Here is a 72089-nt window from a genome sequence, read left to right as displayed (position 1 = left end):
ACTGAAGCCTCTAAGGTGCTTTTGTCTTATGGTTGCTTTTTTTAACTTGGAAAATCCTGATGTAGACTTTCTTTTTTTAAAATGTCTTTTTCATGAAATGTAGCTGGGGCTTTTAAGAAAATAATTAACATTTTATGTTGAAACTTTAATATGTTACTTCATTTTTTACCTCAATAAATAATTTACATTATTTTGCTCTCTTCCTTTTATGTAAATATTATTTTCAATATTATAGAGTCCAATTCTTTTTTCTTACGAGGAAGAATTGATTTATTTCACCTGAATTACAAACTTAAATAGTCAGGGTTGGTATCTAATGCAGTCTGTGTTCATCTAGAAGAAAGAGAGACATTGAATATAATTCTTGCTTGAGCATGGCATTTGAGGCTCTTAAGACTTCTTCTTTCCATCATGACATCATCTTAGGTGCCTACAGTGTTCATGTCTATAGCTCTTCAACATCTCTCATCATCTTGGTTACTTGTTTTCAGACAATTTCACTTCCTTTCTACTTATTCACCCTTTTCCGTGACCACACCCTCCCTGGACTCTGTCATAACCTAACAGTTCTTCCTAAGAAATAATGAACTACTCTACAGCTTCCTATCCTTCAGAATCCCTCATTCCGTTACTTCAACCACACAAGTTTTTTGCTTGTTGGTTTGGTTTGTTTGCTTGTTTGTTGTTGGTTGGTTTGTTTGTTTTCCCTTCAGATGGACCTCTGGTTTTTTGACCCATTTGCTATAGAGTCTGATTCTTAGGCTACATATTCTCTCAAAAAAATTAGGGAGAAAATTTCCCCCTTTAATGTTGGGTAAATAAAAATGTGAGTGAGAAAACGAAATTAGACCAGGACTATCAGAGTTCAGAGCAGAAATTAACTTCATGGCAGTGTTCAGTGCAGCTCACCAGTTCTTGGGTTCCTCTCCCCTTCTGAGCACCTGGGTCATCAATAAACATTGAGTTAATTATCATGAAAGTCTTCACATCTGTAAAGACATACATATACATATTTATATTAAACTATTAATAAAAATATAAGATATTTTGATAACTATTACTGTAACTTCCACTACTATTATAAATTTTATCAGTTGTCTATTATTTTACAAATTAAATGAGGTTTGGTTTGTTTGTATAAGACTATCAAAACAGAGTTTCTTTTCAGATAGAAAGCCTCCGCAGTATCTACACAATCCAAATATCCTCACACTGAAGGCTTCTATTTATTTTACAATGACCATTTGAAGAAATTAGATACACTAAATTTTGACTAATTGAAAGATTATGCAGCAATGAGACACACAAACAGGTGTAATGCCATAACTAATACACAGGCTAACATCTTGTTCCAAACAAAAACTGTTTCATGAGAATAGTAATTAGTAAAGTATGGAAACCCAGTCAATGTGAGTTTATCACGATATGAGATCAAGAACTACATCCTGCTCCCTGATAACATTTAGTATGCTGAATTTCTATAAACTGCCTTCACCTCACATTTCCTTATAATATTGTAAGAGTAAAGTGAGATTTTAATTAAATAAAGCTGCAATGCTTGCAAATAATTTAATATTTTTACAGTTTTCTTGAATAAGATTAAGTATGCTACTATTATGGTTGACTAAGTAGAATGCAGAAGAAAACATTGTGTGATCATAACTGTAAGAATACTAAGATCAAAAGGTTTTTCTCATAATGACAAAAAATTCTCAAGTAGAAACTCAGAATAGTAATTTTTGGACTTTCTTTTCATGAGCTAAAGAATGAAAACAACAAATCTGGAAGAAAATAAAATTTTTACTAGCAGCTATGGATGTAAGACTTTTTATTGTGTGTGGACACAGGGCATCCACAATCAAAGTAGTTGTCTTTCAGCTGTAATCATATTCAACATCTAATATATATTAAATAATTATTTTAAACTAATTTTATAAATTAAAATAGAAAAATATCATCCCAAGTCATCATATGTTTTATTCCATTCCTATGTCATTTTAAACAACTATATTACTGCCTTTAGTACTTCATAGTTTAGCATTTCTCCATTTCAATTTATGTAATAGAAAAATATATCATCTATCAATATATCCAACTTTAACAAATCATACCCATTCATCCTCTGGCACTCCAAAAGTTTTCATACTTGCATGCACAAAAAAATAATGACATATCTCTAATGGAATAATATATGTCTACCCACTTTTTAGTTAGTTAATTTTTATTCTGCCCTCCAAACACACACATGCACACAAACACACACAAACACACACCCTCTCCACATAAATACACAAAGTAGTATGTCAGAAAAAAGCAACATTTTTAATGTAAAAAACTAGCAACGTTGTTAATGCCAAAGCTATTTTCTCAGACCCTTTAGAGTTCCTGCAGGACAATTTTGACAGAGATTTAATCTTAATGACATACACAAAGTTGCTACTAAATAATTCATTTTCTAAAATGAGGGAAAGACAGAGAGCTAATGCATGACTCTACATCACTCCTTGGTTCTTAAGGGGTCACAGACAAACCATAACAACTTTCTAATCAAAAGTCAGGTGTTCATGTTCATATATGAATGGATTAGGTAACACTGTTTGAAGTTTTCTGAAAACTAAAGCATATATTTATAGATAATAATATCCATCTATAATAAAGGTATATAAATTTGTCCAATTGTATATAGAAATATTAAAATGCACAAATAGAATGAATAATTTTAACAAAAATATTTTGCTATTGAGACTAGCTTATTATAAACACTAATATTTTAGTGTATTTTTTAATACTTAACAAAGCTAATCATTTTTGTCTAATATTTATTTCAATTATTTCTCCCTACATGTATTATAAAAACATATTCTATTGAACTTAATTTTATTTATTGAAGTAACTTCTTCAAATGATCCAAAGAAAAGCTATTATATGTAGGGCCCTAGTGAATTTTATATTTATTTGCATTCTGGGGCCTTAAGAGCCACACTGTGGAAGGATATGATGTTCTCCTTGACAACTAGTCACAGCTTCTGTAATAAGTTCCATGTGGCTCTTTGATTAAAGGCAAAAATCATTAACTCTGTTTATTAAACTGTATTCTCTATGATTATTAACCTTTAGATTTATGAAATTCTGTTGACTATATCAAGTAAAAGTTCATTTTTTATTGATAACATTTTAAATGTGTGCATTTCTCTAGCATTTGATAATTTTTTGTAAAAAAAGGTCTTCATTCATGACATTAAGAAATTTATGTATCTAGATTTTATTTCTATCCAGTTTTTCTATTTTTTAGCATTTTGAGCCTGAAAATTTATACCTGTCTCTATCCATTGTATAGCCTCAAAAAAAATTCTGAGCACACTGTTGGTTTGTTTTCAAAAATTGCACTAGCTCTTTTGGCTGCTGCATCACTATATGCTAGTATCTTAGAATACTATCTCTGAATCAAAGGTGTTTTCTGGAGCTAACGTCAATAGCTATTAAATATTTAACAGCTTAAAAAATCTATAGTGTTTTACCATTTACCAAACATAAAACTAACCTGACACCTTTTTAAACTGATGCAAATGACGGCATGCCTCCTTAGTACAAAATAACTATGTCCTTGCCCTTTGTCTTCTAAGCCATTTTCTTGAGAAAATAACTATCTGTGTTATACTCATATAATATCTTGGACTCCAGTTCTCTGTAGAATCCCAAAGATACTTTTAAAAAATTCAAATAGACTATATAAAGTGAATTTTTCACTTGTATAACCTAAACTAGCATTATTTGCTATTGGAAGGGTAAAAACAATCCCATAATCTTTTTTTTTTTTTCTAATTTGTCATTTTGTTAAATATTTAGTGCTTTTTTCTTCTGTTTATAAATGTTTGCAGTTTATTAACTGTGGAATTGAGACTAAATCCTTTCTTATGTTGAATTACATTAATAATCAAACTTAAAATATGTCATTAAGCATTTTATATATAAATAACACATTTTATCTCATAAAACCTTAAGTGTCATCTTGAATTTCTTTAAATTTATCAGATAGATGAAATCCAGTTTTGTTTATCTATTTTGATTACGTTAGATAGACTTGAAAACTTCTTGTGAACTGGCCACACTGATCCAAATTAAAAAGAAATTTAAGTGAGGCTCTATGTACTACGGATGGAAAATGTTAATATATTCCAGGTCATTGTGGATATAGGTCTGTTCTATTCTTTCTACAAAAATTTTAACTGTATTCTCATTTCTAATTCCAGTTTATGTCAGTTATCAACATAATGAAGATTATCTGTCTCATGTCTAGATTTCTAAAGAAAAGAGAAACAGAATCAAGTTTAAGTATTACTCTTTCATAACGTGACTGATTCCAGAGTCAATAATATACAACACAACACCTGGGTTGACTTTAAACTACTACATAGCCATCTCCAAAGTGTTTTTAATTTAAAATTCGACTGTTTTCTTAGATGAAAATGTTCCTTGCAATCCTTTTAAGAGGAGTTTTCATCTAAGTATTCAGATTTTTTCATCTAAGCATTTCAGCTTCCTCCAACACAGCCTCTGTAATTAGTGGCTCCAGGCCAGAAAACGCATCCTGCACAACAATCTCTCTGTTTCTGCTTGTTTCAGCCCACAGGTGCAAAAGCAACTGGCTTCTGATTTGAAATTGAATTTGACAAAACACTCTCTGAGAGTGATATAACAACAGGGCTACAGATAACAATGACACCTACTGCAAAGGTCATATTCTGACCCTATTACTCATATTAAGTTTCTGCTGACTTCAATAACGTCATAAAAATGTAAAAAAGAGCAAAATTTGTCACTGACTTCCTAATAAGTTCCTAATGTCATATAGGAGATACCATGTTTCTCACTGAACACCTGGAGTTCCAGGTTCCGAGTGATGACACTTGGTTTTTAATTTACTATTTATATAATGTCCATCTTCTTATAGTACTTTTCTCCAAACAAGTCTCATTTTAATCCACGGTGTCACAAGATTGCAGTCTCAAAAGCATGATTATAAAAGATAAAGCTATCAGACATCTATGTTAAGTGCTGAGAAAGTCAAAAGTAAAATCAACAACAAAAGAAAATGATGAAGTAGTTTCAAAAAATGTGTGAGCAGCAATGGAAATTAGAGATCTTTGAATAACAGGTCTTCATTTTACCTAAAAGAAAACATGGGTCTTGGGAAGACAATGACAGATTGCTTCTTCATATCATTATTTTACCAACCACATTTGATTTTATTGCAATTATAAATTCTAAATAATTTACATGCTATTGTGAAATTTAAAATCCAAATTCATTATTTAAAAATATTAACCCAATCAAAATATGTATTACTTTATTAAAGGTTGCTGCCATGATGACTTCTAAAAGTACTGTTTAGAATATTTTTTAACTTCCTCTTGTTTCTTCAGGCTTTTTGTTAAAATTCAAAAAACTATGGGCAGAATGTTGGGCTTTGTTTTGGACTGACTTGTTGAAGAATGAGAATCTCAGCCATATGTTCCCCCTCAAGCTTCTGTGTCAGAAAACTCCTAGAGTGTGCTGTACCCAGAAGAAGACAGAATGGCAGTGTAGCCTTTGGTCTCTAATTAGTTTCATGCCTATCATTCCACCACTCAAATACAAATGAATTTGCAAACCTCAGTGGACATCTTTTGTAAAGGAAGACACTGGTTGACTTTTGATTGCTGCTTTAAAAAATATCCTGAGGAAATGCTGCATCTTTTCTACCTGTACATTCCAGATCACATGAGAGAAGAAGTGCTCCCAAATAGCTTGCAGGTATGATTTATTATATTTGAGGTGAGCAGAGCCTCTTGAAAATGCACACATCCCTGTAACATCAGTGCAACCACTGATATTATAAAATAGAATGAATAAATACATGAATAATAGATGAAAAATCACAAATGCATTCACCTTTTCCTTTCATGTAAATTATAATGAGTCTATACAAGTCTCATAATAAATTCAAATAATTAAATATCAGAGTTTTAAAAATAAAGATGAATGCTATAGAGGATTACTTCTAGAATAGCAAGGCTTATTTCAGATCAGCATCTGCAAGGGTTCATTGCTTACATCTAGGACTACCCTAATACAAAGAGGCTTTGGGGTACTTAGGATGTTTTCTCCCTAATTCAAAACTGAAACTTGTACTTCTAATAACAGTTGAAAACTTAGGACATTCCTCAGGGCATTTTTTAAAGCAGCAATCAGAAGTCAACCAGTGTCTTCCTTTTCAAAAGACATCCACTGAGGTTTGCAAATTCATTTGTGTTTGAATGGTGGAATGTTTTGACTCCAGAAACCGAAGAACAAAAATAGTGACTTGAAAATCTCAATGGGTCACAGAACGTTTGCCTTAGTATGGAAGCAAAAGCTAAATACCATATGAAATGGTAAGAAGTAATATTATTCCATTAAATTTCTTCAGATTATGCTTTTCCAAGCATTTATTGGAAATCTACATGTGCCAGGTCACACGCTAGGTATTTTCACCAGTATCACATTTATTCTTGACAGCAACTGTATGAATAGTTATTCTTTATAAGAAAACTACAAGTCAGTGAGATTAAGCAACATAATCAAGGTAACACAACTGATAAGAACAGAGGTGTTTTCTTACTCAGTTTCCCTCTATTATTTACTTGTTCTTCAGCAAAGGATGAAAAGTTTGCAAAGAGCGAACAGCATGTTTGAATGTCACAGTCATGAATTCAGTCTTTCAAAACATGTAATTTTTACTTCTAAAACCGAATGCAATTTGGTTTACAACATTCGTTTTTAACTAAAAGAATTTATCTTATCAACTCAAGGTAATATATCCTCTTCCAAGATAAAAATGAGTCAAACCAAGTTTCCTCTCTCTCTCTCCTTCTTCTCCTATCCCTGAAATAATATAAATTCTAAGTGGCCTCACATGTTTTCCTGACACTGAGTCAAGGATGTCTTGTCCATGTAATGTCTGCTGCCGTCACTGGCCGTCATCAAGGCTCCCTGATCTTTCCTCGTCTAGGTATCATCCTTTACCTCTATTGCATCTGCTATTGATGTCTCCAATCTGCCATGACATTCAGCTGACGAGTCCACATTCAGTATACCTCTTCTTCCTATGAATTGAGACCTCTTCTAGATCACTGGTCTTCACATCTGTTTTCCCATTTTTATTGTAAATACACTAACTTTTAAAATCCCTTCCTCAACATGCTTGGGTGTGCAAAGTTCTGATACTATCCTCAAGCTGGTCCACTAAGTCCTTCATGCAACCACTGATCATTCATGATTCTGATATTCCAAGAGACTCTTGTTACCTTGCTGGCTGTGCCCTGGGGAAATTATTCTATGGTATATTCAGCACTGAGATACCTACAAACTTGTGGTATCTCCAGAGTCATGCATTCTCCCTGGACCAAGCTGAAAGATATGGCAAACACGGGATTTATTTCCAAACACCCAATAGCCATTAACTGAATGCACCTTTCCTCAAGTCTCTTTCCTGCCCTGTAGCTGAATGTATCTTCAGGAATGTCTCCCAGAAAGAAAATAATTAAGCACAAAGTTTACAATACATAAACTTCCTTGTGGCAGGACAAGGCAGATGGGGAAACTCCCTATTATCTACCTAGAGAGTGCTTATCTATGAAAAGATTTTAGCAGAATATACACAGTTTGTCTAGGATTGTTTGTACTAAGTGAACCAGGAATCTACGAATTTATAGCATATGGCTCTCTAGAAGATGTCACATAAGCTATACAACCATCTGAAATAATTTGCTATGACAGTGTGCCATAGAAAAACGGTTCTCTCCTGTGTCATTTATGCAGCCACAAATATCACACAGAGGCCTCACATGGGAAGCCGAGCCAGAGCACATTCTGACTGACAAGAAATAAACTAGGTAACTGCATTGAAGGCCCTGGATCTCTCCATGTTTTACCTACACCTCACGATTACATCTTCTCAACATGATAGCAACACTTGTTGTTGAGTGAGACTTCTTACTCATTCGAGTCTGTTTCACAATCCAATGCTTTGTGTTATTGAGACTCATCACCAATTCCCTCTCACTGGCATAAACCCTATGCTCTGAGTCACCCACATTCGGGCTGTTGATGCTTGCAAATAAGATTACAAAATTTACTAAACACTTTTCTCCTTTAAGCACCCTTTATTCCTACAATTAAAAGTAGGAGTGCTTTTGAATATTGTATGCTTGAGGCAGTGGACATAAAAGACCCTTACTGATGTTTGAATGGTGAAGGGAAGACTAAGGATAACAGGAATATTAAAATACATAAGCCAATATACAAAATATAAATGAGTACTTTTATTTCAGGTGTTTATTATGGCACTATCACCACATCATCTTTAAAATATATTTGAGTCTCACTTTCATTGCTCTTTTCTCCCTGAGACTTAAACTAAATGAGTATTTAGCTATTTTAGACAAATTTCAAATAATTATGAATATATTATTTGTAAATAATATGATGACACTATCACAGAATAAAGAAGGAAACATTCTGAGTTTTCCAAATAAATCTACTATTGTGAACAAAATTGCATGCCATAAACTTAAGAATAAAAATATTTTTGCTATTAAAATTAAACATTTCTCAACTGATAACTACTTAGTAACTCATTTTTTAAGTTTATTTTGGTTTTTTTTTAATCAACAATGTCAAAAAGCTAAAAAACTTTCTATAAATGTGTAAAGAAGAAAAAGTACAAAGTCCTTAAAGATGAATTTTAGAACCTCCACTAGGCAATGCCCATCAATGATAGACTGGATAAAGAAAATGTTGCACATATACACCAAGGAATACTATGTAGCCATAAAAAAGGATAAGCTCATGTCCTTTGCAGAGACATGGATGACACTGGAAACCATCATTCTCAGCAAACTAACACAGGAAGAGAAAACCAGACACCACATGTTCTCACTCATAAGTGGGAGTTGAACACTGAGGTCACATGGACACAGGGAGGGGACCATCACACACTGGGGCCTGTCAGGGGGTATGGAGCTAGGGGAGGGATAGCATTAGGAGAAACACCTAATGTAGATAACGGGTTGATGGGTGCAGCAAACCACTATGGCACGTGTATACCTATGTAACAAACCTGCACATCCTGCACATATACTCCAGAACTTAAAGTGTAATAAAAAAAGAATTAATTAAAAATAGTGATAATAATATTTCCTATAATCATAATTTTTCAATTAAAAATTTGAATTCCTATGATATTCCATACACGTGCCTTGCTTAAGAGAGACTGATTTTTCTTTTTCTTTTATCACTGGAAGAAAGTGTCAGAATATAACTTTTTTAAATCCAGAGCTTTCTGTAGGACCTTGAAGTGTGGTATTGTGATAGTAATTTTTAAGGTAATCTATTTTAGTAAAAGGAAGTGACAGTGTGGCCCTTGGCAAACCTACATATTTAAATAAAATGTAAAATGGTGCAGTTTATATATAAAACATTTCATGCCAATGATATGCTATTATATGATGTCAAGTAAACTTTTGAAGCTTGATAATACGTGTCTACATGGTTCAGAACTAAATGCAGAAAAGCCAAATAACTGTTTAAATTCATATGGCTGTATGTCATGTTATTATAGAACACAAAGAGTTTCAAACAACATTTAGATAAGATGCTTCACTAGGTAAGACCTGTTTTACTTTTAAAGCAGAATTTCCCAGGTAAAACCAACATTCACAAGTGAAACAATAAACTAAATGTGTTTGTTACTAGAATTATGCTTTGTGGACGTATATCACATGGTGCAGTCTATAATTTAGAATAATTTTAATATATTATAAAATATAATAGATTATGTGCCTTTTATACATAATCCTATTTACTCAGAGTATTTTATATAGTATGGATGACTATAAATAATTCAGAAACATCTCTACTCTTCCATGCACTTAGATACAGAGTCCAAATGTAGCATCCTCAGTCTGTAGCACAGAAAAATCTAACTTATATCTATCAGTATAAGAAGAACAAGAGGAGGAATAAGAAGAAAGAGAAGCAAAACAACACTGCTAGAAATTAAGAATAAAAATGACTTCTGGATAAAATAATATCAATATCAAAAGAACAATTCAGCTTTCAGTCTGTGGTCAGCCTTGGATAGAAAAGTCATCTTCTGTGTATTTGTCAGCAAATAAGGATCATACCCTAACTTTTCTCTGTCAACTCAGTGTAGAAAGTCAAAATAAAATGGGGCAAACAATTTTTAATTAACCACATACATAAAATGCCTAATACTTTATAACTTTAATAAACAATGAGAATACTATGTTATAAACCCTGTTTTATTGATTTAAATTATTTTTCTAAATTAAAATTCAGTTCTGTAAGTTTATGAGTTTAGAGCAATGGTTTTCAATCTAGAACCCTGGACTCCAGAGTTCACTCCAAAATGAGTTCAAATGTAACTATAGTGATGCTAACGATTGCATTGATAAACAATAAGAAATAACGTTTATTGTGTGCCTACTTTGTTCCGGAAACTCTTCCATGTACTTACATGTATTAAATACAACAAAAGTATGAAGTCAGTGTCCTTAAATCTACAGATGAGGAGATTAAAGCATGGGAAGTTGAAGAAGCCACCTCAATGTCACTCGGTAAATGGCTGAGTTTAAATTTGAACCCAGGCAACCCAGCTAGTTTAGTCAATATACATACCACCTTTCAGTATAGTTATGGAGAGTGTGTGAGCTATTTTCACTTCCAAATTTTCCTTACAGATATTTCACATTTATTTATTTTGGATGAACTGATTAAAATGCTGTTTCTTTGACTTTCTTCAAAATTGAGAAACAGTTCGGAGTGACAACACTAACTGATAACAAACTGATCACACGTCTGTAGACATCCATGACACAAAGATCACTTATCTTTCATGTCACAATCAGTTTGTAGGGAAGTTAAAACAAGAAAATCTAGTTATCTTGATTTCTTTCCAACATGTTCCTGAACTTCCATCTACTTTCCTTAATATAATAGCATATCAGAATTTCCTTCACATGATGTTTTATATTTTTCACTGCATATTCTAACCTTAGCACATTTGAAATATCTAGAGCTAATGCTTTACAGACTTGCGAACTTTTAAAGTGGTTTATATGCTCAAAAAATATGAAACAAGCTAAAACCCACTTTTTGCCCAGTCAGCCCATCCTTTGGTAACATATTCTGTTTCTTCCATCTAATTTTAAGGTTCCCAGTTGCAATGGTGTATAACAACCTGATAAGGTTTCATTGCAAAATTCAGTCACAGGGTAGGTCAATCTGAAAAAAATAATGTTCACATAAATCCGATCTGGATCAAAATTTTTATTGTAGACTTGAAAGTAAGCTAGGGTTGGGGTAGAAATGAAAGAGCTATAGAAATGTAGCACACTCATAATCTTTCATTTCTGCCCTGGAGAGGCTTGAAACGTTGAAGCCAGGAAATAGAATATGATCAAACATCTCTGCTTGTATGTGACTAAATTGATAAAAGCTATGAAAACCTAAATCTAAATTATAAAGCACATTTATGAAGTCCTATCAAACTCAATTGTTATCTTCAAGTGCTTTAAGCAGAAATTCTGAACACTGAATAATGGCCCAAAAAATGCTTAATGAAGGAATGAATATATGGTTCTACCAAGCCAGGCTTTATCTTTTGATACTTTCTCTCACATCTCTGAAATCCACATGAAGCCAAGACTTGCAACATATACTGAGTGATTTGTGTGACAAAGAAAGGTGCAGTATTGCTCAAAGAAGAAATCCTACATATTTCGAATGTTGCTAAGTTCTTTAAAAGCATAAACAAAAATGCAGTATATGTCTTAAAATTATTTGTTTTCAGTAGAAAATCATCACATCCCACAAATTATTCACTAATTATAATTGTAAAACAAAAAATTCAAAATGGTTACACATTTGACATGTTAAGTAATATAGTTAATTTTAAATTGTCATTTGTTAGGTTAAAAAAATGGAGACAACAATTCCAAACCAAATGGCCAGTGTGTATAACCATTTTAAGCTTAAATGATTAGGAAAGATTACTCAGCACAGAAAAACACCAGTTGGTTCAGGCTTTAAGAAGTTGGAAATTCTATCACATATAGATAAGAACTGAAGAAAGAAAGAATATCTTCTAATTTCATGCACTAAAAACCTCATCTTCATGTCTGTTACTGTTTTGGGAAGAATGAGAATGCTGGAAATACATTCACAGAAGCGGTTTTAAATTGTAGGTATTGAATTGCATATTTGTTCACATATTATGCATCCACTGATCAGCATTCCCCCAAATTACCTAGACTGTGAAGGGAAACACTTTCACATGTGTTTATAGTGGCAACGTATCATAACATTTTTAATTCTGGTTTTGATATAAATAAACAGAGCAATTGGCAAATGTGCATCAGTTTTCTCTAAATATCCTTTTCTCTTATTAGTTGACAGAAAAAGTTAAAATTACCTCTCAATAACTATCTCCTTTAATGAGCAATTTACTATAAAAGTTAAAGATTCAACATTTGTTGTCCTTAAAGACAAATACAGCGTGACTATCAGCTCAATGAAGGAAATGGAGACACAGCGCTTCCACAGCTGCTAAAGAAGGGATTGCTGGCATAACTCCTGTTTCTGCCCTGCAGCAGAGCTGTAGTTCCAACCATAGCAACAAAATAAGTAGTAGAAGAATTATTCTCTATTTGGGGAAGGAAAAGTTTAAATTTAACTTAATCATGAATTGCAACATTTTCAGAGATGGATATACAGAAAAATAAACTTGAGCAGCGCTACTCTACTCGGTGTCCTCCAGGGACCGGTGCTGGCCAAAAAATCTTTTCTCAGTACATGGAGAGACAAGGAGTTTGAGGCAGAATATAAATCAACCTACATAGTCATGAAGGAGTATTTAGTTCAACTGTCATATTTTTCACATTTTCACATCTATTGCAAGACTTCCTCAATGAAAGAAACACTATACAGATTTACATTCTGGAAAAAGCTCCTTATCACATTCTAGAGTGGTAATAGACATCCCATGAACCAGGTGCTATAAATAACACTGAGCTAAAGCAGGTATCAGGAAACTAAGACTTGGGGACCAAATCTGACCAACCACCTGTGTTTGTAAAGAAAGTTTTATTGGAACACAGTCATGCCCATTTGTTTGCTTATTGTCTATGGCTGCTTCCCACCACAGAAGTAGAGTTAAGTGATTGCAGCAGAAACTATCTGGTCCACAAAGCCTAAAATATTTAATATCTGACCTTTTACAGAAAATATTTGCTGACCCCCAAGCTCAAGGACAAGTACTTTCTTGCAAGCTTTTGAAAAGGAAAGTTGAAAATCAGAACTGATCATCAAAACAGACACATGAATAATAAAATAACTTCAAATATGAATGTTAAGGTACATAATATTTATTGTATGACCTTCTGGGAGAAATGGCTTCACCTTTGTGAATCCCAAAGATGTAAACCATTATCCAATTTGAGAAGAAACATTTCTTCTAACCAGACTCACTAACTTGGATAGCAAGAGGAATTAAATATTTCTAGAGAAATCATGTTGATCATTCAGGTTTGAAGCTGAGCAGTATTCAACGTGAAATGCAACAGACATAGAGAATTTTTTATTCCCTTTTCTCGGGGTATGAATGAATTCTGCGTCTGGGAGGTATTTTTGTTCCTTCTTGGAGAAGCAGAGCATCTTCCAAAACTAGCCATGAGGGACCTTTAAAAAAATGTTAAAACAAAGTTATATCCTAGATATATAAAACTGTATTTCATAAAAGGTAAATTGACAAAGACATAAATGAAAATGAACACATCGGAAAGGCCTTTTCCTGTTTAATTTGAAATGTTTATTTGAATTATAAGATATTTTTATTTCTCTCAACCCATATTAGAATATGTTATTATTTTCTCTCTATTCTATACTTAAAGGAGGGTGTCATGAGAAAATTTTATTTAATTTGAAGAAGCAATGATTTATACACATAAATATCTATGTGTATATACACATGTAGGTAGGGAGATTTTAAGGAAAAGAAAAATCTTCACATCTTGATTAGTCAAGTGGAGAGGAAATTTCAATATTATTTATGGGCCAGGTGAGGTGGCTCAGACCTGTAATCTCAGCACCTTGGGGGGCCAATGCAGGAAGATCACGAGGTCAGGAGATTGAGACCAGCCTGGTCAGCATGGTGAAACCCCGTCTCTACTAAAAATACAAAAAATTAGCCAGGCATGGTGGTGCACACCTATAGTCCCAGCTACTAGGGAGGCTGAGGCAGGAGAATTACTTGAACTCAGCAGGCTGAGGTTACAGTGAGCCGAGATCGTTCCACTACACTCCAGCCTGGGTGACAGACCAAGACTCCCTCCCCCCTGCAAAAAAAAGAATAGTTGAATATGTTAAATGAGCATCAATCTAGATATAAGATTTGTTAAATGTTCTAATCAATTAGATTATATTTATATATGTGGCTTTAAAAATATATAAGCTGGTAAAAAAAAAAAACACTAGTTATTGTTATGAAATGAAAATGCATAGACAAGCTAATGAGGTTTTCTTTCAAATCACCAGAGAAGCATTCAGTGGCTAGTATGACTCAGCGATCAATAATTAAAAAGAAAAATGCTCTAGTTTGTTTTCCAGCTTACGTTCTAATATTAAGGTGATAAGTCTATCACAAGGAAATATCATTTTGCACTCATACAATATGGGTCAAAGGACAATGAGTGATGCTTCACCAGGGATCTGTGGGTAATGCAGACATCGCCACATGCACTGCTTCACCTTTGACCACATTCTTCCCAGATGGTTGGAGAAGTACATATAATAAATATAAACAAGGCAAGTCTTGCTGAGGAAGCTTTGCAAAAAAGTCAGCCTGAAGCCTGAGGCATCTGGAAGATGGAGGCTATGTATTAACACAGAAGGGATCTATTATATATTTTGGAGTGAAAAATAATAATAATCTGCAAAATAGTGACTTAGCATGAGTGTATTTTAAACATCTGCATGCACACACTACATACCTGGAAAGATACATTCATGGAAACAAAAGTGGGGGACCAATGGACATTTTCACTATTATTAGAATTTTTTTTTTTTTTGCAAAACTACTTCTGTATTTAAAATAAAAATAATTAAAATCACTATGAGGAAGGCTTAAAATCATATGTTGCCATTAGAAAAAAAGAAGGATCTCTCTGACAATTTTTAATATGCCCTGACCTTTGAAACCTGGTCTCAGTCTCCAGCAATGTATTTCATCTAAGCATCAAGCAGAGCACTGGGGACTGGAAAGACGAAAACATATTGGTCTGGATGTAAGTAGTAATTAGCTGATTACTTAATTTTACTTAGAATCAGTTTTCTTATCAGATTATTCATCCTGGTAGCATGGTACTGAGGGAGAATTAATTACATTTTAGATGTCAAGAATTCTTAAGAGAATGAAGTAAATCAATATTTAAAATATGTATGCAAGCAAATATATAAACATCATCTTCACTTTTCAATTTCATCAGTGGTTCTGTCCCGGAGTACACATGGGTGGTTTTACAAATTTATTTGTAAACAAGACTGTTGCTGGTTCTCATGTAAAACAAAAGGAGAAACCCATGAAGCCAGGAATGACCTAGCCCTAGCCTGTCCCAAGCAAAACCTCTGGCACAGGAATGGAGAGAGAATATGACCTTCAATCTGCTGGAAGTGATGCAAAGTCTCAGTGCGGCTAAGAACTCTACTGAGTTCCTTAGATTGATTACTGATAATTAGGCATTATTTACAAATGGGATATATATGACACTTGTAAACTAGTTGGTAGAAACCGTGGTTAAGCCATATGCATAAGTACCTGAGAACTAAGTGCACACAGACCTTGGACTTGAAGGACAGTGCTAGGTTACACTGTGCATCACAGATGCTGGCTGTATGTAAAGCTGAGCTCACCACCCTGAAAGGAGCTTGCTTTAACTAGACTCATTATATTTTCTACATAAATATGATTTTTCTCATTAAATACAATGATTATGTAATTGAATCCTCTTCACTCACCAATGAAGCATAACTGAGAAATTATGAGGTTGCAGGAAATTTTTTAAGTTAAATTAAGAGAAGTTACCTGACTTCAAGGAGCTTACAATATAAAAAGAACCATGACATAAGAAGAATAATGTTTAAAATGTATAAGAGAATTGAATAAGTCCCAAAGACTAGACTGGTACAAGTGCAGAATTACAGGGATTCAGAAGAAAGGAGAGGCAGCCGTTTTACAGTGGACTATGCACCAGGCTTAGAAGGTTAGCATTACAGTTCTGTCACTTAAAATAAAAAGTGTGACTTTAGGCAAATCATTGGAACCAGGGGTCCCCCACAAAACCAGTCCCTGGTGCCAAAAAGGTTTGAGAACACTGATTTAAATTATCCAACCTCAGTCTGCTTGTCTGCAAACTAATAGCTATTTCAAGGGGTTGTTTTGAGGATTATGGGTTATATTTGTAAAATGTTCATAAACAATTGAAAAACTTACAGATATAAAAGCATTATCAAAGACAAGAAAACCCAAGAAATCTTTCATTAGAAAAGACAGCACTTGAGCTGCTTGACAGGGCAGGGGCAATAGTGAGTGAGAAAAGAATAGAATTCTACAGGAAGGAAGAATAAGAATGAGATACGTAGAAGACAAATCGCCAGGAATGCTTAGAGAATAGATTTTCCCGTTTGCTCACTAACCAAACATGTGAGGTAGATACTTAAATATGAGGCTGGAAGGTTAGGAAATTAAGGTAGCAGCCATGAATGCCAGACCAAGGAGTTGGGATGTTATTAGGTAGACTATAAGAAAACATTGAAAGTTTTAGAAAGGTTATTGATTGCATAGTCAGAGATATGCTAACCTAACACTAAAATGTTTGTGGAATAGAGGAGTGGGGAAGACGTGCAGATGGCATGATCTCGTAATACATTATTGAAACAGTTCAGGTAAGAAAAACTGACTAAAATAAAATGCACATGACCTTTATTCTAGAAATTCCATTTCTAGCATCTACTATACACAATTATGTATATTTCCATGAAATATGTATATTTACATGAAAATATATGTAAAGAGAAATTGTGTAACTATTTTAAAACAGTGATTTTGTTTAAAAAAATATAAACTACCTGTTATAATGAAATGCTAGGTAAGTTATGGTGCATCCATAGTATGCAGTGTTATTCCATAATAAAAAGACAGAATTAAGCTGATATGAGGTGACATGGAATATTTGGAACATTTCTAAGGCATGAAATATTTCTAAATATTTTGGTATTAAATGGAAAGTCAATGATCAAGACATAAAGAAACATCTTTCAAGAAAATGTGGCACATATACACCATGGAATACTACGCAGCCATGTAAAAGGATGAGTTCATGTCCTTTGTATAGGGACAGGGATGAAGCTGGAAACCATCATTCTCAGCAAACTATCACAAGGACAAAAAACCAACACTGCATGTTCTCACTCATAGGTGGGAATGGAACAATGAGAACACTTGGACACAGGAAGGGGAACATCACACACTGGGGCCTGTCATGGGGTGGGGGAAGGGGGGAGAGGTAGCATTAGGAGATATACCTAATGTAAATGACGAGTTAATGGGTGCAGCACACCAACATGGCACATGTATACATATCTAACAAACCTGCACGTTGTGTACATGTACCCTAGAACTTAAAGTATAATTAAAAAAAAAAAAGAAAGCAAAATCTCATAAAATGTTTTAAGTATACATTTTTGTATGTATACATGAGTAAATAAAATTAGAACTGGGAGGTACATACCAGAATATCAGTGGAGGTAAACTCTGGGAAGGAGTAAGTACAGAGAGGAGTACGAGTAGCATTTTCCCTTGCCTTTTTTTTTTTTTTTCCACATTTATTCATGTCAGTCAACATTGATCTACATACAGGAAATAAAACTTTACATAATAGAGTCAAGATAACTGTCTTCATGTTGCTTCCATTCTGGTAATGAGAAGCAAATAAGTAATATGTAGATAAATAAAATATTTATGGATATAAGTATTATGCAGAGGATTAAAACAGAGTGATAATTTACTGATATTTTACTAAGGAATAACTTACTGATATTGTAGTTTTCCACTGCCACAAATATAGTGGCCCAAAACAACACAAATCTCTTATTTCACAGTTTCCATGGATTAGAAGTTCAATGACCGTATTTTCTAGATCCTTCACCCAGGTCTCGCAAGGCTGCAATCAAGGTGTTGGTTGAGCTGATTTTTAAACCCTACTTGTATTGAGTTATAATTGACAAATGTAAATTGTATATGAGAAGGCACTTCAAGATGACTGACTAGAGGCATTCAGGACCTGCCTCCTTTATAAAGAAGAATCAAAGTAGTAAATAAATACTCACACATTGAATAAAGCATCTAAGAGATCACTGGGAATTTAATGAAGAAGTGACAGGAAATACCTGAGGCACAAAAGGAGAAGCAAGGCAGTCACCTCAGTTGGGATGGGCTGGGAACCCAGAGAGGTTCCCCAGCATGGAGAAAGGGTAAGTGAGTAATCCCCAGTGGTCCACATTCCCACCGTGGACTACTGCCCTCAACCCTTGTGGGTCATGAGGCTACTATAGGGAGCTTTCTAGAGACCACATAATAACATTCCTCCAGGAAAGGAGTTCAAACTGGGTCCCATACACACTCCAAGTCCTAAGCAGCTGCAGCAGAGTGCCGATTTGGGAACCCAGCCTCCACCAGACTGCATCCTGTCCCACAGCCCAAGAGCCTCTGAATCTCTATGCCCCTGAAGCTCCGCTGACATCCCTCATACATACCTGGAGAATTGCAGTAGCACAAGGCCTGTTGGACCCAGCAGAGCAGTGGGGTCCCCAGCACTTTAATACACACAGTGTCCTATACCCCAGAGAACAGGTAGTGCAGCAAACCAGGGAGGCTGCCCCCAGAATGAAGGGAGCCAAAATATGTGCTCCCCAGAGCTTGAAACCTGCCTGCCTGTGGCTACTGCCACTGACAGCAACCCCACACCTACCAATAGGAGGGCCGAAGTACACTGGCACTCACCCTTAGGACAGGCTCTCCATGCCCACAGTCACTGATGCTGCTGCTGGGAGCTAAAGTGCATGCTCCCCAAAGTATGATAATCACTTGCCTGTGGCTACTGCCCCTGACATGAATGCTGTCAACCCCCCAGCAGCAGGACCACAATACACTTGCACGTGCCCTGAGGATGGGCTCTCCCTGATCACCAACACTGATGTTCCTGCCACCTGAACACTCTGCCAGGACACTTGAGAATCACCTCACTCTGCCAAACTCAGCCTGCACTTGTACACACCAACGGGGATCCTGAAGATAGGTCTGCTACTGCTGGCACCAACATCCCCAGTGTCTGAGAATACCACCCAGGGGCCTGGGGATTACCCTGCCCTGTCCACCACTGTAGGCATCTGTGCACTTCTCCCAGGTACCTAAGGATGGACCCACCTTGACGACCACTATTATCATAGCCAGTATCCACATCCATGCACCACTAGGGACTGGCCTACCCAGACTGTTGCAGCCAATGTTAACATAAGCATGTGCCATCCAGGAGTCAAAGGGTTTTCCCTCCACTGCTATGGCTATTGATCACATCACATATACTTCCCAGGGGCCTGAAAACTTGCCCATCTACTTGGCCTACCACTGCCACTGCCAGTTCCTAAGCAAACCACCTGAAGGCCCAAGAATTGACCAGCTTGGAATCATTAACACTGCTGCATACATATGCTGTTCAAGAGCACAAAGACAGGCACACTCAGCCTGCCACTGCCACCACTGAGGCCCAAAAGACGGAACCACCTGGCATCCTTTTTCCAAGCAAAACTTAACCACAGCCTCCACTAACAACCATAGCAAAATCCACTGAGGAAATAACAGATACCACTAATGCTGTTTGCAGCTGAAGAACTCATACAATGATTACACTTCCGCACACAGACAGAATCAAAGCTAAAATGCTCTACCCAACCAATATCACAGATACATCTTCAGGAAAAACCTTCCCCTATGAAAGCCAAATCAAATAATAGGAAGAAGCAGTTGTTACACCAAATATGCAGGTATCAATAAAGGACACAAGAAACATAAAAAAGCAAATCACCTCTGAAGGAACACAATTATTCTCCAGCAACAGATTACAATGAAAAAGAAATATTTGAAATGCCACAAAAATAATTCAAGGTAATGATATTAAAGAAGTTTAGTGAGATACAAGAGGACATAGATAAATAATGCAAAGAAATAAAAAAAATTGAAAGTGTAAATGAGAAATTCACCCAAGAGGCAGATATCATAATAAAGAACCAAACAGGCCAGGCATGGTGGCTCATGCTTGTAATCCTAGCACGTTGGGAGCCCAAGGTGGGTGGATCACCTGAGGTCAGGGGTTTTAGATCATCCCGGCCAACATGGTGAAACTTTGTCTCTACTAAAAATACAAAAATTAGCTGAGCCTGGTCTTGCATGCCTGTAATCCTAGCTACTTGGGAGGCTGAGGCAGGAGAATTGCTTGAACCTATGAGGCGGATATTGCAGTGAGCCAAGATTGCACCACTCCACTCCAGTTGGGGCAACAGAGAGAGACCCTATCTCAAAAAAAAAAAAAAAGAAGAAGAAGAAAAAAAAAAAGAACCATACAGAAATCCTGAAATTAAATAATTCAGTAAGTGAAAGTTTTAAAAATTTATTTGAGAGCTTCAAAAATAGACCATATCAAGCAGAAGAAATAATTCCAGAATTTGAAAACAGGTTATTTGCAATAAACTAGTCAGAAAAAAAGGCATAAAGAATAAAAAAGAACAAACAAAGCATAGGTGACATATGGAACACATTAAGAAACCAAATATTTGAATTTGGGGTGTTCCAAAATGTCAAAAGAAGCCCAAAGTTAAAAAATATTTATTAAAAAATCGCTGAAAACTTCCCAAGTTAGCAAAAGTTTTAGATATCCAGATATAGGAAGCTCATCAATTTCCAAATAAATGCAACTCAAAAAGGTCTTCTTCACAGGTACCCAAAAAATAGATGTAGCCCAAAAAATTATTCTCCACATATAAGTAAACTGTAAAAACTCAGAGATGAGAGATAATTCTAAAAACTGTAAGAGAAAAGCATCTGGTCACTTATGATGGAAGTCTCATTAGACCAACAGCAGATGTCTCAGGAGAAATCTTACAGGCCACAAGAGAATGGATGATATAGTCAATGTGCTGAAAGACAAAAAACTGCCAGCCAAGAACACTACACCCAGAAAGGCTATCCTTCATACATGAAGGAGAAATAAAGTCTTTCCCAGACAAGCAAAACTGAGGGAATTCATCACCTGTCAACCAGCCCTACAAGAAATATTTAAGGAAGTACTACACCTGAAAAGGAAAGGTAAGTATCTACCATCCTGATAACACACAAAAATATAAATCTCAGTGGTAGCACAAATACACAAATCAGGAAAAGACTCAAATGTCAATACTACAAAATAATCAAACCACAATGATTGTTCTATTTTTTCTGTTATTATCTATCGAAGGATATTTTTAAAAACAACAAGAAAACAATTAACAAAGTGACAAGAATAAGTTCTCACCTATCTATAATAACCTTGAATGTAAACTAATTAAATTTTCAACTTAAAAGATAGACTGGCTGAATGGAGAAAAAAATACAAACCAATTATATGCTGCTGACATGAAACTTCCTTCACCTGTAAAGACACACACACAGAAGTATAGGAGTATATGCAGAAACAGCTATATGTACATACAGAAGTAGCTATACTTAGATAAAACAGTTTTAGGTCAAATGGTAAAAAGTAACAAAGAATGTCATTACATTATATTAAAGTGATCAATTCAGCAAGAAGATATAACAATTCTAAATATATACATTCAACACTGGTGCCCACACAAAATATATAAATATATTTGTCATCTATATATATTAATATATGTATATGTTACAAATATTAGAGCTAATGGGAGAGATAGGCTCTGATACAATAATATTTGGGGATTTCAACACCCCACTCTCAGAATTAGACAGCTCGTAAAGATAGAAAATTAACAAAGAAATACTGGATTTAAATTGCACTTTAGGCCAAATGGATCCAACAGACATCTATGGAACATTTTATCTAACATCTGTGAAATACACAACCATCTCATCAGCATATGGAATATTCTCCAGTGTAGACTATATGTTACGCTACAAAATAAGACTCAACAAATTTTTAAAAATTAAAATCATACCAAGTATCTTCACAGATAAACATGGAATAAAACTAGAAATCAATAACAATAGATTGTGAAAATACATGGAAATTAAACAACCTACTTCTAAAGGACCACTTATCCAATGAAAAAATTAAGAAGAACATTTTAAAAATTATTGAAACAAATGAAAATGAAAACACAGCATACCAAAACCTATGGGATATAGCAAAAATGAAGTGGCAATTTACAGCAATCAATGTCCCCATCCAAAAGTAGAAAGATTTTAAATTAACAATCTATTAATACATCTCAAAGAACAAAAAAGCAATAGCAAACCAAACAAAAAATAGTAGAAGGAAACAATAAAGACCAAAAGAGAACCAAATGAAATACGGACTTCAAAAAATACGAAGATTTAACAAAACAAAAGCTTGGTTTTTTTGAAAAGATAAAGTCAGAAAACCACTAGCTAGGCTAGCCAAGGAAAAAAGGAGAAAGGGCTCAAATAAATTCAGAGACTAAAAAGGAAACATTATAACTGACAACACAGAATTACAAAAGATTATCAGAGACTGTTAGGAACAACTACATGCTAACAAATTTGAAAACCTAGAGGAAACGGATAAATAACTGGACACATACAGTCTATCAGATTGAATAAGGAAAAAATAGAAAACTTGTTCAGACCAATAATGAGTAAGGAGTTTAAATCAGTAATAAAAAAGTCTTCCAGCAAAGAAAAGCCCAGGACTAGACGGCATCACTGATGAATTCTACCAAATATGCAATGAAGAACAAATGCCAATTATCCTCAAACTATTCCAAAAATTGAAAGGAGAGAATTCTTCCCAACTCATTCTACAGGTCTAGCATTATGTTGATATCAAAACCAGTCAAGAACATAACAACAACAACAAAAAAAACTACAGAATGATATCTCGGATAAATACAGACACAAAATTCCTCAACAAAATACTAGCAAACCAAATTAAATACCACATCAAACAGATAATTAATCCCACTTGATTTATTATCTTAGAATTATTTATAATGTAATAATTATAAGATAATTATTTTCTTAATTATCAATTTATTATCAATATATCCCTGGTATTAATCCCACTTGATTCCACTATGATCAAGTGGGATTTATGCCAGGGATGCAAGGTTGATTCACTATATGCAAATCAACAAACACAATACATTACATCAACAGAATGAAGGAAAATGATCCTATGACCCTCTCATTAGATGCAGAAGAAACAACTGATAAAATCCAATATCCCTTTTAGATAAAACTCTCAATAAACTAGACACAGAAGGAAAATATCTCAACGTAATAAAGTATATCTATGACAAATCCTTTCCTAGTATACCAAAAGGATAAAGTTAAAGGCTTCTTTTATAAGATCTGGAACTAAGCAGCGATGCCCATTTTCACCACTCCTGTTCAACATAGTACTGGAAGTCCTTGCCAGAGCAATCAGGTTAGTGAAATAAATAAAAGGCATCCAAGTTGAAAAAGTTGAAGTTAAGTTGTCCCTCTTTGCAGATGACATTATCTTTTAATTAGAAAAACCTAAAGACAAAAAAAAAAAGAAAGAAACCTCTTTAAGCTGATAAGCAAATTCAGGAAAGTTGTAGGATACAAAGTTGATATAGTTTGGCTCTGTGCCCCCACCAAATCTCATCTCAAACTGTAATCCCCATGTGTTGAGGGAGAGACCAGGTGGGAGGTGATTGAATGATGGGAGTGGTTTCCCCATGCTGTTCTTGTGATAGTAAGGGAGTTCTCACGAGATCTGGTTGTTCGATAAGTGTTTGGCCTTTCACCTGCTTGCTCTATCCCTCACCTGTCACCGTGTAAGATGTGCCTTGCTTCCCATTTGCCTTCCACCATGATCGTAAGTTTCCTGAGTTTTCCCAAGCCATGAGGAACTGTGAGCCAATTAAATGTCTTTCCTTTATAAATTACCCAGTCTCAGGTAGTATTTTTGTAGCAGTGAATAAACAGACTAATACAGAAAATTTGTACAGAGGTAATGGGGCATTGGTATAAGATACTTGAGAATGTGGAAGCAACTTTGGAACTGGATAAACAGCAGAGGTTGAAAAGTTTGGAGGGCTCAGAAAAAGAAAGGAAGATGTAGGAAAGTTTGGAACTTCCTAGAGACTTGTTTAATGGTTTTGACAAAAATGCTGATTGTGATAGGGACAATGAAGTCTCCGCTGAGGCGGTCTCAGATAGAGATGAAGAACTTACTGGGAACTGGAGTAAAGCATAACTAGAGTTATGCTTTAGCAAAGAGATTGGCAGCATTTTGTTCAATCCCTAGAGATCCATGAAACTTTAAACTTGACAGAGATGATTTAGAGTATCTGGCAGAAGAAATTTCTAAGCAGTGATGACTTGGCTTATTATGAAAGTGTTTAGTTATGTGTGTTCACAAAGAGTTGTTCTGAAATTGGAACTTATGTTTATAATGGAAGAAGAGCATAAAAATTTGGTAAATTTGCAGCCTGACCATGTGGTAGAAAAGAAAAACCCATTTTCTGGGGAGAAATTCAAGCCTGCTGCAGAAATTTGCATAAGTACTGAGGAGCTGAATATTAATAGCCAAGACAATGGGGAAAAATCTCTCCAAGGCATGCCAGAGACTTACATGACAATCCCTCCTATCAGAAGCCTAGAAGGAAAAATGGTTTCATGGGCCAGGCCCAGGACCCAGCTGCCCTCTGCAGCTTCAGGACTTGGTGCTGTGTGTCCCAGCTGCTCCAGCTATGGCTGTGGCTATAAGGGGCCAATGTAAAGCTCAGGCCATTCCTTCAGAGGGTGCAAGCCCCAAGTCTTAGTGGCTTACACATAGTGTTGGGCCTGCAGGTACACAGACGACAAGAGTTGAGCTTTGGGAGCCTTTGCCTAGATTTCAAAGGATGTATGGAAACACCTGGACGTCCAGGCAGAAGTCTGTTGCAGGGGCAGAGCCCTCATGGAGAACCTCTGTTAAGGCAGTGTGGAACAAAAGTGTGAGGTTGGAGCCCCCATACAGACTCCCCTCTGAGCACTGCCTAGTGGAGCTTTGAAAGAGGATCATTGTCCTCCAGACTTCAGAATGATAAATTCACCAGCAGCTTGCACCATGTCCCTGGAAAAGCTGCAGGTACTCAATGCCAACCCATGAAGGCAACTTCAGGGCTGTACCTCTGAGAGCCACAGGGACAGAGCTGCCCAAGGCCGTGGGAGTCCATGTCTTGCATCAGTGTGCTCTGGATTTGAGACATATATTCAAAGGAGACCATTTCAGAGCATTAAGATTTAACAACTGCCCTGCCAGGTTTCAGACTTGCACGGGACCTGTGGCGCCTTTGTTTTGGGCAATTTCTCCTATTTGGAATAGAAAGATTTGCCCAATGCCTGTACCCCAATTGTATCTTGGAAGTAACTAACTTGCTTTTGATTTTACAGTTGCATAGGCAAAAGGGACTTCCCTTGTCTCAAATAAGACTTTGGACTTGGACTTTTGAGTTAATGCTGGAAATGAGTTAAGACTTTGGGGGACTGTTGAGAAGGCCTAATTGGTTTTGAAATGTGAAAAGGACATGAAATTTGGGAGAGGTTGGGGTGGAATGATATGGTTTGGCTCTGTCTCCCCACCCAACTCTCATCTCTAATTGTAATCCTTGTATGTTGAGGGAGGGACCTGGTGAGAGGTGATAGGATTATGTGGGTGGTTCCCCCGTGCTCGTTTCATGATAGTAAAGGAGTTCTCAAGAGGTCTCGTTTAATAAGTGTGTGGCCTTTCCCCTGCTTGCTTCCTCTATCACTTGCAACCATGTAAGATATGCCTTGCTTACCATTCACCTCTGCCATGAGTGTAAGTTTCTGAAGGCCTTCTCAGCCATGCAAAACTGTGAGTCAATTAAACTTTTCTTTATAATTAATTACCCAGTCTCAGGTAGTACTTTTGTAGCAGTGTGAAAATGGACTAATACAAAAGTCCACATGCAAAAATCAGTAATGTTTCTATACAGCAATAATGAAATAGTTGAAAAGGAAAGCAAGAAGTGATACCATTTTAAGTAATTACAAAAATTACTTAGGAATAAACATAATCATGAGGTGAAAGACCTCTACAAGAAAAACTATAAAACATTAATGAAAAAAATTGAAGAGGATGTAAACAAATGGAAAAACATGTCATGATGATATATCAAAAGAGCTAATATTGTTAAATAGATCGTACTAACAAAGCAATCTACAGATTCAATTGACTATCTAAATACCAATGTCACTTCTCACAGCAATAGAAAAAGCAATCATAAAATAGATACAGAACCAAAAAAGAACCCACATAGCCAAAGAAATCTTGCACAAAGATAACAAGGGTGGAGGCATCATACTACCTGACTTCAAAATTTATTACAAGGCTAGAACAACCAAAACAATATGTAAAGGGAGAAAACGCACACACAAAAAAAGACAGACACAAAGGCCAATGGAACAGTATAGAAAGCCCATTAAAAAATCCACACATTTAATGACCAACTCACTTTCAACAAAAGTGCCAAGAACGTACACGGAGGAAAGAATATCCTCTTCAATAAATGATGTTGGAAAAACTGGATACTACATGTAAAAGAATGGAACTAGACTTCAATATCTTACCATATACAAAAATCAACTCAAAATGGATTAAAGACCTAAACATAAGACCTACTATTATAAAATGACTAAAAGAAAACATAGGTGATATACTATAGGACTTTGGTCTATGCAAAGGTTTTTATAGCTAACACCTCAGAAGCAAAGGCAACAAAAGCAAAAATAGACAAATGGGACTATATCAAACTAAAAACTTTCTGCACAGCAGAGCAAACAATCAACAAAGTAAAGAGACAACTTGTTGAATTGGAGATGACATTTACAAAATATTCATCTGGAAAGGGAATAATATCCAAATATACATGGAATTCAAACAATGCAAAGAAATAAAAACAAGCAAATAATCTTATTAAAAAGAGGCAAAGGACATGAACAGACATTTCTTAAAAGAAGACATACAAATGGCCAGCAGGTATTTAAGAAAAAACATTCACCATCACTAATCATCAGGGAAATGCAAATCAAAATCACAATTAAGTATCATCTTAACCCAGTTAGAATGACTAGTACAAAAAATACACAAAATAACAGGCACTGATGAGGACACAGGGAAAAGAGAACTCTTTTATACTGCTGATGGGAATGTATATTAGTAGAAACTTTATGGAATCTAGTATGGATATTTCTCCAAAGACTAAAATTAGAACTAGAATAAAAATCTAGCAATTCCAATACTGGGTATTTACCCAAAGAAAGGAAATCAGTATATCAAAGTAATACCTGTACCCTCATGTTTATTGCAGCCTCACAATGGCAAAGATATGGAATCAGCCTAAGTGTCCATCAATGGATGAATGGATAAATAAAATGTGGTATATAAACACAATAGAGTACTATTCAGCCATAAAAAATACTGAAATCTTGTCATATGCAGCAACATGGATGGATCTGGAAGTCATTGTGTTAGGTGAAATAAGCCAGGCGTAAAAAGACAGGCATATTCTTACTCATACAGGAGCTAAAATCATTGATCTCATAGTAGAGAGTAGAATGATATTTACAAGAAATTGGGAATAGTGCATTCATTGTAGGGGGTGAGGGTGGATGAAAAGACATTGATTAAATAAACATAAGTTTACTAGAAGGAATAAGTTATAATGTTTGATAGCAGAGTAGGGTTACTATAGTTAACAACAATATGTTGTGTATTTCAAAATAGCAAGAAGAGAGGACTTGAATGTTCCCAACACATAAAAATGACAAATATTTGAGGTGATAGATACCCTACCTATCCTGGCTTGACCATTGTACATTCTACACTTATAATGAAATATCACATATACCCCATTAAAATGTACAAATACTACGTATTAATAATTTTTAAGATTTGTGTATATTTAAGGTATACAACATGAAGTTTTTATACACTTACATATTGTGAAATGATTACCATGGTCAAGTTAATTAATATTTCCATCACTTCACATAGATACTGTTTTGAATGATGAGAACACTTAAGATCTATTGTCTTAACATATTTCAAGTATGAAATACATTATTATCTATAGTTACCATGCTGTACATTAGGACTCCAGAATTTATCTTATCACTGAAACTGCACTTTTTAATCAGTATCTCCTAATTTTCCCTAACACTCAACCCCTAGAAACCACCCTTCTCTATTTATACGACTTCAACATTTTTAGATTCCACGTACAAGTGAGATCACACAGTACTTGTCTTTCTGTGACTGATTTATTTCACTTAGCATAATGTCTCCAGGTTCTTTCATGTTGTCCCAAATGTCAGGAATTCCTTTCTGAAGGCTGAATGATATTCCACTGCATATCTGTGTGTGTGTGTGTGCGTGTGTGTGTGTGTATTACACACTTTCTTTACCCACTCATCCATCAATAGACATTTAGGTGGTTCCCAATCTTGGCTATTGTGAATAATGCTGCAATTAATATGACAGTGAAGTTTTTTTTTTGCAAGGTAGTGACTTTATTTCCTTTGGTTATTTTCCTAGAAAATGAATTTCTGTGTCATATGGTGGTTCTAGTTTTAATTTTTTAGAAACCTCCATACTGTTTTAATGTCATAATGACTGTACCAATGTACATTCCCAAAAACAATGTATAAGGGTTAGCTTTCTCCACATCTTCACCAACACACATTATCTTTTGACTTTTTGACAATAGTCAACCTAACAGGTATGAGGTAATATCTCGTTATTGTTTTGATTTTCATTCTTTCTGGAGTTCAGGGTCCCTCTCCAAACTCACTAGACCATTCATCGGTAGAACTCATTTCCTTATGATGGTATGACTGGGAGGCCATAATGATGGCTTGATGGTATGACTGCTATCAGCTGGAAGCAGCCTTCAAGTCCTGGAGATAGTCTGTAGTTATGTGCAAATGGCTTCATATTTACTGCTGTTTGTTTCTTCCAAGCCAGCAAGAGTCTCTCTGACTCTTAGTCAACTAAGGCAAGGTTTTATTTTGTTTGTTTGAGATAGAGTCTTGCTCTGTCACCTAAGCTGGAGTGCAGTGGCATGACCTCGGCTCACTGCAACCTCCACCTCCCAGGTTCAAGTGATTCTCCTGCCTCAGTCTCCCAACTAGCTGGGACTACAGGTGCCCACCACCACGCTCAACTAATTTTTGTGTTTTTAGTAGAGGTGGGGTTTCACCATTTTGGCCAGGCTGGTCTTGAACTCCTGACCTCAAGTTGAGAGGTGAAGCCATTTGGGCTTCTGGGTCAGGTGGGGACTTGGATAACTTTTCTGTCTAGCTAAAGGATGGTAAACACACCAATCAGCGCTCTGTGTTTAGCTAAAGATTTGTAAATGCACTGGTCGGCACTCTGTAAGGACACACCAATCAGCGCTCTGTGTCTAGCTAAAGGTTTGTAGACACACCAATCAGCACTCTAAAAACGGACCAATCAGCTCTCTGTAAAACAGACTAATCAGCTTCCTTTAAAATGGACCAATCAGCTCTCTGTAAAATGGACCAATCAGCAGGATGTGGGTGGGTCCAAATAAGAGAATAAAAGCTGGCCACCCAAGCCAGGGGCAGCAACCCACTAGGGTCTCCTTCCATGCTGTGGAAGGTTTGTTATTTCGCTTGCAATAAATCTTGCTGCTGCTCACTCTTTGGGTCTGCACTACCTTTATAAGCTGTAAAACTCACTGCGAAGGTCTGCAGCTTCACTCCTGAAGTCAGCAAGACCAGGAACTCACCAGGAGGAAGAAACTCCAGACACATCTGAACATCTGAAGGAACAAACTCCAGACACACCATCTTTAAGAACTGTAACACTCAGCAGTGATGGTCCGTGGCTTCATTCTTGAAGTCAGCGAGACCAAGAACCCACCAGAAGGAACCAATTCCAGACACAAAATGATCCACCCATCTCAGCTTCCCATAGTGCTGGGATTACAGGCATGAGCCACCCTGCCTGGCCAGCTAAGGCAAAGTCTTATTTATATGGCATAACATAATCATGGGAGTGGTAGTCCATCACTTTTGCCATGTCCTATTGATGACAACACTCACAGTCAAGGAGAAGGGCAGACAGGGTATAACTCACTGGGGATCTTCCACAGTGAAAAAGAAAAGCCCTTCTGAATAGATGACATTTAGGCTGAGATCTGAAAAAGAAAGAAAAAGGCAGCTGGACTGGACCCTATGAAGATACACTTAGAGTGGATATTCCGCCCACTGCTGGAAGTACTGCTGACCAAGAACTCTCAGTCATTAGGCCCCTCTGGAAATGTTCTTTACTGGAAAGAGCTGTCTTGCCCAATCACATTCCTTCCATGAGCATCTTGCATTCCCTAACAATTAATGATGCAGAATAAAGTCCTGACCTCCTTGATCCAACTCCAGACAACTCTTAGGGTCTCAATTTCCCTATGAGGCCACCTAAGGACTTTACTGAGGTTGTGTTACAGCCCAGTTTCTCTTTGTGCCTCATCTTGCTTTCCTGTCTTGCAAAACATTGACCCTGACAGCACTCCCTGATAAACTCTCTGCATCTAAATTTTCACCTCAGAGTCTGTTTCCTGGGAAACTGAACTGCAACAGTAGCTATGGCATGATTAGAGTGATGAACATTCCAGGAAGAGGAGACTGGTAGTACTAGGACTGCTAAGGCTTTTCAAGTAGGAAGGACAAGCAAAAAAAAAAAAAAAAAAAAGAGAGAGATAGAGTTAAGGGCTAGAGTTTAATTGTACTGAAAAATGGCTTAAGTCGAGGTCAGAAAATTAGACTCGGGGAGGCCAGTGTTAGATCATGTAGGCTATGTAAGCCAGGATATGAATGTATGATTTTTCAATGTGATGGAAAATGATTTATATTTTACTTCTAAATTAATATTTTAAAAATCAATAAAAATCAATCCAAAGTAAAGATGAAAACATGCAAATAAATATTTACCCAGAGAATTAAAAATACCTGAAAAAGGGAAAAATGGAAGTTTCTCTTATCAAAGCAATGGACAAACAAAAGGGATAATTATTTATTATTCATTATTCATCTATGATTTAGTTTTAATGAAAGAATTACTGAGACAATGATTGTGATAAACCAGTATTTAAAAAATTCTTGTTGATGTCTTCATGTACTTTTAAATTGAGCTCTTTTGAATGAGCATATTCTTTGCAAACAATACCAAGACGGCTGACCCTCTAAATACGGCAACTTAATGGGAACTAATACTTAAATATAACTCAAAATCTACAATGTTCAATATTGTCAAGCTGTGCAATGTACGCCTGCAAAGAATGAGTCTTTTCTCTGTCAAGCACAAGATAAAGAAACCTCTGCAATACAAGGCTTGTATGGCTTTATCAACAATGGGTTCCATTCAAAAGCAGAGGAATCTGACAGAAAAGATATTTGAGAAGTGGGATTTGGAGAATTTTATAAATTCCTCATTTCATTTCTTTCCACTTAAAGACAATTCTAATAGCTTGCTTCTGCCCTATATGACAAGATACTATTGAGCTTTTAACCTTGACAGAGAGCGAAACTGCAATCTCATTGTGTAGGAGGCTTCCCACCGAGTGCCACTAGCAACTTAAAATTCTTGCTCAAGTGGAAAGATGAAAGTTCTTGGCAAATTTCATCAAGAAAAGTCAAACATTAGATTTCTGGGACTTAAAGATGGAATTATATTAAAATTTCAATAAACTCTGTACATGCACTACTAATATTAAGATTTCAGTCATTTAAGTGATGTGAAAATGTAATTCTGATGGATGTTAATTACTTTCAACCCATGTACTTAATGAACCACAGAGCCTATAAACACACATATGAAAAATACTTTATCTCATTTATTCATCAACTCAGTTTTAGATCTTTGTAAAATGAGTTCACTGTAAACACAGTTGGTACTTATTAATAATGAGGGGGAAACTAACCTATGTGTAGAATTGTTTACAAGATCTTTTCACAGACATTTTGTTTACTGTGATAACAACCCTATGAAGCAACAAAAGAAAAACCAATATTATTCCCACTTTACAGATGAGAAACAAGTTCAGTGACCTCAAATAGCTTATTCAACATGACATAGTTGGGAAAATGTCAAAGGGAGAAGTAAAATACATGTTTTTTTGTTTTTTGTTTTTTTGACATTCTATGCAGATATGAAGCATTCTTAGAAATCCACACCAGAATTGTTACTGAGTAGATCACTTCCTCCACAGCACCACTGACACCTTAGTACTACCTCAGACAGAGAGTTAAAGATACCTATTACATATTATCAGAAAAATCAGACATTAGACACTTAAAGCTGCTGTGCTGTGGAAACATTTTTTTAAGTAGTCACTTGTGCTACTTGATTTCAGACTGCTTGGTTAATAATAGTTTATTCTTTTGATATCTCTTCTTTAATATCTGAAGCTTTTTTAAAACGGAGGATAAATGTAATTATCTGTGAAAGATATAATACGTGTGCTTAACTGTATATCACTGAGCAGAAAAGGGGATTAACTGTAAACAGGCACAAGGGAACTTTTGGGAAAAATAGAAAAGTTTTAAAATTGGATTGTAATGAAGGTTGCACAACACTATAAATTTACTAAGATCACTGAATTGTAGTCTTACAATGTGAATTTTATGGTATGTAAATTGTATTTCAATAACTGTTTAAAAAGAGCATAAAAATGGGGGAAATGTATATTACTGTTAAATTTGAATAAGTATGAATATATTCATATACATAAATTAATGTTGGATTTGAAAGAAACAGAAATACAAAGTCAGAGTCCTGAATTTATGAAAATTGACACTTGGGACCTAAAGAAAGAACACAAAAGAGAAGCGATGTTACCATGGAATATTCTGCAGAATTTTTCCTATTACATCACACTGTGGCCAAACGATGATCTAATCTGATTCTAACATGGTCGCCATTTTATATTCCCATGAGGAAAAATGAGCATGAAGAAGGGAGATGATTTATCAAGATCACACAACTAGTCTCATTGATGGATTTCACACTCAGTCCTTAGAATATAAATCCTGCATTCCAAAGAAGGTAGATTTTTTATTTAGTCCTCTGGTGGTATTCTATTATTTCTAAATATTTACTCATTCGATAAACTTTTATTGAGTAACTATTATATACCAGACATGGGTAGCCATACAGCCATTGTGTGTAGTCCCATAAAGCAGAAATTGTTATTGTGATTTTAGTGCAATATGATTCTCCCTGGACCTCACCAGCTGATGGGGGCTGTATTAGTCAAGATTCTCCAGAAGAACAGAATTAATAGAATATGTATAAATATATCCAAAGAGATTTATTATGAGGAATTGGCTCACTGGATTATGGAGGCTGAGAAATTCCACCATTTGTTACCTGCAAGCTAGAGACCCAGGAAAGCTGGTGGTCTAGCTCCAGTTCAAGCCCAAATTCCTAAGAACCAGGAACACCAATGCCCAAAGGCAGGAGGAGGTTGATATCCCAGAACATGCAGAGAAAGCCAATATTTGCCCTTTCTGTGGCTATTTTTCTGCACAGGCCCTCAAAAGATTGGAGGATGCCTGCCTACATTGGTATGGGTAGATTTTTCACTCAGCACGTCAATTCATATGCTAATCTCTTCTGAAAACACCCTCATAGACACACCCAGAAATAATGTTTTACCAGGTGTCTGGGTATTCCTTAGCCCAGTCAAATTGACAAATAAAATTAACCATCACAGGAACAAAGTCATACAAACAATATTAGCTCAAATTCTCATGCTCTTGTTAACACTTACATCATAGATTCCGAAATAATTGCCAAGGCCTCTTTTTCAAAATATTTTTGAGAGTTCCGAAGGTTATATGCAAAGAGAAACTCTGAGATGCTCCTTTACTCTTTCTTATGGGGCAGCAAAATCTGCATCTGGGCTCTTCAAATGTCAAAGCTGTAGAGTGGTCTCTGGTAAAATGAGCCAATACTTCTCACCCCTTTTGTGTAAGAAATCCCAAGGTAATGTTGCTTTTCTATCAAGATTTTAAAATGCTTTCAGTAAAAAAAAAAAAAAAAAGTGGTTAAGTCTTTGTTTACTTTTTCTTCTAGTCCCAGACACAAGCAATTAGCCTTGAATGAACTCATATGCCAGCCACCACTCTAAATTCAGGACCACTGCTTTCCACAACAACCAAGGCTTTGTTGGGAAGTACAGCCCATCATGACTGGCTTTGTCTCTGCTTATTAGGACCAACTAGGGGATTTCAGACTTCCCCACTCAATGAAACCCCTGGTGATTCATTCACGATTCACCCCCATCAGTTCTCCATGCATGTTTACATAGTCTAAATCCCAGTTTAGGTTGTGTTGTAGACCAACTATATTAGTTATTCTGCTTGAGGTGGTTAAATTAGGGGTCAGCTTGATTAATGAATGCTCACATAGCTGCTAAAGCATTGTTTATGGGTTGTCTATGAGGTTGTTTCCAGAAGAGATTGGTATGCATATCAGTGGACTAAGTGATGAAGATTCACCCTCAATGTGGGTGGACACCAACCAATCAGCTGAGGCCCCAGATGGAACAAAAAGGCAAAGGAAAGGCAAATTTGTTCTGTCTCTCTCACTCTTCTGGAGCTGGAATATCCTTCTTTTCCTGCCTTTGCACATCAGAACTCCAGGTTCTCCAGGTTTTGGATGCTGTAACTTGTACCAGCATTCCCCTGGGTTATCAGGTCTTCAGCCCCAGACTGAGAATTACACTATTAACTTCCCTAGTTCTGAGGCCTTCACACTTGGACTGAGCCATACTACTGGTTTCTCTGGTTCTCTAGCTTGTAGACAGCTTTTTGTGAGATGTCTCAGCCTCTATAAATAAAAAAGCAAATTTTCCTATTAAATCCCCTCATCTATCTGTCTGTCATCTGTCTATGTATTCATCTATCTATCCATCCACCCATTTAACCTATTGGTTTTATCTGTCTGGAGAACCCTGACTAATACACTGCTATAAAGCTCATCATTTGCCTGAAGAATACTCTAACAGGGCATAATCCCTTCTGAATTAGAAGTTTTTTTCTTATATTCACCTTATTAAGTATATCACCTTAAGAAACTTTTCTAACATCACAGAAAATTAATTATATTGTAGAAATAAACATGCATGTGTAATTCTCTAATGAAAACTTTGTGATTATAAATAAACCAATTCATAAATGTTTACTCAATTTTCAATATTCCTAAATTTTAACCAATCTTGTCTTCCTTACAACTCAAATTTAAATTTAGCATATTCAAATAATGTATCAAAATTGATAACTGAATTAAAAGTACAGCAAAAGTGACAGAACCACATGTATGTGCCTTAAAAACAGCAAAACAGTTCATTTTTGAAACAAAATGAATGTTTTATTTAGTTTGGTTTATATAATGTTTTCTCTGGCTGTTAAGAGAAATCCACAGAGGTAAAGCACTTCATTCGTTAGAAATCTCAGTAAATAGCAGTATTTACACAGTTCTTCATATAAGCTTTTAAAAAGCAAATCACATAGCCAGACTATCCATCTAAATTTCATGATACATATAATTCACAATTGTTACTACCCTTGGTTTAGAAGATTGCTAAATTATTTTCTTGATCTTGTTTTTAAGCATGAAGAATCAATCTACACTTGGTCAAGTATTTTTATATTAAACATATTTATAACACCAGAATATTTATAATTTTGTAGTATTGGCTGCCCTTGGTCTCAATTTGTCTTACAGTAGAAATCGCTACTTCCCTGTGTTTGTTAAAAAATAACTTACAAGATCATATTTTGAAAATACATAACAATATCCCAAATTATGCAAATCATTTTCATTTTTAATAATATATTTAAATGAAGATACAAATTAAGTCAGATTCTCCTGGAATTTAAATTCATAAGTTATTTCACTAGAAAAGTTGCATCAATAAGCACAAAACATTTAATAAAGGACCAATAGCCTGTCAAGACTCTTAGGAAAGCAAAGTAACATGAAATAAACTTAGAATACTAAAACAATCTAGCTTGCGGAAAAAATACATATTGTTTTTGATGGGTATTATTTTTGATAAATATCTTATAGATGACAAAGTTTATTTCATTTGAATATAAACATAATAATATTTTGGATGTTATTAATTTACTCATGGATTTGATCAATATTTCCTGAGTCCCTGAGAAAGGCATCATGCTAGGATCTCAGAGAGATTAAGTTCAATAAAAAAAGACAAAAATCCTACTTGCTTTCCGGTAAGGGAATTAATAAGAAACAAAGTAAGTAAAATAAATGTCAGATGGTGAAAAAGCGCTGTGGGAAAAATAAAGCGGGGAGGGATGATGGAGAATGTTGGAGTAGTTATAATTTAAGTAGAATGATCAGGATGGACTCATTGAAAAGGTGACATTTGTACAACAGCCTGAAGAGGAGAGAGCCAGTCTTGGAACTACCTGGAAGAAGAGAAATTCAAGATGAGGGAAGAGCAATTGCAATAGCCCCAAAGCAAGAGCGTGCTTGGCAAAAGGTCAGTATAGATACGGTGAAGAATGAGGGAGAAAACCAAGAAGAAAGTCATATGGGGATGTGTGTGGTGGAGGACGAGGTGTGGATTTCTCAGGCATTTTAGGTCATTGTAAGAACTTTGACTTGAGGTCTGAGTTAGATAGAAAGAGACACTGAGAAGGATAGGAAGGTTTTAAATAAAGAAGTGACATGAACTGGTTTATATTTTTAAAAAATCATTCTGACCACTTCATTGAAAATAGAATGCAGGAAGAAAAAGCAGAATTGCTGAGACCAGTGAGGAGTCTATGAAAATAGAATTCAAGAGAGAGGTGAGAATGGACTGGATCAGAGCCACAGCCATGGAATGTGAGAAAGGTGACAATGTATTTTAAAGGCAGAACCAAGAAAATTATCATGCATATTGAATCAAACAGTAGGAGAAAAAGAGAAGGCAGAAATAATGAGATCATTTTCAACCAGAGCAACTGAAAGTATAAAGACAGAAGGGGAAGAAGGTCTCTGGATGCAGGTTGATGAGTTCCTGAGGGCAGTGGAAAATCAGAAAATCTATTTCTGGAAACGTGAAATTTAAGATTGCTATTAGATAGACAAGTGAAGATGAAGAGTAGACAGCCTGGACTAGAAATTATGTGTATGTAACAGTTTTTGATAAGTCGATTGATTGATTGATTGGCAGAATGATAGACAGGCAGATACACCCAGACCAGTTTTTAAGGTCATGTTACTCGATAAGATTACTAAGGCAGGAAGTTTAAGTAGCAAATCAAACAAAAATAAGGACTGAGTCATAGGTGAAGGCAAGTTAACACGAGTAAATAGCAAAGAAAACTAAGATAAAGTTACAACACATGTACACAAAAAATTGCCCAAACAAGCAAACGTTCTGTCCCTCCCAACCTCAGAGGGCTGAAACATCTTCACAATGTTGCCATAAGTTACCCAAAGATAAAGGGAAGGCACCCGGCTAGAACTGGGCACCATTGTCTCACCATGTAAGAATCACGAATCTATAGGCTCTAGTCATCTCAGTGGACAAACTCTTCTAGCTCATTCCAGGAAAAGGTGTCAGTTGGCACTGAAGATCAATAACTCAAATGTGTGATCAGGAGATAGAACTAGTTCATTCACCAAAACATTCATATTCATTCAACGAATAATGACTGAGAGCCAGTTATGTGAGTCACTGTCCCAGGTGCTGAATTCAGAGTTCTTATTAAACTCAGAGCCTATTGCTCAGACTACAAATGCAAAAGTATCCATAAGTAGTCCAGGTGAGGTGGCTCATGCCTGTAATCCCAGCACTTTGGGAGGCCGGTGTGGGCAGATCACAAGGTCAGGAGTTCAAGACCAGCCTGACCAACATAGTGAAACCCCGTTTCTACTAAAAATACAAAAATTAGCCGGGCGCAGTGGCATGCACCTGTAATCCCATCTACTCAGGAGACTGAGGCAGGAGAATCGCTTGAATCCGGGAGGTGGAGGTTACAGTGAGCAGAGATTGCACCACTGCACTCCACCCTGGGAGACAGAGCAAGACTGCATCTCTCTCTCTCTCTCTCTCTCTCTCTCTCTCTCTCTCTCTCTATATATATATATATATATATATATCTCCGTAAGTATACACTGTAATTATATAGGACCCTTTACAAGAATAGCAAAATGTTTTTGGTTACTTAGTATATGCCAAACACTATTTAGACAGACTGCATTTTACAAAGATGACCACAAAGATGTCTTCCACCCATAGGTCTTCCTGCAACGTGATCTTGCCCATTCTTAAATGAAGTCTAGTTCCCCTTTCCTTGGTATCTAGGCTGGATGTAGTGAATAGTTTGTAACTAAAAAAAACATAGGGAAAGTGACTTCCTGTGAAATCTGAGACTAGGTCAGAAAAGCCACACATCTTCCACCTCATTGTTTGGAATGCTTGCTTTCCACATACCCTCTCTGAAGACACTCCCTCTTGGAGCCCAGTCACCATGCTGCAAGAAGCACACACCAAGTGGAGAGGATACTTCACAATCCCCAGTGGACACCACAGAGGAGCTTGTTCTTCAAGTCATCACAACTATGTGTGTACATAAGAAACTCTGCACATGATTGCACCACCAGCATTTGATACATCCCTGGCTATTTGAGCCTTCTGAGGTATCAGACATCCTCGGTTCCTAAATCACAGAATCTATGAGCATAATACAATAGTTTTCATTTTATTCCATTAAATTTTAGAAGTGGTTTATTAAGCAGCAATAAATGACTGGATAAAGTTTGTTAACAGTTTTTATCATATAATTTCATTTAATCTTCTAGAGAAATCTATTAACCAGTTATTATTCTCTGCATTTTACAAAGGGAAACCAGCCTGAAAAAAAAAAGATTAATACAGCTAATAAATGATAGAGTCACCATTCAAACACAATTATAGGATTAGAAATTATAAAGACAGCATTATTATACATTCTTTGGGTAAGAAAATTCTGCTAGGCACTGAATAAACATGAAAAGAATATATAAAATAACCCATACTTTGAGATTTCTGTAAACAATGTAAGAAGTCAAAACACATATATTTGACAACTCTCATCTCAAAGTCTTTAATTCAACAACTGGGCAAATGGTGCATTTATTCATTAATCAAACTTTCAATAATTGGCCACTGAGTGCCTAACATTGTATTAATCAGAGAACCAGCCAAAGGTATAGGCAGAGAGGACAAAATGTAGTGCCATGAAATAGAGGGAACTTTCACAAATCACTCATTTGTCCTCTATTCTGGAAGTAAGGTATCTGAAACACTTTGTTAATAAGAGAAATAGATTTGTATTGCTAAAGGTTTGTGGAAATGATTCATCAAAGTGATACATAACTCATGCACAGAAAACTGGATTTTAAAAGAGTACATAAACTATGGAAGAAATAACCAAAATACGTATGTATGTTCCCGGATGAGAGAGGAAATAGAGAGACAGAGAGGAGAGTATGCATGGGATTGTTTCTGCAGTGAATAAATGTGTGGCAGTTAGTGTTGTCCGTGTTTAGAGCAATGGTTCATATGCATAGATTTAAGATTCTACTATCTATATTTTTAAATTTCTTTCTACAAAATCTACATACATTATGAAGGAGAAATAATTTTTCTCACATTCCTGGGAAGAACAAGCATCACTTTTGAAGACACAGAAAATGTCCATATCTCTTCTAGATTTTCAGTGTTAAATAGCTCACTTTTTAAGTCTGAGAAAACCTGGAAAAGTCCATGAAAATGGCAGAGTTAGAGCTGCAGTGCCCAGATTCTATGTTGCCTCTCAGTTTGTCCAGTGAACATCATGGGAGACTTTGTGTTTGGTCAGAATGCAGTATCATTACCTGTCTTTAATCTCAACTCATTTAAGACCTTAATTAGTGGAGATAGAAAGTGTGGGCATGTATGAGTGTGTGTATGTGTTATTTTAGCATATTGATATATAGCAGAAATGAGATCTTAGTCAATTCCATTTTCTAGCTTTACAATGGAAATTTAAATACTGTTTGTTACAATGTTGCCATTGAAAATATTATTCCAATTTTATACAATACAAATGTGTTTATCTGAAACATTTTTCCTTCAAAGAAACTAAACTACTCACAAAAGTATTCATTAACTCACATAACTCCAAGATACTGTATCTTTATTTAGCTGAGCATTTGGTTCTTGAAAAGTAAGTCTTGTTGGCTCAGATGTTAGCATTGCAGCATTATTTGGAAATAAGCAGAAGGTTTGTAAACAGGGGTTTCAAAAAACTTAAACTTCTAGCTGATGAGGCAGTGCCAACCAGCATATGGAAGGATCAGTGTTGAGTCTAGTTTTATTTCATTCAGTTTATAGATGCAGTGAATGAGGTGGAGAGTTATGCAAGTACAAGTTAATGTTAATATGCAAAATGGTTAAAATAATGTTTATCTCTCTAACCTTCATGTCTGTTAAAATTAGTTTATTTTACTCCACACCCCAAGGAATAGGAAGAATAGTAACCATTTAATGATAATATTCACATTCGTGATATTAGCAATTTAATTATGATTTTATACTCACTGTTATTGATTAAATGTGATTGATAACGATATTAGCCAGAAAATGTTCACTTTGGGACCATTATTTAAAGTACATTCTGTGTTCTGTATGGCTTTTTTTTTTTCATTCTGCTCTGTCAGTATGAAATGCCTGACATTCATTCATGAAACATTTCTTAGATTCCCATTATGTGCCAGGTTCTCAGACGCAAAAGCAAACAAGACACAGTTCTTTCCTCAAAGGATGTACAATTAAATAAAATATGGCAGGTTAGAAAATAAATAGTTCCACTGAAAAGGCATAGATGCTGATATAAAACTAGGTAAGGAAACAATGGGGCACAAACTATAGAGCAAGTAATAGGTTTTCCCTGGGCAGGTGTCAGGAAGTGCTTTACTAAGGAAGGAATTTTTGAATGGCCTCTGAACAGGAATGTGAGACAGGGAGCAATTCTAGGAAAGGCATGGAGTCACAAAATAACCCAGCGAGCTTCCTTTGAGGAAAATGATCTACTGCTTTGTGTGGGTGCATGTGTGTGTATGCTATATGATATATAGATAACATTACATATAGCATATATTACAGATAATGCTATGTTTTATACATGACATACATGTTATACATAATATATGTAAAACGTATTTGTAAAATCAATGTACACAATTAATGGATGTATGTATATACATACATATACACACATGTCAATAGATACATACATGGATTTTGTGTTGTTTAGAGCAAAGTAGTCATTTTCATCAGCCTCTGGAATGCTATGATCACACATCCCTTCTTCGGCCCTCCATTTCTGACTTTCTCCTCAGTTTTGTCATCTAAAATGCTTACCCAGTGTGTTCTCACATTTGACAGCAAAATAGTACCCAGATCCAGAAAACATTTGAAATTTAAAATGTTAATCCTGTTTTTACGTCATTTACATGAAAATCTAAAAACATCCTTTAAAAGAACGTTATCCTATCATTGTCTTAGAATAACAGTAAATACAGTAACTTTACGTACTCTGGTGCCACCTTGTGGTTTCTTTTCATATGACACTGTCCTGGTAAATATTTTTTTTAATTTGCTGCAGAAAACTTTAAAAATACTATATCCAGAATCTACAAGGAACTTTAAAAAATTTACAAGAAAAAAACAAATAACCCCATCAAAAAGTGGGCAAAGGATATGAACAGACACTTCTTGAAAGAATACATTTATGCAACCATTGAACATATGAAAAAAAGCTCAACATTTGACTGATCATTAGAGAAATGCAAATCAAAACTACAGTGAGATACCATCTCACACCAGTCAGAGTAGTGATTATTAAAAAGTCAAGAAACAATAGATGCTGGTGAGACTGTGGAGAAGTAGAAACACTTTTACACTGTTGGTGGGAATGTAAATTAATTCAACCATTGTGGAAGACAGTGTGGCAATTCCTCAAGAATCTAGAACCAGAAATAACATTTGATCCAGCAAGCCCATTACTGGGTATATGCCCAAAGGATTATAAATAATTCTACTATAAGGACACATGCACACGTATGTTTATTGCAGCACCATTTACAATAGCAAAGACTTGGAACCAACCCAAATGCCCATCAATGATAGACTGGATAAAGAAAATGTGGCACATATACACCATGGAATACTAGGCAGCCATAAAAAGGAATGAGATCATATCCTTTGCAGGGACATGGTTGAAGCTGGAAGCCATCATCCTCAGCAAACTAACACAGGAACAGAAAACAAAATACCGCATGTTCTCACTCATAAGTGGGAATTGAACAATGAGAACACTTGGACACAGGAAGGTGAACAATACACACCAGGGCCTGTTGGGGGTTGGGGGGTGAGGGGAGGAAACCTAGAGAATGGGTCAAGTAGGTGCAGCAAACCACCATGGCACGTATATAACTATGTAACAAACCTGCACATTCTGCACATGTATCCCAGAACTTAAAGTAAAATAAAATTTTAAAAATACTATACTCCAGCATCTGTTCAACAATTATTTCTTAAGCATTATATTGGGATCATAAATATCATTCGCCACTAGGTTTACAAAACAAATAATAAGTGGACATTTTTAAGGGGCTTAGTTTCTAGTATGTGTTTTGAAGGCAGGCCTAGGGCTGAGATATAGACACAAAGTATTGTTACATTACCCTTTCCAAAACTGAGAACAATGTCTGCATCTTTATTATCTTTGTATCAGATTTTTTTAAAAAGTCACCTTTTGGTGACCAGCTGAATGATATCATCTGTTTGAGAAAGTTTTAGAAGCAGTTCCTGGAAAAAAGTTATACAATGAATTGTTTTTCTCAATGAATTTTCTGGAGTGCCACAGCAACAATGGTTCAGCACTGCTAGGAGGTAGATCATTTCTCTGCACTCACGACTCAGAAATCCTATGACACACAAGAGTGGACCACCGACTGCATGTCCCACTTCTTATAGTGCTCTTGAGAACAGTTCCCTCTTTCCGTGAGAGGCCAAATAACAGACTTCTTAGAAACAGGCTGCTTTGGCTCATACTGTGTTTTTACTAAATGACTTCACTGTGGGGGCAACCTTTGCCTTGAACTTGGGAAGATGCATAATAAATGAATAGGAAATAGCCCCATAGAAAGCCACTTAGTAAATATGCAGGTCTGACGGGGTACTGGGTAAACAACTCTGTGAAAGGACAATGAAATTCTTTGGAATAATCCTATGACTCTTTGCAAATTAAGATGATTCATAAAACAGAAAACATTTTTTTTTCTTTTTTTTTCTTTTTTTTTTTGGCTCTTGGGATCATCTGACATTGATTCAATACAATTTTGTTACAACACAAATATATTAAATAATTATATTTCAGAAGGAATCTAAACAATTTTAATTAGAAAACACTTCTGAAGGACTTTTCACTATCCTGAGGATGTTAAAAAATTATACTGACTGCTTCTTCTGGCAACTGTCAAGAGGCTCAGAATTTAAACAAGCAGTTGATTATTGTGAGATCTGCAGTACAATCTTTTCCAATGTTTAATCAAATTGTGTAATTTACATTTTAGAGTAAAAAAGACCTTACTGGTGTCATTTAATAATAGTATCAAGAGCAGAACTCATTTAAAACTTTATCACTCCTTACCCCCAATGTTTTTCTCTCTTGCCCAGAGTACTTAGAAACTACTGCATACCTGTTTCTGCCTCTCAAGTAGGGATATACCAGACTATGCTGTCAACTGAGGAAGACTTTGCCCACTTCAATTGCCTTACTTGGTAGTAGCTACTTACCATTCCTTAGATCAGCATTCCCAGTGATCCATTTTTGACATTTAGAAAGAAATAATTATTCACTGTGAAGCAGTGTCTCATACATTGCAGAATAGTTAGCATTCCTGGGTCTTATGTGTCAAATACCAGCAGTATTTGTCAGCCTTTATTAGAAAACAAAACACTTGCATACATTTTCAGATGACACCCTAGAGACTTAGAGCATGAGTATTGACACAGATGTGAGAGAAATACTCATTCATTTATTCAATAAGTCTGTCAAACATCTGTGATTATAAACCAATTAACATATTAGGGGTAACTTACTATCTAGTTGGAGAGACAAACTAAACATGAAATCATGCTTTAACTTATGTAATTGTAAAAATATACACGAAGTGTTAATAAAAAAAAGAATATTACTGGTAAAATTAGAGAAAGCTATAAAGAAGATGAAAAAAATATTACCTCAGTTTTGAAGGACCTAGAAGAGTATCCCAAGAGAAAAAGAGTAGAAGAACATTTTAGTCACGAGAAATAAAATATGCAAAATCTCAGTTGTATAGAAGAAAATTAGAAATAGTGAGTGTCATTCCAGAGGGACTGAAACAACAAATGGGTTTTGGAAAAGAGTGATTAAGAAATTAAATGGCAGGAAAGCGGAAGAGAGAATGAAACGGAAGGTTGTAAAAGGCAAATTTTGAGCCACCTGTGAAATATGAATGATTTTTGTGTTCCTCTGACTTTCCAATTATCCTGTGGGATTGTACTCTCACCCCATCAATCATAATGCCTATGACTGTGAGTGTTATCAAACTCTCTTGTCATGCCTGACCCTCCCCCTGAGGTTCACATGACATTTCCACTCTGCGCTCTCCTTCTTTTTAACAGTTCTGCCCCAACCTCAGACTTAAAAGGTCTATAATGAACGCCTTGTCTCTTCATCTGAACTGGGTTTGGGCTCCTCTGTCACTATTTCTATCTTAAAGTCACTGACTTTTTTCTTTCATTCAGATTTCCCTACTGCCAGTTACTGTCTTCTACTTGAACTTTCTTGAACAATATCTCATCTACAAATTTTCCTCACAGATCTCAACTCTTATAACTCAGGAGTCCATTCCTAGGCTACTGTACACCTTCCCTCTCTGGTTTCCCAGCCTCTACTTTCTGCTCTCTTCCATCATTCCTGCACACTGCGATTGCACAAATCTCAACATACTCCTTTGGTTGCTTTGGCCTTGTGCTCAAAAACAGGCTTCAATGAGAGAGAAAAGAAAAGGGAAAAGAAAAATCTGCTTATCTTGGCATTCAAGGCTCCCACAGTCTGACTCTAAATGCTTTAATTCCATTAGTGGCTCTCCTTAACTTTCAATGATACTCAGCTGGTAAAAAATCTTTTGGTATTAGCCGTATATTGAGCACTTTCTATTATCTGACATTGAGGGAAGTGTTTTCTATGACTGTTTTCATTTGACCTTTATTAAACCTTATCAGTGGGTGCTTGTATTTCTCATTTTATAGATGGAAATAAAAAGATGTAGAGATTAGGTAACTTGGCCACCTTTATACAGGTAGTAGATAATAGGGCCAGAATTTGAAATTTAAATTTATTTCTGATTCGTAATGTCATCCTATACTTCTGATTCGCTCTCTCTCTACATTAACTACTCTTTAGTCTCTGAAACCAGTATTATTATATCACTCTAAATGCTTCCATGTTTTTTCTGAACAAAATTCAGCGCATCTTTCAAATCCTACTCAGAAACCACTTTCTCCATAAACACTTTCCTACCAACTTAAGTCAAAGTCACCTCTCCCTCCTGCCAAGCCAGTGGTTTCCAACTTTGGCTGCACATTGGAATCACCTGTGGAGACTTGATATAATTGGCCTGGAAGCCACCTGGGCATTGAGATTTCTAAATCTCTCAAGGTGATTCCAATGTGCGGCTAAGGTTGAAAAACACCACTCTAGGATCTTAAGCAAATTTTTTGAAAATGCTACAGTTCTTTTGTCAATTAAAATGACAGACTTGCCTAATTGAGGGGCAGATTTGGAGATCAGTTTATTCTGTAAATGAGGACGTTGAATATGATTCGTGATGTATGATTGGTGATCTTCACATATGCTTTGGCAAAATACTTCATTTGAAATCTTTTGGAGACACAGAATTGGGGAAAAAAATGTTGAATTCTATTTTTTAAAATGGAGAAGGAAAACATCCAATCCCCTTTTTTCCATAACATCCGTGGGGTCTCTCGGGAAACTACATGAAAACTCCATGGCATCTAAGATAAAAATCTGCATATACTTAGCTACAAAAATCCTTTCTGTCTATAAAAGTCTGATATTCTGTGGTATCACGGGTAAATTCAAGATAAATTATCTCTATGCTAGCTGTTTTACTGGAAGATTTCTCTCCCAACAATGCATTATTCAGCTACTAGAGTTTTCTTAGGGAATTATATTCAACTAATAAAAACAGTATTTTCAAATGGCCCAGAAATGGCATCATGTCCCCAATAGTTGGTACTAAGGTTTCAAACTCACAACCACCTCTGAGGACAAAGACAAATCTATCCCTTTTACCAATGAAGACATTGAGGGTTAAGGGGTTAAGCGACCCACCTCAACTTGCGGTGCGATTTAGTGGTGCACTCCCAACTCCTAATCCAGGTTGATTCTATTTCTTATATTTCGCGAGCCTCTCCGTTACCTGCCACCATGGGCTTAAAAACATCTCCACTAATGAGCAGCACAGAGCTGTCTCTAAGCTACTTGGAACCAAAGTTCAGCCAGAATTTAGTACAATAGACAATTCACAACACATTTCCAGAGATCAGTAGGGGGAAAAATGCACAACACAGTTTTGCATTCAGGTAAAGTGTACTGAAGACATTTTTTAATGGCAAACATAAAATAAAATTCTTTGTAACAAAAGAGAAGTGGCATATTGAGCTTGGAATCCATCCATCAAGTAAAGATTAAAGAAGAAGTAAATCAATGAAGACTTGTTACTTCAAAACATACCAAATTTTAACAAAAGAAAGAAAAGTTTAAAAAAAAAAATCTGACCTGGGTATCTCAGTTTTCTGAGAAAACTCCAGCTAACCACAACTCATTTTTATTCCCATTTTAGTTTTCTCCTCTTTTCCCAACTGATCATTTTCCTTACTACATGAGGATCAGTTTGGAGGTCTGCCATATTAAACTGTCACAAAAATACAGGGAGATACAAGATGCCTGCTAGTGAGAGAAGCTTAGGTGAATAATCCATCAGGAAGTGCCATCACTAAGTTAAGGCAATAATACACACAGGAGGACACCTAGCCATCCGCAGGGACTGAATCCTTTCTGTTTAATGTATCTTATTACTTGAACTGGCAATCTTTAAAATTTGAAAGACATGTAGTGCCCTAGAACTTGAGAGTAATTCTTTCTTTCTTTTTTTAACAGCCAAATAAAAGGAAGCCAGTAGCAACAGAATTGAATAATTTAAGGCTTATGTGAAAGAATTTACTTCAACATAAAACTTCTAGTTCTTCAATGAGAGACACATCTGCTCTCTGTTCTTAAATCTTTGTAAGAAAATAAGGGTGAGGATTAGGAAGTTAGCTGTGTAGGTTTACATTCATACATACTGTAGAATATTTCTTCAGATTTAATACTTAGCTAATCATTTTACCTTAATGATGTGTTTAGAAAACACTACTTTCCTTTATTTTAAACAGGAACTTTATTAATTATAATTGATATCAAGCTTAATTGAGAAAAGCTATTAGGCTGGTCAGCATTTATGTAATTTGGGGGAAAATATATGTAAGTACAATTTTGACATAATACACTGAATGTCTAACTGCCCTTGGCTTTCTTCTGAGAGAATTAGCCCCAGGAATTTCTAAGGCATCAGTTGTCAATCTTGGCCACAACTGTCTGATGCAGGAATGGATGTTGGATCCTAAGGCAGCCATCCACAGGGGACTGTCACAGGATTCTGTTCATAAGAAATGCCCTTAGACTGGATGGTGACAATTCAACTAAAACAAATACCCTCTCTCAGGGAGTTGGAATATGAAACATATAAAGACAGTCAGCTAGCAGCAGCAGAAGGAAAAGCAGTTAAAACAGAGACAAAGGCATTAACTAGCAGAGCTCAAGAAAAGAGAATGATGGACTCATCGTCCTGGAGGCAACACAAGATAACCAGGTTATTACCAGAGTAATGCTGAATGCTGAACCAAGTTCCACTTCTCACAAGGCGTGACTACAGAATTACAATTACATTCTCAGTGTAGGGCCTATGTAGCTTTTCAGTCTATTTCTTGTTCTTCCTTCATCAAAACCCTCACTGCACACTGTAACCAAACCTATCTCTGTTCCTTGCAGCCTTAAAAAAGCATAAGGTCATGTGCATTAAACATCTTTAATTGGAAATGATCAACAAGGTTAAGTATCACTGGATTTCAGTGCTAATTCCTCTATTTAGTAATGACATTAATATTTTCCAACTTAGCCTTTCTACTACCAGATAGTACATCAGCAACACTAAATAGTCCTAACTGGTATTATAAATTTTTGAGAGGAAGTACTAACATCATGTTAAAAAGCATAGGCTTTATAATTCAAATCATAACTTCACTACCTGATAGCTCTGTGATCTTGGATATGTTTCTAAACCTCTCTGATCTGTTTCCTCATCTGTAAAACAGAGATACTAATTTTATCTACCTCATAGAGTTTTTGTGACTAGAGTTTTCGTGAAAGATTAAACGAATTAGCATATGTAAAGCATTTAGAACTTCAGCAGATAATAAGCACTGTGTAAGAACTACTTATTATTTTACTCTTATTTAAATGGGAACCTAATTGGAACTTCAGAAGATTATCCTCATTTTTAAAAAGAATCATCTACTTAAAAGAGGATGATTCAGCTTTATGGAAACTGGTGGCGTTCTTCACCACCAATGTGTTTTCATTGTTATTAGTCCACTGCAATATAAAAATGAAAATGAAGGCAACTCTCAAAAGACACCAGTTAGGCACATCAGTTGATTACAATTAATTTTGGATACAAGATTTGGCAAGGAAAATATGCTTAGCCAAAACATTCTAAATTCTTCTGTTATATAGACAAGCACCTTAAGCTATTCATAAAAATTCCAGGCCCCGGGATATTCGCTGGAGCTATTCATCAAATAGTTTAACAGCTGATAAAGAGTTGACCGAAACAGAAATGATTGAATTTCTCTCTAAGGAGCCAGAGTGAGTCTCTGGCAAAAACAGGAAGCTATTATGTCATGTCCAATTTATTTAGTCTAGTGATTCAAAGAACACTGCTTCATCCATGATCATCATTTCCCCTTCTAAGGTTCTTTTATTCATTAGGATATGTCCTTAGCCACCCTAAAGATTTCATGTTCATTATCTACATTAGATTGGATAAACTGGACATGGCCTGGCAGAGTGAAAACACAATATTAGCAAACAGATGCTGGACTTTAGTGCCTTAAAGTGGCTTTAAGGGATGCTCTCAATGGCCCGCGCCCTCCCCGCCTGAGGATTCCAGCAGTGAGCTCTGCCACCCCCACTCTCCTCTTTGCACTCAGGGGTGGATGGTTTTTATAAGCAAGAGGATTAATAGGCCCAGGAACAGATGCTCTCTTACAGTAAGTACTATTGCAATATCCAATTGTGCTTTACGTGCGGTTGATAGCAATCACTCCCCAAAGAGACATTTCTTAAATACCTCTCTATTTTAAGATCCACATTTTGGTAATTTTATTAAGTTAGAAATTAAACACTTGCTGGCTCAAGTGCATCACTGACTGTGAACAAACTGTGCTTAGAGACCCTTTGAAAGTATATATTCTCTGGATTGTTCAACACAACATTTCCCCAACTAAATAGAGAGTAAAATTGGTGAATACCTGGGACATTTCTATCTTGTCTAGCCACAGAGGTGACAAATCCAAAGCACAGTCAAAAAAAAAAAAAAAATTAAGGCATCTGTAAAAAATTTGCACTCCGCTGTCACATCTTAGGCCCTCAACACTGTTTGTGGAACTCATCAGTAAATTTTTCATGATAAAAATATGGTAGATTTTTCTCTGCCCTCTTCTAGCAGAGAATAACTATATTCTCAGGATTTTCTCTATGTATTTGTTGTAGTGGGGGGTATTAATTCTAGAAATCGCATAAATCTCAGTTAGTTTTGTCCTGATTTTATTCCAAATGAACATGTGTCCATGGTGAGTGATGAGAAGACAGTAATTAAATTGATTATTTATGTTTAGTTCATTCATTGTTAATATTGGCATGGCCATTCATTGGTAGTCATTTTAGTAAAATCAAACCAAGAAGAAAATTCAAAGAAAAGTATAAGATGATTGACATTATACAAAAGGTCTTGATTTTATTCTTTCTTTCATGTGCTTTGACTTTACTGCAAGTTATTTCTGTATCTCTTTTTCTTTCCCTAAGCAATTTCTCATCCTAGTGATCCCTGTATAAAATTATTCTGATCTGTGTTTCCTTACAAGAAAAATGTTCAACATATTCAGGATCTTTTTCAGTAAAACTCTTGATCATCTCCAAATGTCAACAATTTTATATATTGATAGATAGTATATGCATGTGTCTAGATATTATAAGCATATATGTACCAAAGTATTTATATCTGTACACACACGTACATAGACATATACACACATCTATAATTGATAGATACTCTATATACTGTATCTATATAATATACAGTTCACAGAGTTCTAGCTATATCTTTATCTGTAGCAATATTTATAAATCTTTATGAAGAGATATAAATAATACTTAACATTTTCCAAATCTTGAATTCCTTGGGCAATCCAGTAAAGTGTCCCAAGGAAAGTGAACCTGTATACAAACAAAAACCAATGCTACCTACAGGGATACAATCACATCCCAATCTGTGGATTGCAAATTAAGAACTTTAGCTAAAACTTGCATTGATTAATCAGCAAAAGTATTAAGTTCAGAAAAAGTGTTAGAGAAGTATTATAACATGTCATTCTTTTATATATTATCATAAATAGGATAATATTAAAAATAATATTCCCATGATTTTTTATTAAGTCAGACCAGAGAACTGTAAGGAAGTACCCTAAGACAATGGTCATCGGTCCAGCCTTTTTGGTTTTTATCTGTTGTGCCTCCGCAACTTTCCCACACACAGCACAATAAGGAGAATTACATCTCTCTTTCTTTCCTCCGTTATTCTCAAAAGGAGGTGGAGAAAAGACCTGCATGTAGGAGGATAGACAGGTGATATTATCAGAGTATCTGGTGGAGATGAAGATTAGGATGAAACTAGAATGTGGGTCACTGAATTGCAAATGACTCACTTGAGTAAGAGAGCATTTCATGGGTCCTGATCAAGCTATAGTATTTCTCTTTTTTCCCCTCTAATGTCTATATCAATACTTCCTCCCAGGAGGAAAAACTTTCCTTAACTTTGAGGTTGCTAAGATTTATATGATGGAAAGTTTTAATAATTAAGGTCTAGCCCCATGTACAAAAACAGGGAGAGCTATTTGTTTGCGGCTACATATAACTATCAGCCCACCACTTTTTTTTTATGATAGTCATCATGGCTCTTTGTGACTGGTGTAATTTTAAAACGGAAGCAGAGACCATGACTGAAAAAATGTTAAAACAGTTTATTGGTCACAGGGTACCCTCTGTGTCCTAGAAGTCAGGCAATATAATTTAACTCAGAGAGCATAGCTTTCATAAAATCTTATGAATCAAAGTAGTACACTGTGTTCTTCAAGATGCTCCCTGTCAGAAGCTCTTCCCATTTCCATCACAAAAGGAGTGGGACAGTTTGGCTTATCGCCTCTTTCAACGGTCCAACATTTTAACATCATCAATATATTCTGCATCATACTCAGAACATCCCAAATTCCCTTTATAAGTAAGGTGAGTTCCATTTGGAGTATGGGGAATTTAAAAATATTATTGTGGATTATTTGGAAATAAGAAAAAAAGTCTTTGCACAAATCCTTTCACCATTATCACGCTGGAAGAAATAAGCCTGACTGCAGATAGAAACGCAGAAGCAATTCAGCAAGTTTAAAATTGCACTGACCACTTAATTACTCAAATTATATTTGACATAGGATTAGCATTAGGCCTTTCCACTGCCAGGTCTCTATTTCGCTAACTTTTATAATATATCTTACAAATTCTAACAGAGCTCTGGAGTAATATGTAAGTTAGCAAGTAGTCAAAATCATGATTTTTAAATATCCCCAACGTTTTCAACTTCCTTACTTGTGTTTCATAAGCTTTATCTGTTTCTCTTTACACAGTTAATAAATGGTTACTGAATGCTAGTATATCCCAAGCACTGTGCGCAGTGTTGAATATATGATAGTAAATGAGATAAATACAGGTTCCTGACTCTGAAAGAGTTTGCAATATTTTTGGAGACACCAGCAAGCAATGAGGCAACTCCAGCATGATACATGCTTTAACAGGAAGGAGCAGTTTTCTAAGGAACCGCAGTAGAAAGTCATCCAGGCCAAATTGCAGGAATTACAGAAGTATTTCTAGAGAAAGTGACAACTAAAGAGAATCTTTAATGATGAACCATTAGCCAGATGAAGGAGGATTGGTGGGTCTAAGAAAAAGAACAAGATAGAATAATGGGAGTTGGAAACAAATAGCTTTACATTAAAATATCAGCCACCCTGTACAGATCTAAAGGTTAAGGGGAAGGCTCCAGTTGAGGAAGAAGATGAAGAAGAGAGGAGGTAATGGGTAAAAGTAACAGAGCAAATACCTTGTGAAGGCATAGCACGGCTGCAGAATAAGTGTTCAAGTTGAGGAAGGACTCTTATTGCACTATAATAGAAGGAGAAAGTTAAAAAATAAACATAAATATAGAAAAATTTAAAGGTACAGTGGCAAGAATTTAAGAGAATTCCCCTAAAAGGGTTTCAATTTTTTAATATAAACAAACGTAGCAATCAATAATAATTTATTATATTTTATGTCCCAATCAGTGTGATTAGAGTTTATCTAATACTCAGAATTTTCTGTGATATTGACACTGATACCTCCCCAGTTTGCAGATGAAAAAAAATACCTCAGAGAAGATAGTTTTTCCAACATCGCCCGGTCAGAATGTGATAGAGGCAAAGATAAGAGTCCAGATTTTCCATACCATATGTTTATTTACAGTTCCTCCAATAAAGTAGAAGCTGTTCTCTGCTCTGAGAATGGACCAGGAAACAGAGATAAATATGAAGAGAGTAGAAAAGGATCAAAATAGCCACTAATTTCTCTCATTCTAACGACATTCTAATTACAAGGGCTGCTAGATAGTGCTGAAGATGAGTAGAAATAGATTGTATCACCAGTCATTTGGAAATGTGAGATTTGCTCAGCAGCTCAATCAAGTATGGACACGGGAAAAGTAGGCAGTCGAACTGACAGATTGGAAAAGCGTTTTCCAGATAGATGATGTCTCAGTCAGCCCAGGCTGCCATAACAAAATACCATAGACTTGGTGGATTAAACAACAGGTATTTATTTCTCATACTTCTGAAGGCTGGAAGTCTGCGATCAGCCTGCTAGCATGGTTACTTTTGGGGGAAGGCTCTCTCCTTAGGTTACAGAGAGTCATCCTCTTGCTGTGTCCTCAGATGGCTAAGAGTGAGGAACAGCAAATTCTCTGGTCTTTCTTTTTAACCCCATCATGAGATCCCCATCCTTATGACCTTATCTAACCCTAAATACCTCCCAAAGACTGCATCTCTGAATACTATCACCTTGGGGATTAGGGCTTCAACATATGAATTTGGGAGTGGGGTTCAACATTCAGTCCATAGCAGATGGGAAAAAATGAATTATGATTAAATATGTGATTAAAAAAATAAAACGTTCAAGAGCTAGACCGTGAGAATCTAAAATGAAAGAGAAAGGAAGCACAGACCAGCAATGCAAGGGAGAAAGTGACGGCACCCCAAGGAGGTGAGAAAACGTATGGAACAGGAACAACTCAGCTCCAACAGGGGAGAAGAAAGATGCAGTGAGATAGCTGACTGTGTAATGTTTCATATCTCCGATGTAGACTTTCAGTGAATATCAAAAAGTAAATAAAGGTCTGTAGGCTTATTTTTACTTAGGCAGGAAAGGACTCGGTTGATTGGGGTATGCTCTGCAAACACACTTGAGGAGAGAGAAAACCTAAGAGGCAGAAAGAAGCTGACCACTTCAAAGAAGAATGAAAGGCAAGTGAAGTTTCCAGGAGAGAAGAGAAGGTGAACAAAGGAAGTTGAAAGACAGCTCCATGGACGCTCCAATAAAATTGTGCCCTGTGGCTAGTAAAAGGGAAACACAGATAACTAGAAGGAAAAAAAATCAATTCCGACTATATGTAATGTATACTCACTGCATGGAAATAATCTATCTTACTGGATAATGAGGCTTAATAGTTATAATGAATGACTGAAATACATTCTTAAAAAATAAGAGATCAAAAGTCATTGAAGAAAATGTGAGTTATTCAGATATAATTTTAAATAATATATTAACAGCATTTTTTTCCTTAACCCATCATCTTTCAAGATAGAACTCAGAGAGTATCATCTGCTTTCTGCTGCTCTATAATTTATATTCTTCAAAGAAGAGGATTAGCAGGGAAGACATAATATTCAACCATTTTGTCACCAGTAGACATTTTCAATTACCAAAATAAGTTTGCTCAGTAAACTATTTATTTGATTGCGATTAAGAACAGAAAAATTAATTTATGTTGTATTAACTTTCAAGGAGTTTGAAAAAAGAACTGAACACTAAAATCCAGTGGTATCTGGTTATATGGAATCATACCTTCGAACACTTTAGCAGTTCTCAAAACATGGTCTGCAGACCCCTGGGAGTCCCCCAAGACAATTTTAGGGGGTCAGCAAACTCAGAGGCATTTTAATAATAAGATTATTTGCTGTTTTCACTGTGTTGAGATTTACACTGAATGTGCAAAACAATGATGAGTTCAACAGCTGGCATTTTAAGATGAATCAACGCAGTGGTACCAACTGTATAGTGGTTTCATATTAGTTTCTTTATTACTTTCCTCACTGCCAATACATCCACTTTCACTTAAGAATGTCCTTGGCCAGGTGTCGTGGCTCAGGCCTGTAATCCCAGCACTTTGGTAGGCCAGGAGTTCGAGACCAGCCTGGCCAATATGACGAAACCTCATCTCTGCCAAAAATAAAAAAATTTGCCAGGCATGGTGGCAGCTGCCTGTAATCCCAGCTACTCGGGAGGCTGAGGTAGGAGAATCACTTGAACCTGGGAGGTGGAGGTTGCAGTGAGCTGAGGTTGCACCATTGCACTCCAGCCTGGGCAACAAGAGTGAAACTCCACCTCAAAAAAAAAAAAAAAAGAATGTCCTTGGTGACACAGCAAAAGCAAAAAGTATTAGTGTTATTAAATCTGGACCCTTGAGTACTTATCTTGTCACCATTCTGTGTAACAAAATGGAAAGTATACATAAGGCCCTGCTGTTGCATACTGAAGTATGATTGTTGTGAGAAAAAAAAACTGTGCAATTAGGTTATGAGCTGAACTAGCTGCTATTTTGTGAAACAATTTTTACTGAAAATAAAAACTTGTAGATAAATGTGGTTATTCAGACTTGGATATTTGGCAGACATTTCCTCAAAAATGAACAAAATGAGCCTGTTACTTAAGGAAAACAACTGACAGTATTTATTGCCAAAAGCACAATTTAAGCTTCAAGTGAACGCTTCCATTAGCTTGACAGCTTTCCAATACTTAAAGGGTTGCCTGATGAATTTTGATAGTGATATTAATGAATGAAATTTTTTGATATTGTGTAATGAAATTCATCAACATTTGGAAGATCTGTATAACTCAGCATAACAATATTCTCTAAGTGTTCAATGCATCATATTACAAAATCAACATTCACATTACACAATAGATCAGTGGATTTTAATGTCATAAGGAGTGTATTGAGATAGTTTCAGATTCTACATTACAATTAACCTTGAAGAAACTACTACAGCAATGTTTGGATGTAGTTCCAAAGAAGACTATTCACAGCTATCTTTAAAAGCTATTAAAATATTCCTCCATTTTAAACTATATACATGTATGCAAGACTGGAGTTTCTTCATTTACTTCGAACAGAGCAACATATCAAAAAAGATTGGATGCAGAAGCAGTTACAATAATTCAGCAATTCTCTATTAGACCCAATATTAAGGAGATTTGCAAAAATGTAAAACACTGCCATTCTTCTCGCTAAACTTTTATTTGAAAAATAGAATCATTTCATTAAAAGATATTATTTAAGCTAGTATGTAATGCGATTATTATTGGTTTTTAAATAAATTATATAAAATTTTTTAAACATTTTAATTTCTATTATTGTAAATATAAATACATACATTTTCTGATATCTTTAGTAGAGTTTCAGAGTATAAAGGGGGCTCTAAAACCAAAAGTTTTGATAATTCCTGATTTTGCTGAGCAAAATTTACCTTTAACTATGATTTCTATTAGATCCATAAATAAATTTATTTAATTTTAAATGTTATTTTACCATTAATGTACAATTTATGCCAGTCAAAAAAAACTAGGCCTCACATTTTGTTGCAAAAGGTTTGAAACATATCTGATCACAATAAAATTAAAAATCTATGGACCCCTCTCTTTTCCCACCGTTTTGTCAAGACTGCAGAACACGTCTTGTGGAAGTAGCCCTGAGGGACTTTTGCACCAATATTGTACTGGCAACCCGCCATGTACACCAATTTTTGTTGTCGTGGCCCAAATTGAAAAACATGTATTTTACTTTTTCCCTCCTCAGAGAGAGTTTTTTTCTTTTGTCTTCTTGCAGCACGGTTTAGGAGCCTGAGACAATAATCTTTGCACATTTTTCTCCTTCCTCTGGGAATCTTAACCATGTAGAGACCTTAACACAAACCCTGATGATCCCTTCGTATTTATCCAGAATAGCCCAAGCAAAGCATATAAATAGGGTATCAACAACACAAATCAGAATTTTGGTTCACAGATCAACACTTATATAACTGGCCGAGGTGCTGGCAATAATCCTGAATTCATATAACATATATTTGTTTAATAAAAAAGAGATGGTGTTTGCTAGAAATACTTTAAAAGGTACCTAATCAGATATTTTTACCAAAACAGATGTTTCAGATGACAGAATATAGACGTATAAATCGGAGGTGGGATGGGTGGGTGGAAAAAGGAGTTCTGAGAGTGAAGTAAAATCTAAGTTGTCATAGTCTAAGAAATGGACAAAAGGACTTCCTAGCCCATGATTCATATGTCTGCCCCCTGGATACAGGTAAGTCTTACTGAGATCAAAAAGAATATTCAAGAAGAATGGCTTGAGCCCTTGTGTATCCTATAGCAATTGTACCAGTGTCCTCCAATAAATTCCTGAACATTCTCAAGGGCGGGGTTGAGGGGTTAGGGCTGGAGTGGGGTTGATTTTCTCAGTCAGTCCACTCCACAGCTTGGTTTCCTGCTGCTGTCCAGCTCACCCAGCCACAGTTCCCATTTGGCCCACCATGTCCCTCCATGCTGGATTGCATCTTTCTGTGGCAGAGGCACATTGTCACCTTTCAAGTTCACATTCCTACCTTATCTCTCAAAATAATAGAGTCCTAATTTTGACCTTCATAAATTGCAGTCAGCTGAAAGTCTACGTGTTCCGATTGTCTTTATCTCTAAGTATTGGCCAGTAAGATGTGTGTAAAGTTCTGCATAAATGGAAGTGTTCTGTGGAACTTCCAGAAAGCCTCATTCGGAAAGAAAAAATATATTATTCTTCCATTTCTCTGTCTTAACCCCTGGAATGCAGCTGAGAAGCTCTGTGGGAGTGACTACATGGGGAGCCACAAGGATGAGAGCTTCGCCCTCAGGGTGGCAGAGTGGAGATCTAGAAGGAGCATGGGTTCCTGATGACTGTCTACAGAGTCACCATACCTGCTATGGACCACTTTTCCCTGGAATTCTTTATGTGAGAAACAATCATGCTTCCCACCATATTTAAGCCACATTCTTTCAAGCTTTCCGCCACACAGAGCTGCATCTTGTCATAAACAATACAACATCTTTTCTTTAATTCCCCAAATTATAAGAAACACAAGCTATTTTAAATTAAAAAAAAAAAAATGTTCAGCGGAAACTTGATGGCAACAGACGGGGAAGTATTGAATAGGAAGGAAACACTGCAAATTCAGTAGAGGTCATCACTGTTTCTAGATATTTGTTATCACTTTTCTGCCACAGACATGTTCATCATTGTCTAGATGTGTCCATAAGTCTTTTCCTTCTGACGTACTCTTTAAGAGCTCCTCCTCTCTATTTTGACTTTTCTTTTAAATGCTATCTTCTCATTTACTCATAGTAACTCCAAATACCTCTAACTTCATATTGTCAGTATGTGTCTGTCTTCTTCCCAGCTACTCCATCCAAACTACATCCTTAGCCTTGCATTTCTCAAGCAAAAATGGTATCAAATCCTACCCCATGCTTTTATTAACAAAAGAACCATCTTCCCCAGAGATAAACTAAGCAATTCCATTAGGAGGAGGAAACAGCCACAATCCTTTTTTTCAGTACATTTTTCTTCACACTCTATTATTACTTAATTAAGAAGCAGCAAAAATACAACTGTGAAAATTTAATGGAATCAGAAATTCCCCCACAGGATTTAGCAGAATTTCCATGTATCATAAAAAATACCTAGAAAAGCGTGAGCCCAGATTCTGCTGATGCTCTTGTGGCTCATGTAAAAGCAGGAACCATCCCTTCCCTTCTAACACAGAAATGCACCTTCAGTAATCTGTTATCCTCTCAAATTCCAGCCAGCTCTTGCTGATGCATGCAGACATTGCCACCCTAAGCCTGCACTTTCTCACTACATCTGTTATACAATGATTCGTCTCTTAAGCTGCTATGGGCTGCAGCTTCTCTCTTAAACACAGCATTATAATGCTTGCATTTGTATTCTTTCACCACTTAGCTTTCAGTTAATGAACATTACCTGAAAACTTTGTTATATAATACACAATCTTTCCTCCAATCCCAATTGCTGCAATTATCCTTCCATTTTTACCTGAATGATTGAGTAAAAATCCCTGCTCTACAGCCTCCTCACTTGTTCATCTCCATTATTTTTCATCTCCATTGTACCTCTGATAGAATGGAGATGAAATTAGAACATGACACCATCTCAAATTCCTTCACCTCTTAAATCTTAAACTTTAATTTCCTATCACCAACAATTTTCAGCATTCCATCTTTCTCTCACTCTCACAAAGACTACATTTTAACACTTTTGAAAGAATTCTGGGAAAAGAAGGCTGAGCCAACATCTCTGGCTCTTCTTTTCTCTTCTTAGAAATGTTCCAAAAGTAACAAGGGAAAGAAAAGAAAAGACCACTACATCTTCATAACAAAAGCTCATAATCCTGAATGGAAATATATAAAGATGAGTTCTGAAGTACAATGAAAATTGGACTAGGGCATTGACTGCTTGTAGGAGATTTGACCAGAGCCCCAGCACAGTGTCCAGGGCAGGGCTTGCTCTAGTTGCATCACACCTTAAAGGTCAAACAGTGGTCTCTTGTTACAATAGCAAGATTCCAGTGGGTGGACAGGCATTGGGAGCCTCCCTGATGCCTTTGTGTCACAAATAAGTGGCCGGGAAGGGGGAACTGAAAGAGGAAATATATAGAAATCTGCCTTTGCTGTGAGAGTGGCAGCATAGAAAACAAAATATAAATAACAAGCAGTCCTGCACCAGCTAGAAAAGAAGAAAAGATCTCAGCACTCCTGTGCATGCACATTTGGAAAAACACACATATGGGTGACATAGTGGACTTTGCAGAGTCCCCAGGGGACCTTCCTGCTACCCTAAAATATGAAACAGTATAAGAAAACACTTGGAGAAATCTGTCTGAATTTTTATACCACAAGCCCGCCTTCCTCTCTGGTACCTCTCCCAACTCTTCTTCAAAACTAACCGGTTGTCCAAAATCAGCAATACTTAGGAAAATAAAGAAAGAAATAGAAGGAGGATGAGGAGAGAAATTCACTAAACAAAAGGCAGATGATCATTGGTCAAAAAATAAATACAGCAAAATAAATGATTGCTATTTGCACACCTGACTCCCTGCAGCAGACCGTAAACCACTATGTTTTGTATTCCCAGTACCAAGCAGAGTGACTTGTACCCAAGAAATAGTGCATCTAGATTTGATGAATAAATAAGTGATTTTCCAAAGTAGCATTTTAAATATTATTGATCTTCTCGACAATATTACTTAGGGTAATTGAACCTTCCTGGATTTTCTGAAATGAAAGAAATATGTGTAATTTTCTGTGCTAAGTTTAATTAAGGCAGGTCCTTTCTTTTTTTCAGTATCCTTAAAGTTTTAATGAAAAGTTGCTCCTATAATGATGATATGTAAGTCCACAGATGTGGTTTTACATCTTTTTTTTTTTCTTTTTTTTAATTATACTTTAAGTTCTAGGGTACATGTGCACAACGTGCAGGTTTGTTACATAGGTATACATGTGCTATGTTGGTTTGCTGCACCCATTAACTCATCATTTACATTAGGTATTTCTCCTAATGCTATCCCTCCCCTATCCACCACCCTCCAACAGGCCCCAGTGTGTGATGTTCCCCACCCTGTGTCGAAGTGATCTCATTGTTCAATTCCCACCTATGAGTGAGAACATGGCAGTGTTTGGTTTTCTCTCCTTGTGATAGTTTGCTGAAAATGATGGTTTCCAGCTTCATCCATGTCCTTGCAAAGGACATGAACTCATCGTTTTTTATGGCTGCATAGTATTCCATGGTGTATATGTGCCACATTTTCTTAATCCAGTCTATCATTGATGGACATTTGGGTTGGTTCCAAGTCTTTGCTATTGTGAATAGTGCCGCAATAACCATACGTATGCATGTGTCTTTATAGTAGCATGATTTATAACCCTTTGGGTATATACCCAGTAATGGGATTGCTGGGTCAAATGATATTTCGAGTTTTAGATCCTTGAAGCATCACCACACCGTCTTCCACAATGGTTGAACTAGTTTACAGTTCCACCAACTGTGTAAAAGCGTTCCTATTTCTCTACATCCTCTCCAGCATCTGTTGTTTCCTGACTTTTTAATTATTGCCATTCTAACAGGTGTGAGATGGTATCTCATTGTGATTCTAGTTTGCATTTCTCTGATGACCAGTGACGATGAGCAATTTTTTTCATGTGTCTGTTGGCTGCATAAATGTCTTCTTTTGAGAAGTGTCTGTTCATATCCTGTGCCCATTTTTTGATGGGGTTGTTTGTTTGTTTCTTGTAAATTTGTTTGAGTTCTTTGTAGATTCTGGATATTAGTCCTTTGTCAGATGGGTAGATTGCAAAAATTTCTCCCATTCTGTAAGTTGATGAGGGCTGCAGGGTATTCCAGAGCACCCTTCAACATCAGTAAAAATGTTTTAACATATAAACAAGATAATTTAAGGGCAAAAATAAAGTTCTCCCTCTGCTAGCTTTCCTCAATTAGCTGTTCTCCTCAAGCTTGATAAGATTCCAGGAGCAAAAGAACATCTCTCAACTTCCTGACACTTTCCAGCACTTGGGACAGGATTGTAGCTGAAATGTTATGGCTGTGTATTATAAACCCAGAAATGGGGTTTTAATAAACAAAAACCACTTTATATGCTGTTTAAAAACTTGCTGCAATCTGTTAAACATGTGGGTATGTGTGTGCAACTGTGCATGTATTTTTTAATGACATTTTTGAAACTTGTATTTTCATCCAAAGAACAATGTTTTCTTCAAAATAATTCCTGGCATATCATAGAGAAGACACCGTGTTATCCTCTTGCGTGTCCAGCTTTAAGTGCAACGTGTGGCACACAGAAGAGGCTCAACAAATAATCCCCTAAAAGGGGAAGGAGCTGATGAATGAAATGAATGGATGAAAGGGGTGGGGGAAGAGGTAAAATCTCTTTGATTCTGTTAGTTGTAATTCAAAAGTTACCACACAGGGGATAAAAAGAAAATGAAGGGAGAAAGAGTAGTGTTCTAGATTAAAACTTGGGCAGGGAAAGTAGCGTTCTAGATTTAAAGCAACTTCAAAAGCAAATGCAAAGTGGTGCTTAATTACATCTTGTTTTTTTTTTTTTTTAAAGCAGCTGTATCAAGCAATAAGGATAAGCGTGGAAATTTGAATATGTGCCGGGTACTAGACAATATGAGCCAACTGTATTAATTTTGTTGTTTTGATAATGATACTAAAGTTATGCGAGAAAGCATTCTTTCTTCTTAGATCTGTATAGTGAAGTATTTGGAATAAAAAGTAGGATGTTTAATATTTACTTTTAAATATCTTAACAAAGAAAAACCAAAGATAGCCAAAATGTATGGTATATATACATGGGAAAGAAGCTCCTGAAAGCAAAGGTGCTCAAGTAGCTCTAAAATTACTTCATTATCTTGAGGGTTTATTGTTAACAGGTATAAAAAGTACTTTTCTTTTTTATCCATAGAAAGAAACCAAGGACACTCTTAAAATGACACCAACTTAATTTTCCAGTAGTTTTTAAACACCACACCTGAGACAAACCAAAATTTGTTTGTCAGACAAATTACTCAAACCAAAATACTCACTCTTCCAAAAGAAGATAAGTTGGCACGCTGTTCATATCCTGCATCCTTTTGTAATATCCCCGGCTCTCATCTCAACCTCTGAAGATCCAAACCACCAATTAAGGGCCAGGGGAAGTACAACCTTGACTATGAAACAGTTCCAGCTGGAGGCCATTTCTCACTGCTCTAACCCAAGGCTATTAGCACTTTGGTGAACACTGGAATCACCTGGGGTGCTTTAAAACATTTCCAATTCCGAAACCATCCCTCCAGAGACTGAGATTCAACTGGTGTAGATTGGAGACAAGAAACTTGCATTTTTAATAAGTGTCCTAGGTGAATTTAATGCAGATGCTCTAAGAACTACATATTGAAACAAATGCTTGAGTAAACACAGTTTTAACCCTTTTAAATGCATGTTCTTTCTACCATATATTTAATGAGCTTAAAAACAAAAATCACAATTTATAGGTTTGGTTGCTCCCAAGAATCTGGCATAGTATCCTCTCATATAAGGCAATATTAAATATTTGTTGGAAAACGTTACATTTAGCAAGAAAAGAGTACTGATTATCCCTAAGAATTGATATTTATTTAAATATTGTTCTATTTCAGTTTAAAAAAAATTTAAATTTGTTGCACTAGTACCCCTAGGTTTTAAAACTTCTCAGTACATTTATAACTTTAAGTTGTAACTGAACTGCACATCGACAGATGAATTGATTTTTAAAATGTGATATATATATATAGACATAGACACACACACACACAAATCGGCTTTTTTAAAAAGGGAAATTCTGTCATTTGCAACAACATGGATGAATCCAGAGGTCATTATGCTAAGTGAAATAAGCCAAGCACAGAAAGACAAATACTGCATGATCTCACTTACATGTGAGTCCAGCTCATAAAAGTAGGGAGTAGAATTGAGACAGGAGAATAGAGTCTGGAGGCAGGGAACTTAAGGCGTTTCACGCTGACTTCTAGAACTAAAGTGAAAGGAAAACCCTAACTTTCCATACCTAAGTAACAAAAGAACCGGAAGCTACTCCCTTTGCGAACCCCCACCTTTTCTGTGGGGCAGAGGGGAAATTGAAAGTACCTCTGATTGGTTGCTTTTTGCAACCAATCAGACGTTTGCATAGAAGTGTAATTTTGTAACTTCACTTTAGCCTCTTTGGTCGCTGTCCACAACCAATCAAACAGATGGCCGGCCACTACTTCATTTACATGAGATTAAACACCAAGTTGCCAATGGAAAACCTCAAGCGGGTATTCTGTATCTGGGCCCTTGAGCCGGCTGCTGGGCGGCTCCCACAGTGTGGAGTGTACTTTCATTTTCAATAAATCTCTGCTATCGTTCTTTCGTTGCTTCATTGTTTCTTTGTTTTGCTGTGCGTTTTGTCCAATTTTTTGTTCAAAACGCCATGAACTTGGACAATTTGCAGTCAAGACTCTCTGCTGGTAACAGAATGATGGTTACCAGGCTGGGAGAAGGGGCTGAGGAGGGAAAGAAGAGATGGTCCTAATGTTATCCCTCCGCTGGCCCCCTACCCGGCGACAGGCCCCGGTGTGTGATGTTCCCCTCCCTACCTTCATGTGTTCTCATTGCTCAACTTCTACTTATGAGTGAGAACAGATGGTGTTTGGTTTTCTGTTCTTGTTAGCACAAGTTTGCTGAGAATGATGGTTTTCAGCTTCATCCCTGTCAAAGGACATGAACTCATCCTTTTTTATGGCTGCATAGTATTCCATTTCTCTGGTTAAGTTTATTCCTAGGTATTTAATTTTATTTGTAGATATTGTCAGTGGGGTTACTTTCTTAGTTTCTTTTTCAGATTGTTCACTGTTGGCATATTATAATGCTACTGATTATTGTTTGTTAATTTTGTTAATCAACATACAATAATCAGTAGCATTTGATTATCAGTGCTATATTTGAATTTATCAGTGCTAATAACTTTTTTATGGAGTCTTTGGGTTTTTCTAAACATAAGATTATATTGTTTGCAGCAAGAATAATTTGACTTTCCAACTTGGATGTCTTATATTTCTTGCTTTTGTCGAATTGCTGTAGCTAGAACTTCCAGTACTATGTTAAATAACAGTGTGAAAGTGAGCATTCTTGTCTTGTTCCACATCTTAGAGAAAAGGCTTTTGGGCTTCCCTGCTCAGTATGATACTAACTGTGGGTCTGTCTGTACGACTTCTATTGTTTTGAGGTATGTTCCTTCTATACCCAGTTCTTTGAGAGTTTTTATCACGAAGGAATGTTGAGTTTTATTGAATGCTTTTTCAACATCTAATGAAATGATGATATGCTTTTCGTTCTTCATTCTGTTGGTATAATGTATCACAATGATTGATTTGCATATGTTGAACCATCTTATTTTAAACTGATGACAACATAACTCTGATTACAAAATGATAACAGACAGGGAAGCAAAGAGAAAACTAATAGAAACTCTACAGTTTAACTCTATCTCCCCTCTCACTTTTTACTTTTTTTTTGTTTGTTTGTTTCTATTTACATCTTTTTATACTATGGCTTAAAAAGTTGTGGTAGATATTATTTTTGATAAGTTTGTCTTTTAGTATTCTTACTCAAAGTATGAGTGGTTTACACACCACAATTACAGTGCTAGAATATTTGTATTTGTCTGTATACTTACTGTTACCAGTGAGTTTTTGTACTTTTAGATAATTTCTTATTGCTCATTAATGTCCTTCTCTTTCAGATTGAAGAACCCTCTTTATAATTTCTTATAGGACAGGTCTGGTATTGACAGCATCCCTCAGGTTTTGTTTGTCTGTGAAAGTCTTTATTTCTTCTACATGTTTGAAGCCTGTTTTCACTGGGTATAATATTCCTTGATAAAAGATGAAGATTATTTTCCTTCATCACTTTGAATATATCATGCCAATCTCTCCTGGCTTGACAGGTTTCCACTGAGACGTCTGCTGCCACACATGTTGGAGCTCTTTTATATGTTGTTTCCTTTCTCTTGCTGCTTTTAGATCCTTTATTTATCCTTGACCTTTGGGAGTTAGATTATTAAAAACCTTATCATAGTCTTATTTGAGTTAAATCTCCTTGGTGTTCTATGCCCTTCTTTTATCTGAATATTGATGTCTGTCTTTAGGTTTGGAAAGTTCTGTGTTATTGTTTCTTTAAATAAACTTTCTACACCAATCTCTTTCTCTACCTCAGCTTTAAAATCTATAACCCTTAGATTTGTTTTTTGAGGATATTTCCTAGATCTAATCAGTATGCTTCACTTCATTTCCTTTTTTGCTTTTTTCTTTCTTCTTCTCTGTGTATCTTCATACAACCTGTCTTAAAACTCACTAATTCTTTCTTCTGCTTAATTCTGCTGTTGATAGACTATAATGCAATTTTTAGTGTCTCAGTTGAATTTTTCAGTTCTAGAATTTTTGATTTTCAGAAAATATTTCAATCTTTTTGTTCAATTTCTCTGATAGAACTCTGAATCCCTTTCCTGTGTTAAATGTTGAGTTCACTGAGCTTCCTCAAAATAGCTACTTTGAATTCTCTGTCTGAAAGATCACATATCTCTGTCACTCGGATTGGTCACTGGTTCCTAATTTAGTTCATTTATTGAAGTCATGTTTTCTGGATGGTCTTGATACTTCTGGATGTTTACCAATGTCTGGGCTTGTTTGTAGCCATCCTTCTTGAGAAGGTTCTCCAGGTATTCAAAGGAAATTGAGTATTGTGATCTAAGTCTTTGATCACTGCAACCATATTGTACTGTGTGCACTCCAAACCTGGTAATGTTGCAAATCTTGCAGACTTGTACCACCTTAATGGGCTCAGGCAAGATACAGGATAATTTTCTGTATTACTGGGCAGAGTATCTTGTTCTCCTCCCTTACTTTCTCCCAATCTGAAGGAAGCTCTTTTTCCATGTTGGGCTGCCTAGCACTGGGGGTGAGGTGATACAAAAATTCTCCGCCTCACCATAGCTGTTGTTTTACTGGCTTGTGTGCACCTCAGGTCCACTGCCTCTGAGCTCAGCACAGCATCAGTACTTTCCCAAGGACTGCAGCCCTTGTAGTCTGACTGCCTTTCAAATGTATTCAAGACCCCATGCCACTTTAGTCAGCCAGTAGTGGAGCTAGCTGGAGCTTAGACCCCTACTCCTGGGGCAGAAGTTTCCCTTCTGGCTGAGGCTGTTTTAAATGTTTCCTCTATGGGCACTGGCAGAATTTTGCCCTGTGTAATATGTATTCCACTGTGAAAGGGTAGAACTAAGTTCCAATGCAAATTTCCACAATCACTTCACTTTCCCTCCCCCAAGTACTCAATATACTCTCTCCATGGCACTGCTGGGGTTGGGGAGAGGTGGTGTTGGCAATGCAAGACTGTCTTTCCCACTTTCTTTAACGTCTGTTATTTTGATATAATGTTAAAACCAAGCACTATAATCACTCATCTGATTTTTGGTTCTTATAAAGTTTCTTTCTTGCATGTATAGTTGTGCAATTTGGTGTTCCTTTATGAGAGGTATGGGGGGGGATTTTCTGGAGAGTTCTGTTTGACCATCTTGTTCTGCCTTCCTTAAATTCTTCATTTAAAAGAAGTAAAGTTCTTGATTGACCTAGAGAAGGCAAAATGCTATTTTCTCCTTCTCATCCATTCTGGAATATATTCTGACCATTAAAAATTGCTACTACTTTAATATAGTAATAGAGCAGATAGATACTTCAAATTTATAAATTGTGCATGTGAACTGGATTTCTTTTTTATTTAATAATAAATGGACAAGGTAAATGGGAAATCGTACACTTATTTACTCATTTAATAAGTATTTATAAAATGACTTCTCTTTGTAAGATGCTATAGTATATATTAGGCAGGAGAATTTCCCAGATCTTACTATATTCAAACCATAAGTGATATGCAATAATGATACATTTTTAGTTCTATTTGTAAATAAAGAAATTTTATGTATATTTTGATATCATATAAAAAGTAATACTTTTGCTATTAGTGTTAAGTTTACTACGGGAAGATCAAGAAATTACTATAAATAACATGTGTCTACAGGCTTACCATGTTATCTTCAATCTATTTTGTATGAGTGCTAGAAAAATGGGATTTATGACAAAGCATATAAAGTCCCTTTGTTTATCCAGAATCTCTTAAAGTATGTTTCTTGGAAAACTTCTTCCTGCAAGTATAATGGATAGTTCAAGAAAAAAAAAAGTTTATATAATCAAATCAGTTTGGGAAATGCTATATGTTAGAAACTCTCTTTTGGAAATTCACAATACACATGCACAAATTAAAGAGTCTGAAGAGTCCCACAGTAAATATATATATATATATTATTTTTATAAGTATAAAATATTTTATATATTTTATATATATTAAAATATATATAGAGAGAGAGCCCAATGTTTCCCAGATTTTGGATAGCATAAAGAAATTTTGGCAAAGAATGTGATCTCCTATAATTCAAAATACAAAATTTTTAAAGGTGGTCAGGTGGCATCAGCTGAAGATGAATACGATCTGCATATATACCCCAAATCTCTGTCTCTTCTGCTCGTAGTGTGGAAAAGTTGTCCTGTTTTTGTTTAAAGGCTTGCTGTCCCACTTGACTCTGCTTATCACCTAGTTTAACTTTCTCAATGACTTCATTCCTGCATCATCAATTTTTTGTTGATATTTTTCTTTATTGAGATGCTGGTCCACTGACTATGAAAACAATCTTTTGTAACTCCCTTTTGAGAAAAGATTACTTGAAAAATGTCAAGTTATCACCTATTTCTTTGCTGCCCATTAGGGCGAAATTCTCGGAAGTTTATACTTGATCTATCTTCTTGATGATGTTCCAATGTGTTTTCAAACACCTTCCAGTCTGCCTTTCCCCCACACCACTCCTCTGAGATTGTTCTTGCCTAAGTCTCGAAAAATTCCATGTTGGAAAATTCAGTGGGCCTTTTTCAATTCTTCTCTTACTTCATATTCAGTAGCATCCACATAAGTGGCCACTCATTCCTTGAAACTTTATCCTTTACTTCTGAGAGATCACACTTTGTGTTTTTACCGTATCTCACTTCAATCTACTTCGACGACTTCACTGCATTCACCAGACTTCAAAAAGTTAGAATTCCCCAGGCTCAATTCAGGTGATTTTTGTTTTTCTAAGCTCTTTCTAGATAATCTCATTAGTTTCCATAGCGTTAAATAACATGATATGAATAGATTTTGATTGCCAAATGTATAGCTCTAGTTCTTAGTTCTGAGCTCTAAACTCTTAGAGCTAGCTGTCTGTTGACATTTTAGTGTATACACTGCATGCATCTTAAAGGTAACAAGTCCAAAAGGGAACTCTCACTTTCCCACCTCATCTGTTTCCATTTTACCTATAGCAATAAACAGCTCTACGCTCTACCTAATTACTGCAGTCATTGTCATTCCCTCTTTCCCTTATCCCTTATATTTAACTCATTAACAAGACCTGTCATTTTATCCCTCAAATATTATCTTGGATACATATCCACTTCTCAAATATCCATTCCTTCAAATATTTATATTGGATAAATATCCATTTCTTGACATCCCCAATTCTACAATTCTAGTTCAAGCTGGCATCTAGTCTTGCCTGGACTAGTGCAATTTCCTTCTCACTGATCTCTTTGTTTCTTCTCTTGTTTCACCCCAATCAATACTGCCCTCAGTATTTGAGTGACTTTTAAAACATGTAATCTGATTGATTGACTCATTTCATACCTCACTGCTTAAAAGCCTTCAATGGCTTCCTAAAGAACTTGGAATAAAATACGATGGACAAGTTCTTCTTCGTGTCTGCCTCAGCTTGATCCATTTGCCCCATTTCTCTGTGCTTGGCGTTTCTGGTTTCTTTTCTCTTCCTGTAAACATGATCAGTTCTTTTTCTCCTCAGAATCTTGGTCCCTGAATTTTCCTCTACCTGAATTGCTCTTTCCCCTATTTTTCCTACAGTCTACCTTTCCTCTTTCATATATCAACTCAAGCCACCTCAGTCTATCTGTGTCAATCCAACCTAAAGTTGCCAGCACACACATCAGATTCTATATTCTCCAAGTTTTATTTCCTTCAAAACATTTAAAATGATATATATTGATTTTGCTTATTAATGAAGAGTGATGATGAGTTAGGCTGGGCAGTAATTGGGCATTGTTTTCTCTCTAAACATGCTCCACACACACCCCATACATATCACTGAGGTCAGAGGTCTTTGTAGTCTAGTCGACCACTGTTAGCCAAATGCCAAGAACGGTACTAGCACAAAAAAACCTGCTGAATTAATACTTGTTGGATAAATTAATGAATAATCTTCATTACAAACAAATAAGACTTATTTTTCAGTGTCAACCCAGCAGATCTAATCCTTGTACATTCTGATGAGAAGTAAATCTAAGGAGGTGAGTCCATGTAACAATATAGTCTAGATTACAGTAAGAAACCTTGCTAAAAGTGAAATGCGGATCTTCTAAGGTGATATATATCCCTAGCACGCTTGAAGTCTGGGTGGAAAACAACTCACCAATTTTTGCAGGTAATTTCAGATAACAGTCACACCTCGCTGTATCCATATCTCCTTTTCAGGCCACAACTACCAATATCTTAAATTAAAAATCCTGGGTTCCAAGGTTATTTTTCTTCTCTGCTCATCTTTTTCATAGAAAATTTTTTCACTAAGATGTAATCGAGAGATTGGCCACTTGAGGGCACTTTAGCTCCTTTATAAACGCTCCTTAAAAAAAAAAAAGCCGCCTTCCTTTCAAAGAGGCAAAAATCGCTTTCCCTAATATTATATCCCTGATTCTGACACTTAAATCTCAAATTCCTAAAATTCAAATCAGCTACTACTAATTCAAGATATCAACATTACTAACTCATGGCATCATCTTATTCAACTTTCTTACCACAACTCTGTCCTCTGTCTGTCTGCTCATGAAGAGAACACAGCACTATCCATTTTAGTCTAATGATCATCAACTGGGGTGAGTACTAGAATCACATAGAAGAACGGTCAAAATATGCCTTTTTGAGCCCCACTCTGATCCCCTCAGATGCATTAAGTCACAACCATCAAAGACGTAACATCAGTGTAGGAGTGTTTTTTAAAAAGCTTCCCAGGTGCTTCTGACACATACTTGGATGAGAACAAGGGACAGGGCCAACGTTTTCAACCAGCCATGTAAATAATAATAATAATAATAATAATCCATGCAACTACTTCTGCTTATCCACAGAATCTGAGCACAAAGCAAAAAAGTATTCATTCCATTCCTGGGTTATTCTTCCTAGATTCCTGGTTGCTTTTTGTTGTTGCAGCTCCCTATAAAGGAAACAATTATATCCCCGTTTCCACCTTCACCACCGCATTTTAAGCAGCACTGCGTTGCTCGCATTCTCTTTCTAGAGTAATATGCTCAGCTGTGGTGACGCAGAGAGGGAAACTGGCCTAAATTTTGTCATAGGCAGCTAGAAAATATTAAAAAGTAGATTGTGATACCTGCACAATTTTCATGTTATTCCAACTGCGAGGGTGAGCTCTTCAAAAGTGTAGTGATACAGTAGCCTGTCTTTCATTGGACTCCTCAGAAAAGAACATCTGCGAACCATCAGAAGAAAAGAATAACTACTTCATCTCTTTACCTCCTTTACCAGCATGATCTCCCACCTTTGGTAACAGGTACTAAACACTGGCTCTAACTTAAACAAGAAGAGATGTTTTCTAGGAAGAATCCAGAGTGGTTCTGATACAGGAGTTAAGAAGAAATTACTTAGGCAGATAGTGAGGGTACTGGAGTCTTTGGTAAGGTTTTGCTTTTAATGAAAAGCAGCCCCAAATCATTTTCTTTTCTAACAAAAAGCAGCCTTTTTTGGTAAAATTGAGCTGAAGACATAGATGCCAGCAGTTGTGCCAATCGTGTTCAAAACGGTGGCTCCATCTTCTCTTCTTTTTGCCAGCCACATGTACAGTAAGGAGCTGCCAAGATGGTGCTGGTCAAACGGAAAGCCCATTTGCGTAACAAGGTTAAGGCAGGGTAACCAGCCTTCCCTGCC

General features: G+C 36.0%; 1 long non-coding RNA gene across 2 annotated transcripts; it reads left to right on the top strand.

Moving 5' to 3' along the window:
• Window positions 1-33414: 33414 nt before the first annotated feature.
• On the top strand, window positions 33415-62984 carry LOC108582853. Of its 2 annotated transcripts, XR_001896734.3 has the most exons (4): window positions 33415-33503; window positions 36867-36972; window positions 58194-58352; window positions 62902-62984. It is a non-coding gene; the product is annotated as an uncharacterized LOC108582853 (long non-coding RNA). The 2 variants fall into 2 exon arrangements; XR_001896735.3 differs by lacking the exon at window positions 58194-58352 and having other exon boundaries at window positions 62902-62982.
• The last annotated feature ends 9105 nt before the right edge of the window (window positions 62985-72089 follow it).

Source organism: Papio anubis, chromosome 1, assembly GCF_008728515.1.
Source record: "Papio anubis isolate 15944 chromosome 1, Panubis1.0, whole genome shotgun sequence".
NCBI classification, from domain to species: Eukaryota; Metazoa; Chordata; class Mammalia; order Primates; family Cercopithecidae; genus Papio; species Papio anubis.
This window is presented reverse-complemented; position numbering and strand designations above follow the sequence as displayed.